The sequence below is a fragment of the Lactuca saligna genome, chromosome 9, assembly GCF_052625555.1.
Source record: "Lactuca saligna cultivar CGN05327 chromosome 9, ASM5262555v1, whole genome shotgun sequence".
Classification (NCBI taxonomy): Eukaryota; Viridiplantae; Streptophyta; class Magnoliopsida; order Asterales; family Asteraceae; genus Lactuca; species Lactuca saligna.
In genome coordinates, this window is record NC_136425.1 from 180,660,882 (window position 1) to 180,732,970 (window position 72,089).

Genomic DNA, 72,089 nt, shown 5'->3' on the forward strand with positions numbered 1-72,089 from the left:
CATCATTGATGCATACGGTCATTAATGCTTGTGCCACAGTGGCACTGGCACCCCATAGTTCTGGTGCTTGGTCGGAAAAAGTAGTTAAACGAGGATAGCCAAAACCAACATGGTTGTGATTTACCCGGATCCACCGGTCTTTCTAGCTCTTATTTAGAGCTTTTTGGTTAAAGATAAAGGAATGAACACCCCGCCTTTGGGAAAAAGTCCGAGCACCAGACTAAGTAGAAGAATTAAATAAAGCTTTGAATGCCCAAAACTGTGGCAGAACTCCAAGGGTTCGACAGACCAGTTCAAAACCAACAATCTTGTTGACAGCATTTGGAGTCACGTCATTTATGTGGAATCCATACTGATGCATTACCTCATCAAAAAAGTCCGTTGTTGGTAGCCTCAGACCAGCCTCGAAGATCGAAATAGGGACTCCAACTTTCCCCTCCGGTGGATGAGAGATTATTGCCCCCTTTCGAGGGTATTTCACACTGTGTTCAAGAATGAAACCAAACCGCTCTTGACGACTGGGAAACTCGCTCAGAGAAGGAATGATTCCGGTATTAGGACTAGCAATTGTTCGTCGGAAAACAAGAAAAAGAAGAAAAGACTAGAAACATAAAGAAAAGAGGAAAAAGTGTAGCAGAAGTAAGAACAAGGTTTTGAAAACCGGACCATACATCGAACCGGACGTCTTAGTGGTTCGATGGTTCAATTGGTTCGACCGGTTGGACCGGTCCCAAAAACCGGATATATATATATATATATATGTGTGTGTGTGTGTGTGTGTGTTATATGTACATATTATATTAAATATATGTAATATGTGTGTTTTTTAAATATATGAAGTGCATACGTAGTTGTGTAAAAAAACAAATATAATATTCATGTGTTGTGTAAAAACAAATAGTGTAAACATATTTAATATGTGTAAATTGTAAAAGAATGTTGAAATATTGAGGCATCCCAAATTGTAAAAGAAAATGGAAGTATTGAGCATCCCACATCGATGGGTGAAACAAAAACAGAAGGTAAACTCCATCTATAAAAGGGAGTATTATCCGTGCCAATTTAATCCCATATAGCCTCGTTTCAATTGGCTGGCTCGCTCTTTTGAGCTAGATATGAGAGCCAATGCTTTGCAATAAACCGGTTTTTTTCTGGTTGAACCAAACCGGTTTTTTCCGGTTCTCATCAAAACCGGTGGTTTTTAACGGTTTGATTGGCATCTGGTTTTTGGTTGATAAAAAACCGGTGACCTTACCGGTTCCCGGTTGAACCGGTCGAACCGGCCGGTCCGGTCCGGTTTTCAAAACACTGAGTAAGAATAAGAAAAAGTAAAATGGGAATTGACACAAATAAGGGAATATTTAGATGTAGAAGGGAAGTTCAAGTGTTTATGATGTTGAAAGTTGCCTGTACAGACACCTCTGTCATGCCATAATCCGTCAAAGAGCCATCCCCACCAATAGCAGACAGGTGTAGCGTTCAGGGCGCCGCTCCTGGAAAACCTACACCAATAGCAAACAACCACTTACGAAGCACGATCTACCAATCAAATGTCATCTGTCCCTGCCAAACCTAAAAAAGTAAAAGATATTGTTGAGGATTTGTCCCCCTGATCACAGGTATAAAAAGGTCCCCTCTCCTCCAAGATAAGGGATCGAAAAAGCACAACCTTTAAACTCTTACCTAATTCTTTGTCACCTTCCTAGAGATCAACTGACTTATCGTTGGAGCCTCGTTCCGGGACTGCCTCCCGGACGATGACTGACGATCTTGTTTTCTTTGTTGTGATTCTCAGGTCTTTCATTTCCATCCCTCAAAGAGATGGAGTTAAGCAGGAGACAAATCACAACATATACACACAATGTTAGAGAGATTTTCTAAAAGATGCTCCCATGATTTTAAATGAATCCTTGCTTAATACCCATGATATAAAAACTAAATTTTGTAGCATGTTAGACCATTTATCTTTTTAACTACAAACACTTTTAACCAGAACCTGATTTAGAATAAATAAAATAAATAAATCATTTTACTCTATCTATAGTGAAAAAAATATTTCATTGTGGCATTTTGTGATGCATAGTCTACTCATCAATTGTCTTATCTTAAGCACCCCGTCAAGTAGTAAAAGAAGCACTTCAAATGTGTACGTGGATAAAAATTCAAAGAAAAATATAGGTAGATCTGACATCCCCATTTTCACGGCCAGAAAAGACCGATTTTGTTTATGCTTTGTTTGAAAATAAGAGTAACATTTTAAATAAAAGTGTTGCGGAATTTGTCCCTAAACAAAATATGATAAAGATTTATCAAAAGCATTTCCAAAGAAATGAGTTTCATTAAAAGACCCAGTATGTCATGTTCGATACAAATCAAAAGCATAAAAAGTACAACATAAGTCTTACTATAGTATTTCGTATTTACAGGCCTATAATCCCTTATCTCTCATCCAAACATTTATACTCATGCGCCACTACCTGTAATGCAAGAAACTGAGTGGGTCAGGCTTGGGAGCCTGGTAAGTACATAGGGTTTTCAACCCATAATAAATAAGTTTATTAACTTTATCAAATCAAACAAACCTAATTACCCATTCCCGTTATCCTCACATTACGTCCCTAAACACTTATCACAAGGGACCTAGACTAAGGATTAACATCAGGATGGACACTACTGCCAAGGGGATTCCTTAGCAATAAATGTCCTATAGGCAACCATGTGGGGGACGGAGTACACCTGGTGAGCACACAGTTCAAATAAACACCTACAGGTTTTGAGCCTGCTAGCGTTCCACTAGACTGTCTAGAATAGTTCGTGGTCATCATCTATACTCTGCTAGATGACTGGATCATCAATAACATCTATAACGAGGCCTCTCATTATTTTAGTTGGTCACACAGTAACTATTACATCTACCCATTTTTCACACAACACATTTTGTAGATATAAAATACATATACAATTTAAATCATTTAAAACATGTATAAAATCGTTCATCCAGCATAGATAGAAAGTATACAGATAATATGCACACATAGCACGTAATTTATATAAAATACTTCATATCTACGTGTAAGATGAAAGTAACTATGTTCTCACATGAGAGGGTGGTGACTCGGTGCTTGGACCACACTTCGTTACTCTTAACACAATTTTCCTTCGGAAAAACCTAGTATCATTACCACTAGAGTTTAGTTTATCATTCACCGAGACTAATTAATAGTCCAACTATTATTACTATTATATAAGCTTTAAACAATACTTATATAACCCATAAAAATAGCCCAAGTAATCATTATAAGTTCCTAATAACGTTACTATAATTATTTAAAAGTTATATTAAAAGTTGCGTATGCGTAGCTCACTTACAACGAGTTTTAAAGAAAATCGGACTTTGCTTGGAGTAGCGTTTCGAAACCAAAAGACCCTTTTTCCTGGGACTTCGGGAGCCTTGGGGCTTCCTTCGGATGCTAGGGGTTCACCTAGACTTTAGGGAGGGTTTAAAACATTTATAGAGAGAAAGTAGTGAGGGAAAGATGTGAGAAATCCGAGCAACTTCGCATGCTATTTATAGCTTCCCAGCCTCGGTTACGCTGGGCGTAGTCTCCGGACAACGATGCCAGCTTGCATCCGGCTATCGCGCATGAGCCATTCTCGGAAGTGGATAACGAGTGAAGGTACGCGGGGATACCAACCTCGGACGCTGTGACATCCCCAAAATCACGGCCAGAAAAGACCGGTTTGTTTATGCTTTGTTTAAAAATCAGAGTAACATTTTAAATAAAAGTGTTGCGGAATTTGTTCCAAAACAAAATATGACAAAGATTTATCAAAAGAATTTGCATAGAAATGTATGGTAGGTTCGTCCCTATTCTCGTGGAGCATCCGTCTCATTTCTTCCCTTTGTTCAACTAGCATAGCCTGAATCATGGCTTGAACTCCAGCCATGGTGACTGGCTCCGGTACAACTTCTTCCACAACAGGTATTTGCTGAACCACTGGGGGTTGGTTCCTATCCCCATTTGCGTTCACATTTCCGCTATGGGTCCTTGCCATCTTGATCTATACACCGAATAAGGTGAATTTAGATCTTTATTTAGGACTGATGTTCAAATCATCCTTATCTCTCCAAAACGTTTACATGCTAGTTCTAATATCGTAGTCGTACGTTTAGAATCCTAAACACATAAGGTGTACAGATCTGGTCGGCAACAGACCATAGATTCGCACAATTAACAGCATATCAGGCACAAAGCATTTAGCACATAAAAACATTTTAGGCATAATTCCTAAAATAAGCTAGTGCTCACACCTCACAATCATCGCTTAGCATTCTAAGTTTAAGTCTAGAAATCCTACAAATTCCTAGTTCGCTTAAACTAATGCTCTGGTACCAACTGTGACATCCCCAAAATCACGGCCAGAAAAGACCGGTTTGTTTATGCTTTGTTTAAAAATCGGAGTAACATTTTAAATAAAAGTGTTGCGGAATTTGTCCCAAAACAAAATATGATAAAGATTTATCAAAAGCATTTCCATAGAAATGTATTTCATTAAAAGACTCGGGATGTCATGTTCGTACAGATCAAAAGCATAAACAGTACAATATAAGCCTTACTACATTATTTCATATCTACATGCCTATATCCGTAATCCCTCGTCCAACATCATATCTATGCTCAAGCGCCACTTCCTGTAATACATAAAACTGAGTGGGTCAGGCTTGGGAGCCTGGTGAGCACATACGGTTTTCAACCCACAATAAATAAGTTTATTAATTCCATCAATCAACAATAACCCGATTACCCATTCCCGTTATCCTCACATTACGTCCCTAAACACCTATCATAAGGGACCTATCCTAAGGATCATCATCGGGATGGACACTACTACTAAGGGGGTTCCTTAGCAATAAATGTCCTAAAGGCAACCATGTGGGGGATGGAGTACACCGGTGAACACATCGTTCACAACACCTACAGGTTGCGAGCCTGCCAGCGTTCCACTGGACTGTCTAGAAGAGTCCGTGGTCGTCATCTATACTTTGCTAGATGACTGGATCAACAACAACAACATCGAGGCCTCTCATCATTTTATCACACATCATCTTATTACATCTACCCATGTTTTACCCCAACATTTTTGTAGATATAAAATACATATACAGTTTAAATCATTTAAAACTTGTATAAAAACATTCATCCAGCATAGATAACAAGTATACAGATAATATGCACACATAGCACGTAATATATAAAATACTTCATATCTATGTGTAAGGTGAAAGTAACTATGCACTCACTTGAAAGGTGGTGACTCAGCACTCGGACAACGCTTCGATACTCTCACAACGATTTTCCTTCGATAAAACCTAGTATCGATACCACTAGGGTTTAGTCTAATGATAACCGCGACAAATTAATTGTCTGACTATTATTATTATTATATAAGCGTTAATAACACTCAATATAACTCATAATAATAGCCCAAATAATTATTTTAAGGACCTAATAACATTCCTATAATTATTTGAAAGCTATATTAAAAATTGCGTAAGCGTAGCACACTTACAGCGAATTTTATTGAAAACCGGAACTTAATTGGAGCAGCGTTTCAAAACCGAAAAACTCCTTTTTCTCGGGACTCCGAGAGCCTCGGGGCTTCCCTAGGGTGCTAGGGGTTTAACTAGGGCTTAGGGGACTCAAAAGGGGTTAGAGAGAGAGAGTAGTTTACAGAGAGAAGTGAAAATGTGTGAAAAATCCGGAAGAATTCGCATGGTATTTATAGGGGCCGAAGCTCGGATTTACGCTGGGCGTAGGTCTCGGATAGGATTGCCAGCTTCGCACAGCTGGCTCGCACCTTTCCCGGATGGATAACACACGAAGGTACACGGGGCGTACTCTCCTCGAACGTGGGGCGTAAAGCGAGGGTGGCGTGTCACAATCCGAAGTGAGGACCGTGGGCCGCAAGCGACGGCTGGGATCGTGCCACGTCATCAGCTTCACAACAGATTTCGCAAATTCATGCTTCAACTTTAAAAATTCGTAACTTTCACATACCAGCTCCGTTTTTGACGTTCTTTATATCCACGCGAAGGTGGGAACGTACTCTACAACTTTCGTTTAGACTCCATTGGCTAATTTTGACTCGATTTTAAATTTTATATTATTAACGGGCCGGGATAGGATTGGTCCGTTAAATCCCTGTAACTTCTTCATCCGACATCCGTTTTCGCCCATCTTTTTCTCGTTACGCTACTCTCAACGAGATATTTGATTCTCATTTAGGTTGTGTCGGCTAAAAATCACTCGATCTAATATTTGAATTTCGGGTTGTACACTACTATTCCGAAACTTCGAAAAATCATAACTTCTTCATACGAAGTCACATTTGGGCGTTCTTTTTATTGATGTTCTTAGTTTAAAATATTCTACGACTTTCATTTAGATCGTTAAGGCTAAATCTCGCTCTATCGTAAATTCACTATTTACGCTTTCCGGTATCGTGCCGGTTCTGTCGCGAAACTTTAACGGGTCATAACTTCTTCGTTATAACTCGGATTTTGGCGTTCCTTATATCCCCGGAATCCTTGTTTCGACCACTACAACTTTATGTAAAAATATCAGGCTTATCTCACACTTTAATTTTAACGCTTATTTTTATTCTTTATTGATTATACATTTATAATTAAATAATAAGCACATAAACACACATAATTCACATAATACTCAAGTATTTCATCTTTATTACTTTAAAAAGAGTTACAAGAATTAACCTAGACTTTTACATTGACAAAAATGCTTAGCCCTGAAACCCGGACGTTACAGACGCGGGGCATAGCGAAGGGCTACGTGGCTTCAAACGAAGCGATGCCTGATTTGCGATGGATGGTCCAGATGTTGCCAAGTCATCGATCCGTGCCTTAGCTTCTCAAATCTGACTCTAAACTTCAAAAATTCGTATCTTCCTCATACGAGCTCTGTTTTTGACATTCTTTATATCCACGCAAAGGCTGGAACGTACTCTACAACTTTCGTTTAGACTCCGTCGACTAATTATGATTTATTTTAAAAGTTATATTATTAACAGGCCGGGACAGGTTTGGTCCATTAAAAATTCATAACTTCTTCATCCGACGTCCGTTTTCTTCCACATTTTTATCGTTACGCTACTCTTAACGGGATATTTGATTCTCGTTTAGGTTGTGTCGGCTAAAAACAACTCGATCTAATATTCAAACTTCAGGTTGTACACTACTAAGCTGAAACTTTGAAAAATCATAACTTCCTCATACGAAGTCAGATTTGGGCGTTCTTTTTATGGATGCTATTGGTTTAACATATTCTATGACTCTCGTTTAGATCGCTAAGGCTAAAAGTCTCTCTACGGTAAATTCACTATTTACGCTTCACGGTATTGTATCGGTTCCGTCGCGAAACTTCAACGGGTCATAACTTCTTCGTTATAACGCGGATTTCGGCGTTCTTTATATCCCCGAAATCCTTGTTACGGCCTCTAAAACTTTATGTAAAGATATAGGACTTATCTCACACTTTAAATTTGATGCTTATTTTTTTCCTTTATTAATTATATCTTTATAGTTAAGTAATAAGCACACAAATACACATAACTCACATAGAATTCAAATATTTTATATTTGTTACTTCAAAAAGAGTTAAAATAGTTGACCTAGACTATTACATCGCCCAAAAATGCTTAGCCCGGAAACTCGGACGTTACAATTCTCTCCCCCTTAGGATGATTCTTCTCGAAATCATGCATCAGCAAACAGATGTGGATAGCGACTCATCATGTCACTCTCTGTTTCCCAAGTGAGATTCGGCCCATTCGAATGTTTCCACCAGACTAGCACTAAGTCGACCATCTTGCATCGTAACTTCTTAGTCTTACGGTCAAGAATTGCCTCGGGCTCTTCGATTAGCCTCTTATTCTCATTCATTCTTAACTCTGAGATCAGGATTATGTCGGGAACTTCTCCGGTGAACTTGCTTAAATAACACACATGGAAGGTGTTATAAATACCATCGAGTTCTTTGGTAAATTCTAGCTTGTACTTTAAACGGTCCAATAAACCTTGGACTCAACTTTCCTCGTGTCTCAAATCGTATAAGTCCCTTCCATGGTGAGACTTTAAGCAAAACCGAATCCCCAACTTCGAAGGTCATTGGTCGTCTTTTCTTGTCGGCATAGCTCTTCTGACTATCCTGATCTGCTAACATTCTTTCCCTAATCACCTTTAACTTTTCAGCAGTCTCATGGACTATCTCGGGGCCCATAACTCCTTTTCTCCAGCCTCAAGTCAAAAAGACGGCGTACGACACTTCTGTCCGTAAAAGGATTGATAGGGTGCCATCTTGATGGTCGATTGGAAACTGTTATTGTATGAAAATTCTACCAAAGGTAAGTACTCGTCCCAGTTACCTTGGAATTCCAGGGTACATGCTCTCAACGTATCTTCAAGTGTTTGAATCGTTCTTTCGCTCTGACCATCAGTATGCGGATGGTAAGTTATACTCAAACATAACTTTGTACCCAATTCCTCTTGTAGACTTCTCGAAAACCTCGACGTGAAACGACTATCACGATCTGATACAATCGTTAAAGGAACAACGTGAAGTCTTACTATCTCCTTCACGTAAGCATTTGCAAGCTTATCCATAGACCACCTTTCGTCGGCTGCTATGAAGTGTGCACTCTTAGTGAATCGATCCACGACCACCTAAATCATGTCGTGACCGTTCTTCGTCCTGGGTAGCTTAGTCACAAAATCCATGGTGATGCCTTCCCATTTACCCATGGGTACAGGTAAAGGTTCTAAACTCCCATACGGTTTCTGATGCCTTAACTCTCGCACTGGTCACACACTCGGCCACATACTTTGCAACATCGAGCTTCATCGCCAGCCACCAGTAGTAGGATTTTAGGACCCTATACATTTTAGTGCTAGCAGGATGAATTGAGAACATGGTCTTGTGCGCTTCTTCCATCAGAAGTTCTCTTATTCCTCCCGTCTTAGGTACCCAAATCTGATCCTAGAATACCTTCAGTCCTTGACTGTTTGTACTGAAGACTAATGTTTTGCCCAAACGTTCTTCCTTTCGGCCATTCCTCTCTGAAGCTTCTTCTTGAGCTTTCTTGATACTTTCCACAATCGTCGAGACAACTTCTATTCTTAACGCTCTTGGCCTTTTCCTTTCAAGATTGACTTTCCGACTGAGAGCATCAGCGACAACATTTGCTTTACCAGGGTGGTAAAGTATCTCACAGTCGTAGTCCTTGAGTAATTCCAGCCAACGTCGTTGCCTCATGTTCAATTCTTTCTGATTAAAGAGATACTAGAGACTTTTATGATTAGTGAAAAGCTTGCACTTAGTGCCGTAGAGGTAATGACTCCATATTTTCAAGGAAAAAACTACCGCTGCCAACTCCAAATCATGAGTGGGGTAGTTCTTTTCATGCTCTTTCAATTGTCGAGATGCGTATGCTATCACCTTTTCTCTTTGGGTCAGAACACAACCCAACCCGACTCTAGATGCGTCACTATAGACTGCGAAGTCTTCAACTCCATCGGGTAGAGAAAGAATCGGTGCTTCGCATAACTTCTTCTTTAACTTCTTCATGTTTCTCACTCCACGTATAAGTAGCTCCTTTGTGGGTCAAAATTGTTAATGGAGCAGCTATCGAAGAAAAGCCTTGGATAAATCGTCGGTAATATCCGGCTAATGCTTGAAAGCTTCAAATCTCTGTGGGACTCTTTGGACATTCCCACTTCATCACAGCTTCGATTTTTGCTGGGTCAACCATTATTCCTTATTGGTTAACCGCATGACCCAAGAATTGGACTTCTCGGATCTAAAAATCACATTTGGAGAACTTTGCATAAAGTTTCTCCTTATTCAACACTTCCAAAACTTCTCGTAGATGTTGTCCATGCTCCTCCTGGCTTTTCGAGTAGATGAGAATGTCGTTGATGAACACTATCACAGATTTATCGAGGAATGGTTTACAAACCCTATTCATCAAATCCATGAACGCTGCTGGAGCATTGGTAAGTCCAAACGACATATCCAAGAACTCGTAGTATCCATATCTCGTTCTGAATGCAGTCTTCTCAATATCATGATCTCTCACTTTCAGTTGATGATACCCTGACCTAAGATCGATCTTTGAGAAATAGTTCGAACCTTGCAACTGATCGAATATGTCATCAATCCTTGGCAATGGATATTTGTTCTTCACCGTTTCCTTATTCAGCTCTCGGTAGTCTATACACATTCTCATGCTTTCGTCCTTCTTTTTCACGAATAACACCGGAGCTCCCCAGGGTGATGAGCTAGGTCGAATGAAATCATTGTCCCAAAACTCCTGAAGTTGCATCATAATCTCCTTCATCTCCGTCGGTGCTATTCGGTACGGTGTTTTTTCTATTGGTGTCATCCCTGGTAACAAGTCTATTCGGAATTCTACTTGTCTATCAGGTGGTAATCCGGGAAGATCTTCGGGAAAGACTTCTGGATAATCACACACGACTGGTATGTTCTGAACCTCCTTCTTTTCCTTCTTAGCGTCGATAACAAATGCCAAATATGATGCATATCCTTTGGACAAACATTTTTTTGGCTTTCATCACGGAGATGATTCCAGAATTTACTCTGCGTTTGTCCCTGTACACCATAAATGAATCTTTTTCAGGTGGATTCACCCTTACTATTTTCTTTCGGCATTGGATATCGGCGTCATTGGCGCTATGCCAATCCATTCCAAAAACAATGTCAAAACCGTTCAACTCTATGGGTAACAGCTCTTCATGGAATTCATTTCCGTTTAGGTCGATGATGATGTTCCTAATACGATTGCTAACATGTATGAACTTGCCACTGGCAACTTCTACAACTAAGGCATTATCAAGTTTCTCTATAGGCAATGCTAGTTTCCCACCAAACTTATGCGACACAAAGGAGTAGTTTGCTCTGGAATAAAATAGTATATTAGCAGGAAAACCATTTACAAGAAAGGTACCTGAAGTGACGTCTGCTGCCTCCTTCACAGCCTCGAGCGTCATCTGGAAGGCTTTTCTCTTCGTCTTTGGTGGAACGTTGGGCTTTGTTGCGTCTTTCTTCTTCGGGCAATCCTTGGCAATGTGCCCTTCTTCATGGCTCTCGTAGCACACCCTCTTGTTGATAGTGCACTCATTGGCGTAATGCCCCATTTTCCCATACTTGTAGCATGTTACTTCCTCGCTACATTTCCCAGAGTTCTTCTTCTTGCACTTCTCGCACCATTTCGAGTCATTTCCTCCTCCCCCGAACTTCTTTGAACCGAATTTGCTCTTCTTGTTGTTAGGTTTTGCAGACCCTTCAAGTTTCCTCTTCTCGCCAACTTCAACCTTGTTGGTAGCTCTTCCCTTAATCATATCCTCCACAAACTTGGCAGCCCAGATAGCTGCCTCCAAAGTATGTGCCTGATGCACTGGAACCGCGTACTCCCATGGGAGTCCCTTAGCATACTTGTCGATCTTTGTCAGCTCATCCAAGACAAGGCGCAAGGCAAACTCCATCTTTTATGTGAAGTTGTTTGTGTATTCATAAATTGACAAGCTTCCCTTCTTCAGGGACAGGAATTGGTTTTCTAGCTCGAGCAAGTTTTGAAGTTGAACAGTACTTTTGCTTGAACTATACTAAGAACTCTGCCCATTTCAGTTGCAGGGGCTCGTTGGGGCTTAAAGTCTTCCCCAGGGTATTCCACCAACGCACAGCTCCTCCACGAAACTGATGTACAACAAATGTGGTTTGTAGTTTGCCTCTGCAACCACATGTCATAAAAGCTAACTCCATCTCTAAGATCCAATCCACGAATCCAATCAGATATTCCTTCCCAGTGAAGGTTGATGGCTTGCAAGTCAGAAAATCTTTGTACTTGCATCCATTCCCCTCGACTTCATCGTCTTGATTGTTCCTCCTAATCACCGGCGGATCAGCTTGACCAATGGTCCTGCTGTAGTTTCGCTCCCTAAATTGCCCTTCATTCATATCGGGTTGTTCAATTGGTAGAGTAGCTTCCTCTCAATTCTGCTGGAGCACTGATTCCTACCTGGATCACTAGGAGGTAAGGGCCTCAACCCAACTCCGCTAACTAGGCTGTTAGGGAATGCTACGGCTTACCCGTAGTCTTAGAACACCTTCCATACTCACTAACTACTAGTGAATGCTATGGCAACCCTGTAGTCTTACAACACTTTCCACCTTTCACTGCTGCTGGAGAAAGCTGTAGCTTTCCCGCCGCTCTACCATGCTCTACATGTTGTCTCTGCCACTGACTACTAACACGAAAGCATCCCATGCTAACCGTTCTCAAGATCCTCATTCCAACTCTTTTGAGTCCTGCAGGCGATCCTCCATCCTGAAATTCCAACCAGATACTAACCATCTTGATTACATGAACTAATTATTGGGAAGTTTCTCAAACTCCCAACGTTGAACTCCTCAATCCATCAATCGTTGTGCTACTTCTTTTCCTTCTCAGAGGTCGCGTACTCATTTTGGATATGCGTGCTCTTACCCATGTACTCTCGGAGGGTTCTCCCCCACTTTGATCCTGCTTATATCTCGCTGCTCAATGTTTGAGAGAAATTCCCAATCTTCTCTACTATACCTCAGTCCGTCTGCTGAAAATCCCAAGCTTGCCTCAACTAAGGATCTAACTGGTCCATCACTCGATAACACTTTCCTGAATCCAGCGGGTCACTACTTTGAGTTCCACACAAGCATGTTATAGCTACCGTATCCTAAGTAACCCGCTTCCATATGGCACAACCCCCCCCCCCTAAACTACCATTTTATTATCCAAGGTATGCAGATGGCATATAACTAAATTACAAGCAAGCCACACAATTCTAAAATACTTATACTAATAATGATGCAGAACCTTAACAATATAATCGTGAACAAAGTTAACAAAGAAATGAAAGACACACACCTGCTACGTCCGGTGTTGCTCGCGTCTCCATGGTAGTCATCTGAAAAGCCCTGCCTCCTACCACAGGCGCCTCTGCTCGGCCCTGACGGCTGTCTGTGATCCTCAGAGTTGTAGGGGCACCTGTTATCACCCGTCCTGCAGAAAACAAACTGGGGCACTGGGACTTCTTGTGGCCCCGTTGACTGCAGTGGAAACATATCAAGTCTGATCCCTGTGTGGTGGTAGCAGTACAATCCCTGCTGTAGTTTCCTCTCGATTCTGCTTGAGCAAACGTCTGGTTTCCTTTATTTGACGATCCAACATCATATGGATCATTGCCTGCACTCCGTCCATCGTCATTGGCTCAGGAGCAGCTACCACAACTGGTATTTTCTCAATCACTGGAGGTTGGTTTCTGTTTCCATTTGCATTCCTGGCTCCACTATGGGTTCTTTCCATCTTGATCTATATACCGAATAAGGTGAATTTAGATCTTTATTCAGGATAGGCGTTTAAATTATCCTTATCCATATGAAACGTTTATATGCTAGTTCTAATATCGTAGTCGTACATTTAGAATCCTAAACACATAAGGTTTCCAGACCCGGTCGGTAACAGACCATAGATCCAAACATATAACAACATATCAGGCACCAAACATTTAGCACATAAAAGCATTTTAGGCATAATTCCTAAAATAAGATAGTGCTCACATCTCACAATCATCCCTTGGTATTCTAAGTTTAAGTCCATAAATCCTACAAATTCCTAGTTCGCTTAACCTAATGCTCTAATACCAACTGTGACATCCCCATTTTCACGGCCAAAGAAGACTGATTTTGTTTATGCTTTGTTTGAAAATAAGAGTAACATTTTAAGTGTTGCGGAATTTGTCCCAAAACAAAATACGATAAAGATTTATCAAAAGCATTTCCAAAGAAATGTATTTCATTAAAAGACTCGGGATGTCATGTTCGATACAGATCAAAAGCATAAATAGTACAACATAAGTCTTAGTACATTATTTCGTATTTACAGGCATATAATCCCTTATCTCTCATCCAAACATTTATGCTCATGCGTCACTACCTGTAATGCAAGAAACTGAGCGGGTCAGGCTTGGGAGCCTGGTGAGCACATAGGGTTTTCAACCCAAAATAAATAAGTTTATTAACTTTATCAAATCAAACAAACCTGATTACTCATTCCCGTTATCCTCACATTACGTCCCTAAACACTTATCATAAGGGACCTAGACTAAGGATCAACATCAGGATGGACACTACTGCCAAGGGGATTCCTTAGCAATAAATGTCCTATAGGAAACCATGTGGGGGACGGAGTACACCTGGTGAGCACACAATTCAAATAAACACCTACAGGTTGCAAGCCTGCTAGCGTTCCACTAGACTGTCTAGTATAGTCTGTGGTCATCATCTATACTCCGCTAGATGGCTGGATCATCAATAACATTTATAACGATGCCTCTCATTATTTTATTTGGTCACACAGTAACTATTACATCTACCCATCCCAACACATTTTTTAGATATAAAATACATATATAGTTTAAATCATTTAAAACATGTAAAAAATCGTTCATCCAACATAAATAGAAAGTATACAGATAATATGCACACACAACACTTAATTTATATAAAATACTTCATATCTATGTGTAAGATGAAAGTAACTATGCTCTCACCTGAGAGGGTGGTGATTCGGCGCTTGGACAACACTTCGTTACTCTTAACACAATTTTCCTTCGGAAAAACCTAGTATCATTACCACTAGGGTTTAGTTTATCATTCACCGAGACTAATTAATAGTCTAGCTATTATTACTATTATATAAGCGTTAAACAATAATTATATAACCCATAATAATATCCCAAGTACTCATTATAAGTTCCTAATAACGTTACTATAAGTATTTAAAAGTTATATTAAAAGTTGCACATGCGTAGCTCACTTACAACGGGTTTTAAAGAAAACCGGACTTTGCTTGGAGCAGCGTTTCGAAACCAAAAGACCCTTTTTCTCGGGACTCCGGGAGCCTCGGGGCTTCCTTCGGGTGCTAGGGGTTCACCTAGACTTTAGGGAGGGTTTAAAACCTTTAGAGAGAGAAAGTAGTGAGGGAAAAATGAGAGAAAGGTGTGAGAAATCCGAGCAACTTCGCATGCTATTTATAGCTTCCCAGCCTCGGTTACGCTGGGCGTTCGGACAAGGCTACGTTGGGCGTAACATCCAGATAAGGATGCCAGCTCGCATCCAGCTGTCGCGCATGAAGTATTCTCAGAAGTGGATAAGTGTAATGCCTGTAGATCCGGGCTAGTCAATTTAAAGATAATAGGGGTCGAAAACGAATTTTTGACAAAAGATTATTTAGAATAAATAATCTTAAACAAGTTGTAGAATATGTCTCAAGGGTTTCACACATATAAATAGCGTCGGAATCCGAATTATAACGAAGAAGTTATGACCCGTCGAAGTTTATCGACGGAACCGAGATGGCACTGCGAAGACGTAAATAGTGAATTTATGATAGAACGACTTTTACCCTTAGTAATCTAAATGAAAGTCGTAGAATATGTTAACCTGAGAACGTCCATAAAAAGAACGCCAAATCTGACTTCGTATGAGGAAGTTATGATTTTTCGAAGTTTCGGCTTAGCGGTGTACAACCCGAAGTTCGAGTATTAGATCGAGCGTTTTTTAGCCGACACAACCTAAATGAGAATCGAAGATCTCATTATTAGTAGTGTAACGATAAAAAGACAGACGAAGATGGACATCGGATGAAGAAGTTATGAGATTTTAACGGACCAATCCTGTCCCGGCCTGTTAAAAATATAACTTTAAAAATAAAGTCAAAATTAGCCGACGGAGTCTAAACGAAAGTTGTAAAGTACGTCTCCACCTACGCGTGGATATAAAGAACGTCAAAAACGGAGTTCGTATGAACGAGTTACAAATTATAATAGCATATTTACGTATTAAAATAAAGTATAAATCATATATACGTACACATATATATACATATGTACATATCATTAGAAAGGTATCGACGATGCGGTCATTATAAGACTGATGTTGAGTTTTTTCGACATTAGTTTAGTACAAATATCATTAAATCTATTAAAAATAGTATTATGAAAGGGTGTTTAGTCGTTTATATAACTATAAGGTCATTAAGTAATTATGGATGGTAGTTTTTGTAAATTCAATTACTATAAATAAGAGGCTTGGAGTCTCATATTTCTTGCACCATTATCTTGATTCAAGAGTCTTTCTCTTCTTATCCCCCGAGCATTTCGGTCCCTCGTGATTCGACTTCTCTTTCTGTAGTTTTAGTATAGTAAGGTGAGCGCTGAAGCACTGCACGAATCTTTCTTAGAAAGATTCAGCGACGAAGTTCTGCCCCTGCAGAGCTCGACTCCTAGCTAAAATCCCCTTGTAAGTAAGTTATGCTTACCCTATTTTAATTATAGTTTATATTTTAAATTAGTATTGTTATTATAAATTTGTAATAAATATTTGAGCTATTATTATGACTTATATAAATGTCGTTATATTATCTTTTTAACTACTCGCGGTACGGGGAATCTGGCTTAAATGGCCGTATAGGGTTGTTGGATTTCAGAAGTGTTATACGCCAAAATGGTCTTGCCCTCCGGTGTTTTATGCCTGGCCCCTGTCTATACATAGTGGTTGGAAAGTATTGTTTAAACGCTTATATAATAATAATAATAATACTAATAATTAGTCACGGTAAATATTAGACTAAAATCTAGTGGTAATAATACTAGGTTTCGTCGCAGGAAATTATTTTAAAGTAAACGAAGCGTTGTCCGAGTACCGAGTCACCACCTTCTCAGGTGAGTGCATAGTTACTTTCATCTTACACATAGATATGAAGTGTTTTATATAAACTACGTGCTATATGTGCATATTATCTGAATATCTGTTGTCTATGCTGGATGAACATTTTTTTTATACATGTTTCAAATGATTTGAACTGCATACGTATTTTAAATATACAAGTATGTTGGGACTTAGTGCCTAATTGGACAAACACTGGTAGCTATGGACTTAGTACCTGTTAGAAATTGGTAGCTATGGACTTAGTACCTATTAGATAAACACTGGTACCTATGGATTTAGTACCCAACAGCTATGGAATTAGTGCTTTACGAACGAGCATTGGCAGCTATGGTGTAACAACGCAAATTTTCAAACAAAATTTTCATTTAAAATAAAGTGAATTATTTCAACCAAATATAATTATTCCAAATTTCATATCAAAATACAATCATAAAATCCCCAAGATCTCAAAACATCAACAGTGTGTATGTGTCATGCCGGCGCCTTCCCACGGCCCTCGCTAGTACCTGAAACACATACATGACAACTGTAAGCATAAATGCTTAGTGAGTTCCCCAGTATACTACTTACGCATATACGCCTTTCCAGGCCTTGAGATAATCGCCTTCCGGCCCATAACATATTGCCTTCCGGCCCATAAAATAATGCCTTCCGGCCCATAACATATTGCCTTCCGGCCCATAACATATTGCCTTCCGGCCCATAAACATACACAGCAATTAATACATTAATTTTAACACATATAGCACATATATCATATATCATATCCGACCTTTCAGTCACATAACATATTGCCTTCCGGCCCGTATAAACATACATAGCACGCATAGCAAATGCCTTACCATTTATAGCACGTATAACACAAATCATATCCGACCTTCCGGTCACACAGTCAAACCCTTCCGGGTACAGTATAGTGAGAAGACTCACCTCGTGGTAATGAAAACTATCAACTCTTGAAATCACTCGCACTCGATCCACTGATCTGCAGACTCCCTATAATACCATATACCCTTATTAATACTCTTATCATTCAAGACAACTGACCCTAAGAAATTATATGCAGGTCAACTCTGGTCAACGGTCAACTGGACCGGACTCGTCGAGTGCAAAGGTGACTCGACGAGTCGAGACGTCCTCTCCAACTTTCCCTGATGTTCCCTTTCTACTCGTCGAGTATCCCCCTTGACTCGACGAGATCCACGTGGAAGAATCGCGGGGCCACCCCGACTCCACTCGCCGAGTCTGAAGAACAACTCGGTGAGTCCCAGTGAATCTTCAAGCTACTCGCCGAGTCTGTTCATTGGACTCGGCGAGTCCATGCCATGCAGTCAATCAACTGCTTCCTGAAATATGTATGGTCCCGAAATACACAATCATAGGACTTTCTGGACTTCTAAACATCCTATTACTGGGGTATAAACGTTTGGGTAACAACATAATAATCCATCTAATCACCAAATGGGTTTCATAAACCCTAAATCCGTGTACACATCAAAATAACAGGAATGATCCGAAGTATTACCTGAAAAACGTACTCTCTGTGTCCCCAAACCTCAGAACTCGATCCCCTTGATCTTCCTTTGGCCAAAACCCTTCCTCTTCTTGCCTAACAAATTCTTCAAGGTTCCATTAGCCTTCACTCCTGCTCTAGATGTCCACAGACGCTTAGGTTCTTCTCAATCGGCCAAAAGACGGACAATGACGGCCTAAAAGGCGTTATATACGATCCAAAACCAAACGGCTAGGGTTTCTGCTGAACAGCGTCGACTCGCCGAGTCCATAATGGACTCGTCGAGTCCAGTCGTGAACCCGCGACCCAGTCTGTGGTCCTACTCGGCGAGTCTGGCTCCAACTCGCCGAGTCCCTTCCTAAAACACCCCAAAAACAATATTATAAAAATACCTGAAATTCCGGGCTGTTACAACTCTCCCCCACTAGGACTAGACTTCGCCCTCGAAGTCTCATTCTGCAAATAACTCCGGATGTTGCTCCCGCATCTCACGCTCCGGCTCCCAAGTCATCTCCGATCCTTTCCGGTGTTGCCACTGAACCAACACCAGAGGTACCTCCTTGTTCCTTAGAACCTTGATCTTCCGATCCCTGATAGCTACTGGTCTCTCGGCGTAATTCAGGCTCGCATCCACCTGAATATCCTCTAGTGGAACCACTGCCGATTCATCGGCTATACACTTCCTCAACTGCGATACGTGAAAGGTATTGTGGATCTGTCCCAACTCTGCTGGCAACTCCAACCGATAAGCTACCCGGCCTACCCTTGCAATCATACGAAATAGACCTATGAACCGGGGCCCCAACTTGCCCCTCTTCCTGAACCGGATCACTCCTTTCCAAGGGGAAACCTTCAAGAGAACGAAGTCGCCAACCTGAAATTCAAGCTCGGACCGGCGTCTGTCCGCATAACTCTTCTGTCGGCTCTGGGCGGTCAATGACCTCTGCCTAACCTGCTGAATCTGCTCTGTCGTCTGGAGTACGATCTCTGTACTGCCCATCACTCTCTGTCCCACCTCTCCCCAGCAAATGGGAGTCCGACACCTCCTACCATACAACAACTCAAAAGGTGGCATACCAATGCTCGAATGATGGCTGTTGTTGTAGGAAAACTCAGCCAAAGGCAAATGCGCATCCCAGCTACCCCCGAAGTCTAACACACACGCTCTAAGCATGTCTTCCAATGTCTGGATCGTCCGCTCGCTCTGACCGTCTGTCTGGGGATGGTATGCGGTACTAAAATGCAGTTTAGTACCCAGCTCCTCATGGAATTTCTTCCAGAACCTGGAAGTGAAGCGTACATCACGGTCTGAAACAATCGAAATCGGCACTCCATGCCGAGATACTACCTCTCTCACGTATAACTCCGCCAACTTCTCCGCTGATGAACTCTCGCTAATGGCAAGGAAGTGTGCACTCTTCGTCAATCTATCCACAATCACCCAAATTGCATCGACTCCCCTGGCAGTTCTCGGCAATTTGGTGATGAAATCCATAGTAATCTGTTCCCACTTCCACTCAGGAATCTCCAAGGGCTGCAACTTACCATGCGGTCTCTGGTGCTCGGCCTCAACCCTACGGCAGGTCAAACACCTCTCAACGAACCATGCGACGTCTCTCTTCATACAAGGCCACCAATATTCCTTCCTCAAGTCCAAATACATCTTCGTAGCACCGGGATGGATCGAGAATTTCGATCTATGAGCCTCCTCCATCAAAGTAGCACGCGTACCGCCCACAAATGGTACCCAAATCCGACCCTGAAACGTCAGAAGTCCTCGTCCATCCTTAACGAACTCTGAAATTAACCCAACGACCCGCTCTTCCTTCTGCATCTCGGATCTCACAACTTCGGCCTGTGCCCCACGAATAGCATCTAATACTGGAGACATCACCGTCAGTCTCAGACATACGTCTCGCAATGGAGTGCTCTCCGCCCTACGACTCAATGCATCGGCTACCACGTTAGCCTTGCCTGGGTGGTATAGGATCTCACAGTCATAATCCTTAACCACATCCAACCATCTCCTCTGACGCATATTTAGGTTTGGTTGATCCATCAAATACTTCAAACTCTTATGGTCCGTGTATATAGTACAACGAACCCCGTACAGGTAGTGACGCCAAATCTTGAGAGCGAACACTACTGCCCCCAACTCTAAGTCATGCGTGGGATATCTCGCCTCGTGAGGCTTTAATTGCCTCGATGCATAAGCTATCACATGGCCTCTCTGCATCAACACTGCACCCAGTCCCGAAATCGATGCGTCGCAATATACGACAAAATCCTCCATCCCCTCCGGGAGGGCTAATACCGGGGCTTCGCACAGTCTCTGATGTAGTGTCTCGAAGGAAGTCTGTTGCTCGGGTCCCCGTGAGAATGTAACACCCTTCCGGGTCAATCTGGTGAGCGGTACCGCGATCTTGGAGAAATCCCTAATAAACCTCCGATAGTACCCCGCCAACCCAAGGAAACTCCTGATCTCGGAAGGTGACTTCGGTGCCTCCCAACTCATCACTTCTTCCACCTTGGCCGGATCGACCAATATCCCTGCCTGATTAACAACATGTCCAAGAAATTGGACCTCCCGCAACCAGAAGTCACATTTGGAGAATTTTGCATATAGCTTCTCCGACCTCAATACCTCAAGGATCCAGCATCGGCCTGCATACCCTGTTCATGAGGTCCATGAACACTGTCGGGGCATTGGTGAGCCCGAAAGGCATCACCACGAACTCGTAATGCCCATACCGCGTCCTAAATGCTGTCTTCTGGACGTCCTCATCCCGTACTCTTACCTGATGGTACCGTGATCTCAGATCGATCTTGGAAAACCAAGATGCCCCTTGCAACTGATCGAATAAATCATCGATCCTCGGTAACGGATAGCGGTTCTTGACCGTCACCTTGTTCAACTCCCGGTAATCAATGCACATCCGGTGTGAACCATCCTTCTTCTTGACGAACAGAATCGGTGCTCCCCACGGCGAGCTGCTCGGCCGAATAAATCCCTTCCCCAGCAACTCCTGGAGTTGCGAGGACAACTCTTGCATCTCTGGAGGTGCGAGACGATAAGGCACCTTCGCAATAGGCGCAGCCCTCGAAATCAGATCGATACCAAACTCCACTTGCCTCGTAGGAGGTACTCCTGGCAAGTCCTCGGGAAAAACATCTGGAAACTCGCGCACCACTGGAACATCCTCCACTGTCCTCGGTCTCTCGGAAGCCTCCCGCGTATCCATCACATACGCCACAAAACCTCTACATCCCTGCTGTAGGCATTGCCTCGCCCTAGCGGCCGAACAAAAAGCTGATCCCGAACGGGTACCCTCGCCGTATACCGTAAGAACTCCCCCACTAGGGTCTCGTATAGTCACCAGCTGGCGCTCACAGTCGATGACAGCGCTGAATCGGCTCAACCAGTCCATGCCCACGATGACACAGACATCCCCCATCGCAATAGGAATTAGGTCAATCGGAAACGCAACCCCGAAAATCTCTAGTACGCATCCCCGAAGAACCTCCGTGGCACAAACCACCCTCTCGGCCGCTATAGAAACGCTCAGAGGCCGACTTAACGGCTCACGACTAATGCTCATATGCTGACTAAAAGCTAAAGATACAAAGGATCTACTCGCACCCGAATCAAATAACACTAGAGCAGGCATAGAGTTCACAAGAAAAGTACCTACACATACATTAACATAAGCATAACATTTCGACTTTAAAGTAAATACGTGAATTACAGCATACCTGCCACAACATCGGGCGCAGCACGGACCTCCTCCGCAGTCAGCTGAAAGGCTCTCCCGCGAGCCCTCGGGGCCTCGACCTTCGCCGGTCGAGTCTCAGTAGTCCTGGTAGTAGGTGTAGATCCCTGACGAAGCTGCGGGCACTCGGCCTTCCGATGGCCTGTCTGGTTGCAATGAAAGCAAACCATAAACCCCTTAGGGCAATCCCTGGCAATGTGTCCTTCCTTGCCACACTTGTAACAACCACCAGCTCGGCACGCCCCCTCATGACTTTTGCCGCACTTCCCGCAAGTGCGGCCCTTCTGACCTCCCGTCCTCAAATCAGCGGACTTGATCCGCTTGGCTGCCGGCTGAGACTGAGCCGGTCGTCGGTCCACCTGCCGAGACTCGGCCTCCTCCCTGGCCTGGGTCTCCAACTCGATCTCGCGCTTCCTGGCATTTGCCTGAAGCTCAGTGAAAGTACGATAGGTGGAGTTTGACACAAACTCCAGGATATCCCTCCTCAAAACGCCTAAGTACCGGCTCATCCGTGACTGCTCTGTAGACACCAGCTCGGGGCAGAACATCGCCCTCTCGTGAAACTTCCGTGTGACCACCGCAACGGAATCAGTACCCTGCTTAAGAGTCAAGAACTCCTGAATCAATCGTTCCCTCTCCACTGGGGGAACGTACTCGTCCCTGAACATGTCAGTAAACCTCTCCCATGTCACCGTTGTAATCTCCGCCAAAGTGAAGTTCGCCGTCACGAACTTCCACCAATCCTTCGCTCCCAGACGGAGCTGGTTCAAAGCGAACCGTACCCTCAGGTGCTCCGGGCATGAGCAAGTGTAGAAGCACCCTTCAATGTCGGCGATCCACCTCATCGCAGCAATCGGATCCTGCGTCCCATCGAACTCAGGGGGTTTCGTGTTGTTGAATTCCCGGAATAGCAACGAATCGCCCCCTTGCGGCCTGGCAGCGGCCACGGCTGCGGTAGCGGCAGCGGCTGCAGCCTCAGTCAGTGCGGCGTACCGCTCCTCAAACGTCTCCATCAGTGTGGTCTTAATAGACCCAAACATCTCCGGGATCTCAGCCCGGATCGCTACAGCTACCTCCTCCTGAATCATCTGACGAATATCCTCGTCGCTCACACTGCTCGAACTCGCCCCATGACGTGTGGTAACCATGATGTCTCTGAAATACAACATAAAATTATCAGAGACTCCATCAAGTACAATTGTACTCGATAACGCAACCCTACTCAGTCTCCGATATCCAGGGATTCTTACTTGGGTCTTCCACCGACCCGGTGTCTTCGGTAGTACGGGCCCAATACTACCGACCACACCGTGTCAGTATTCGTCCCAAATCTTCCTCCCCAAACCCCGAATAGTGAGTACTCTACCTCTAGTATCCACTATCTACCTGCACACTATCGAATATCTCATATAAGCAAACTCCCCAGACTAAGGCATCACAAAACAGGCCATTCTAGTCCTATCATGAATACCTAGTCTTCTAGCATGCATAACAATTCATAATTCAGTGCATAACATAACATTGTAAGGTATTCTGGGGATCTCTACCGTTCGGGCGCTGGCTGATCGTACACACTGCTCCGTTCTTGTTTACCACTTTACCATTTATAAAAATTTATGTCTTTATTATTTTTAAAAGATTTTTTTCTCAAATCCTCGGTTTGAGTTCAGTTACACCCGAAGGTACACCCGAATCCCTCAAACCTGGCTCTGATACCAATTGTAACAACGCAAATTTTCAAACAAAATTTTCATTTAAAATAAAGTGAATTATTTCAACCAAATATAATTATTCCAAATTTCATATCAAAATACAATCATAAAATCCCCAAGATCTCAAAACATCAACAGTGTGTATGTGTCATGCCGGCGCCTTCCCACGGCCCTCGCTAGTACCTGAAACACATACATGACAACTGTAAGCATAAATGCTTAGTGAGTTCCCCAGTATACTACTTACGCATATACGCCTTTCCAGGCCTTGAGATAATCGCCTTCCGGCCCATAACATATTGCCTTCCGGCCCATAAAATAATGCCTTCCGGCCCATAACATATTGCCTTCCGGCCCATAAACATACACAACAATTAATACATTAATTTTAACACATATAGCACATATATCATATATCATATCCGACCTTTCAGTCACATAACATATTGCCTTCCGGCCCGTATAAACATACATAGCACGCATAGCAAATGCCTTACCATTTATAGCACGTATAACACAAATCATATCCGACCTTCCGGTCACACAGTCAAACCCTTCCGGGTACAGTATAGTGAGAAGACTCACCTCGTGGTAATGAAAACTATCAACTCTTGAAATCACTCGCACTCGATCCACCGATCTGCAGACTCCCTATAATACCATATACCCTTATTAATACTCTTATCATTCAAGACAACTGACCCTAAGAAATTATATGCAGGTCAACTCTGGTCAACGGTCAACTGGACCGGACTCGTCGAGTGCAAAGGTGACTCGACGAGTCGAGACGTCCTCTCCAACTTTCCCTGATGTTCCCTTTCTACTCATCGAGTATCCCCCTTGACTCGACGAGATCCACGTGGAAGAATCGTGGGGCCACCCCGACTCCACTCGCCGAGTCTGAAGAACAACTCGGTGAGTCCCAGTGAATCTTCAAGCTACTCGCCGAGTCTGTTCATTGGACTCGGCGAGTCCATGCCATGCAGTCGATCAACTGCTTCCTGAAATACGTATGGTCCCGAAATACTCAATCATGGGACTTTCTGGACCTCTAAACATCCTATTACTGGGGTATAAACGTTTGGGTAACAACATAATAATCCATCTAATCACCAAATGGGTTTCATAAACCCTAAATCCGTGTACACATCAAAATAACAGGAATGATCCGAAGTATTACCTGAAAAACGTACTCTCTGTGTCCCCAAACCTCAGAACTCGATCCCCTTGATCTTCCTTTGGCCAAAACCCTTCCTCTTCTTGCCTAACAAATTCTTCAAGGTTCCAATAGCCTTCACTCCTGCTCTAGATGTCCACAGACGCTTAGGTTCTTCTCAATCGGCCAAAAGACGGACAATGACGGCCTAAAAGGCGTTATATACGATCCAAAACCAAACGGCTAGGGTTTCTGCTGAACAGCGTCAACTCGCCGAGTCCATAATGGACTCGTCGAGTCCAGTCGCGAACCCGCAACCCAGTCTGTGGTCCTACTCGGCGAGTCTGGCTCCAACTCGCCGAGTCCCTTCCTAAAACACCCCAAAAACAATATTATAAAAATACCTGAAATTCCGGGCTGTTACATATGGATTTAGTGCCAGTCATATAACTCTGGAAGCAAAGGACTTCAGAATGAACGAATGCAGGATAGATGACTCTTAGGATAGATCCTTAAGAGTAAAGAAGATAATGGAGATGAGTAATTGGGTCGATTGTTTGATTGTTTAAACATAATAATTATATTATTGTGGGTTGAAAACCCTATGTACTCACCAGGTTTCCCAACTTGATCCACTCAGTTTATTTATATTACAGGTGTTGAGATGAAGTCACATTACACTGAGAGATTAAAGAGATGTAGATCACTAGTGTAAATAAATGTAAGTTCTGTTTATGCTTATGTCTCTATATTGACGATGACATCCCAAAAGTTTTAAAACGAATTAAAAATACTTTTATTCGGAAATGCTTTAATAACGTATTTATCATGTTTTACTGGGAACAAATTCCACAACATTTTTATTAAAAGAGGTACTCTGATTTTTATAAAGCATAAACAAAATCGGTCTTTTCCAGGCCGTGAAAATGGGGATGTCACAATATGGAGCGAAGGTACGTGGGGCGTACCAACCTCGGATGCGGGGCATAGCGAAGGTCTACGTGGCTTCATCCGAAGCGATGCCTGATTTGCGATGGATGGTCCAGATGTTGCCACGTCATCGATCCGTGCCTCAACTTCACAAATCCGACTCTAAACTTCAAAAATTCATATCTTCATCATACAAGCTCTGTTTTTGACGTTCTTTATATCCACGCGAAGGCGGGAACGTACTCTACAACTTTCGTTTAGACTCCGTTGACTAATTTTGATTTATTTTAAAATTTATATTATTAACATGCCGGGACCGGTTTGGTCCATTAAAAATTCCAGGTCGTGAAAATGGGGATGTCACAATAAGGAGCGAAGGTACGTGGGGCGTACAAACCTCGGATGCGGGGCATAGCGAAGGGCTACGTGGCTTCATTCGAAGCGATGCCTGATCTGCGATGGATGGTCCAGATTTTGCCACGTCATCGATCCGTGCCTTAACTTCGCAAATCCGACTCTAAACTTCAAAAATTCATATCTTCCTCATACGAGCTGTGTTTTTGACGTTCTTTATATCCACGTGAAGGCAGGAACGTACTCTACAACTTTCGTTTAGACTCCGTTGACTAATTTTGATTTATTTTAAAAGTTATATTATTAACAGGCCGAGACCGGTTTGGTCCATTAAAAATTCATAATTTTTTCATCCGACGTCCGTTTTCTTCCATATTTTTATTGTTATGCTACTCTTAACGGGATCTTTGATTCTCATTTAGGTTGTGTCGGCTAAAAACAACTCGATCTAATATTCAAACTTCGGGTTGTACACTACTACGCCGAAACTTTGAAAAATCATAACTTCCTCATACGAAGTCAGATTTGGGCGTTCTTTTTATGGACGCTCTTGGTTTAATATATTCTACGACTTTCGTTTAGATCACTAAGGCTAAAAGTCGCTCTATGGTAGATTCACTATTTACGCTTCTTGGTATTGTGTCGGTTCCGTCGCAAAACTTCAACGGGTCATAACTTTTTCGTTATAACTCGGATTTCAGCGTTCTTTATATCCCCGAAATCCTTGTTTCGACCTCTACAACTTTATGTAAAGATATCAGACTTATCTCACATTTTAAATTTGACGTTTATTTTTATCCTTTATTAATTATATCTTTATAATTAAGTAATAAGCACACAAATATACATAAATCACATAGAATTCAAATATTTTATCTTTATTACTTCAAAAAGAGTTAAAATAGTTGACCTAGACTATTACATCGCCAAAAAATACTTAGCCCTGAAACCCGGACGTTACAGTAGATTACAATATGATCACACTAAAACAACATAATTTCAATCCCTCATAATCAACTGAGTTTAATCAATAACTAATTCTATTAAACATTTCATCTAACACATGGTATGCGAAATCGACCTAAAAATAAAGTTGGATGAAATTGCAATACCTGTCCAATTCATATGTTGATTCTTCAATCCTTAACCACTGTTAGTACAAAAGAACCATAGTTGCAATAAACCCATATCGAATTGCCAAACTCATCATATAAACAACAAAACAAACAGAAATAATACATGAATAAGTAATGGACTCAATAACTTATCCGCGACGATCTGCACTGTGAAGCTTATCTTGGATTTCCTCAATAATAGAAGGAGAAGTAGAAGCAAGGCTTCTTTTCAAATGTTGCTTGGCATTCCCTTCGTCTGATTTCGGGGCTACTTCTAATCGGAGGTGAGGCATCAATCGATTTATGGTTACTCCTTATGTAAACAACGATCAATTCATAGGAACCCTGTGACGAATATGTTGCAGGGATGATGCAAAATCAGGGAAGCAAGTGATGTCTAAATTAGGGAAAATATGGAAGAAGTGGAGAAGATAACGATGAAAAGTGAAATCGATGTAGAGGCGGTGGGTCTGTGATTATTTGATGGTCAATTGAGAATATGAAGACATCGGTCAATGGTGGTGAAGGATATTATTGGACGAGAAGAGTAACAGTGTGTAATTAAGTGAGGGAGGTGGTGAACGGACGAATATTTGTACCCAGGAACCAAAGGCGGTAGACATTCACAAAAACCAAATGACGAAGCAAAGGACCCAAAAACAAACCCCTAAAAAATAGCATGGCTAAAGTTAAATAAAAGGAAGTTTTGTGAAAAAAAATGAAAAAAAGGGAAACCTTACTCTTGGTAAGGTTCCTTACAATTAACCTTATATATAATTAAACTAACTTTTATATACTATCTTTCTTTTTATAAGGATAATTATTTTTTAATTTAAAAAAAAAAATAACCTTTTTTCTAATTGTCTTATTCAGATATGTTTTGAAAATTTTGATTTTTTTCATTTATAATATTATTTAAAAAAATCTCTTTATTTATTTCCAAGATGTTCTGAAATGTTTAATATCATCGTTTATTCAAGAAAATGTATAATTTTAAGTCGTTTTATCTCACACACACACACATATATATATATAGGTTCATTCGAAAACATAAATATTTTGCGAAAATACGAAAACAGATTTGATCATATAAAATCAAACATATGTACTTTAAAAATTAAATTTATTAGCAATAGTGATAAAGATAATAAATTTACATTGAATGCTGTTATAATAATATAGATTTAAAGATAGTTTTGACAATCGTTTTTTTCTACGTTTTTAACCACTTTTAAATTCAAGTTTTCATAAGAAAAATCTCAAAAAAATGTCTTGCTAATATGAAAGTATTTCTAATGTATCATTGATTATCAACGTGTAGTTTAAAGTTTAGTTGAATTCTTGTCCAAAATATAAGGTTAAGGTGGTACAATATCATATGTTTTTCTTGTTTTCGAATTTTCGTAAATTATTCTCATTTTCACGTGTGTGTGTATATATATACACACACACACACACACACACACATATATATATATATATAAACTTTTTATTAGATTTTAATAAAAAATAAATATATATATATATATATACATATATATATATATATAAACTTTTTATTAGATTTTAATAAAAAATAAAGCTTTTGTTTTTAAAATTCCGAATTTTTCATCGAATTTCAGACTTCTTATAAAATTCTGAATTTTTTTTCTTCTCTCAAACTTTGAAACTTCGGTTTGAAATCCGGAATATCAATATAAATGTATTTTTTTTTTTGGCACAAAAATACTTATTATTAGTTCATAATACTCTGGTCCGGACTTCTTGTTATTTTATAATTGTTTTTCCTTTAAACTAATTTGGTTAGTTTAGTTAATAAACCAACATAAAATGTTGCAATTTGAATGGAAAAATAGATAAATTAAAACTTCACTTAAAAATGTTAAACTTGTTAAACAAGTTAAAGTACAAACATTATGACTGTTTGATTTCTAAGAAACATTATAAAGTATAAACTATAAAGAATAAATTAAATGATCAAAATTTTATTTGTGTAAATAACAAATTAAATATTATAATCTAAAGGGTAAACGGACAGAGTAGACTCCCATAGTTTTTGTTTTGTTGCAACATTTAAAAGATAATTTAATTTGTTTAGCGTAAGGTTTCTCCAAGATTCACAGATACCAAAACACCCCCTTCCCCCACCCCACTCACCATAACAACTGTTCTTCTTTCTATCCCCACTTTTTTTTCCAAATCTCACCACCACTCCCTCTTCTCTCTCCCTCACTGTAACACAGCCAAAAAGCTTCTGCCTTCCCTCTGAATCTTCAATTCCATCACTGTACTATCGATACCACTGTGTGTCTGGTGTTGCAGAACCATCGCCATTGTTGGAAATTTCAAAGAACCATTCGCGGATTTCATGAGTTTATGGTAGTTGTTGATCTTTGTCTTTGCAGGGGTTTGGATTTCTTGAGGATAAATGGGGGTTTTGTGATCTTTTATTTGGTGTAAATCGACAATGTGAGGTGAGTTTTGAAGATTTCCATTTGGGTTTTTCATTTTGTGATGATGGTGGCTGCGATTTCTGAAACAACAAACCAATCAAGACCACCGTTGTTACCTTCCGAGAAAGATAATGGAATCATCGGCCCTAATAAACCAACAAGACCTAAATCGAGACAAGTTTCTTCAAGGTACTTATCCCCTTCCCCTTCTCCTTCCCCTTCAACTTCTTCGAATTCCTCGTCGTTACCGACACCGACGCCTTCACGACGCTTCCCATCTCCTCTCGTTTCGAGAAATTCGACTACTCCGGCAGCAAAACGGTCTGTTTCCGCCGACCGGAGACGATCCACTCGACCGGATCTTAACTTGAAATCTAACAATGCCGGCGGTGCCGGCGAGGTGTCGGCGGCCACTAAACTTTTAGTAACATCCACACGAAGTTTATCCGTTTCCTTTCAAGGCGAAGCGTTTTCATTACCGATTAGCAAAACTAAAGCAACCCCCACTTCCCCTAACTCAACTACTTTCCGAAAGGGTACCCCTGAAAGAAAAAGAACCGGTACCCCTTTACGAGTCGGAGATCACGCCGAGAATACAAAACCCGGAGATCAACACCGGTGGCCGGCGAGAACTCGTCAATCAAATCAAACCGTTTTATCAAAAAGTTTGAGTTTAGATTGCGGGGTTGAAAAGAGCAACATAATCGGATCTGGGAATGTAATCAGAGCTTTACATCAATCCATGAACATGGATTCCAGAAGGGCATCAGTCGATGGTGTTCATGGTGGGAGATTATCACTAGATTTAGGTAATTCCATACTTTCAAACCCAATTCAACAAAACCCAAATGGGAATTCCTCCGATACCGATAGCGTCTCATCTGGTAGCACATCTGGAATCCAAGAAACAAACCGGAATGGAACCAGAGGGGTAGTTATGTCCGCTAAATTTTGGCAAGAAACAAGTAGTCGAATGAGAAGATTACAAGATTCAAGTAGTGGAACTAGTCCAGGATCAAAACTAGTGACACCATCAAAATTAGCAAAGAAATTTTCAAACGATGGACCATTATTATCACCAAGAACAATGGCTTCTTCACCTAATAGAATGAGACCTTCATCACCGAGTAAGCTGATGACATCATCAGTAACATCATCGCCATGTAGGGGTATGATTAGTCCAAGAAGGAATTCGGTTTCTGGGATTGTTACTAGTGGATTTGGTGAAACCCCTTCTGTTCTAAGTTTCGCAGTTGATGTTAGAAGAGGGAAAGTTGGTGAAAATCGGATTGTGGATGCACATTTATTGAGGCTTTTTTATAATCGACAGTTACAATGGAGGTTTGTTAATGCTAGGAATGAAGATACATTATTAAAACAAAGATGTGGATCAGAGGTATGATTAAATCTTTTGTTTATGTTAATTCTTAACATTCAAAGCAAATATTTGAATCTTTTGCTTTGTGTTCAGAAAAATCTATGGAATGCATGGATTACAATCTCTGATTTACGTGACTCAGTCACCAAAAAAAGACATAGATTACAGTTACTGAAGCAAAAACTTAAGTTAGCCTCCATTCTCAAGGAACAAGTAAGTTTTTTATTTATTTTTATTTAATAAATAATATGGTTTATTTGATAAAAAGAAAAACCTTAAAAGTCTTGTTATTTGTAAACATAGATAGATTTTTTGGAAGATTGGGCTTCTTTAGATAAAGATCATTCGATATCATTACTTGGAGCAATTGAAGCTTTAAAAGCCAGCACTCTTCGCCTCCCTGTTGGTGGAGCAATAGTACGTGATTTTACCATTTTACCCTTCTCATTTCAAAGTTTGACATTGGTGTTGATTTTTTTCAGGCTGATCTTCAGAGCATGAAAGATGTTATAAGTTCAGCACTTGAAGTGATGCAGACATTGTGTTTGTCGATATGCTCGCTTTGTGTGAAGGTGATTAAATCTATAAATAGGTCCAAAGTATAAGGGCTTTTATGTCATTTAAAAAAAATAAAAGATTTCTAAAAAAGGTATTTGAAAATTATTAGGTGGAGGAAGCAAATTCAATGGTCAGTGAGCTTGCAAGTGTGTGTGCAAAAGAGCAAGCTTTGCTTAGGATTTGCAAAGGCTTATTGTCGATGTTAGCAGCCCTCAAGGTAAATTTTGGTTTCTTTTTAGAGTAAATTACGTTTCTGGTCCCTGAGTATAGTTGATTTTTGCAATTTTGGCCCTTATTTTGACGTTTTGTAATTATTGTGGTACTAGAGATTAAAATTGAAAAAAAAGCATACCACATGGATCAAAGTTGTTCTTATCGTTAATTTTTAAATAAAGGTTTATAGCATTTTATGTGCGCGTATGTTTTTTAGAACTTATAATATTGTGTTGCAATAAATAAAAGTATGAACAACAACGAATATATGCACATAGAAAATGCTATAAACCATATTTAAAAAAAGAAAAGATAATTACAGACTTGGTCCTTGTGGTAAACTGTTTTTTTCCAGTTTTGGTCCAAGGGCAAAATGGTATTTTGTAAAAGTTTTAAGAGATAAGCTGAGGAAACTTGAAAATAAATAAATAATGACCAAATTTGCAAGAGAATTTTTTGTGATAAAAAATTGCCAAAATCTACTTGTACTTAAGGACCAAAAATGTAATGTGCTCTTCTTATTACATTATTGTACATTCACTTTTTTCTTTCTAAGAAAATAGACTTCCATAACTCTACCAATTATAGCATTGTTTTTTTTTTATTTTTTTTTTTTAATTAAGACAATATACTTATTTTAGCATTGTACTTTTTTATTGCATTATTGTATTTCCACTTTTTTCTTCTTAACACAATCTACTTTGATAACTCCCCCAATTATGCAATAGTGGAATTAAACTTCTAATCTTTTTCTTATTAAGACATTATAATTCAAAAAATCTACTTACTTTGATGAAATTACATAACATTATATAATTATATAACCCTCTTTTTCTTTTATAATAATAATAATTTTGTTAACGAATCCAACAGGTGAAAGATTGTAGTTTGCGAACACATATGTTACAAACAAAGTGTGTGAAGAAATCACATTTGTAGAATTGATCTTTTAATTCAAGAAATTGCTAACATTACATCAAGTGAAGAATGGAGTTTCCGAAGGTAATAAAGTAAAGTAGATGACTTTTTGGCTTGTGGCTTTCGGGTTTTCTTTTTTTCTTTTTTGTTTGGGGAATTTGCTGTGTATTTTCTTGAGATTTGCAAGTGAAAGAAAATGTAGTTTGTTTCTAACTAATGTAGTTTTTTTTTTTTTTTACACTCTTATGTATATATTATATAGGGATATGTAATTTCACTTATTTAATTCTCATGTAATTTGGTAAAGTTTGAACATTGAGCATTAAGAGCCTTTAGTGCTTTTTGGGTTGTGCTTTGCTGCAATTTAATGGTACCATTTTTGAAGCTACCACCATTAATGAAACATAGACTTCTTGCAAATTTGCAACTATCGAGAGCTTTGATTTCAGTCGAATAGGGTTCTTATCCCATTCATCTAAATTGATTACATAATTTTGATTTCAGTCGAATACGGTTCTTATCCCATTCATCTAAATTGATTACATAATTTTGATTTCAGTCGAATACGGTTCTTATCCCATTCATCTAAATTGATTACATGATTTGATATTACGCCAAAAGACTATTACATGCTTTGTATCTTTCTTTTTGCTCACAATGTAAAGATGTCCGCTAAGTGTTTGATGAAATGCTTAATCCTCCTAAGATAGAATATGCCCACCAGGGTTTTTAACCCCATTTGTCTAAATTGATTACATAATTTGATAATAAACTCCCCAAAGCCCAAAAGACTACTACATTTTTGCTTTTCCTGTATTTAATACTACATACATGCTTGAAGATCTTGTTGCTCAAAAGTATAAAAGATGCCCACCAAGTGTTCGATAAAATGCCAAAGCCATCTTAAGACGCTGAATATCTCCCTTTTCTTGAAGGGGTTGACTTAGATTCATCAGGATTAGCAGAACCAAGACTCTCAGATGAATCAGACCCACTATTCTCCTTAATTCCACCTTTACTTGACCAAATCTTTGAGAGTATTTTCTTAGTTGAAAGCAGCCCTTTGACTCTAGGAACCGAAGCTTTATCCGATACAGTATTCTTATGGCCATGGTGGCTCATTCTTAAGGCTGCAAGTTCCTCCTTCAACGCCTTGAGTTCTTCAGCTGTTGCCACACCATCCCAATCATCTTCTTGATTTGTTGCAGGTCTTCCATGGGAGGAAACATTGAGAGCTTTTATTGATTTGGGAAGATCTGGAGTGCTGCTGCCTGATGAGGTGGCAGCTCGAGCTTGCTCGAAGAAAAGGACTTGAACTGTGACACGTAACGGGAGCCGCTCATTTTGAACTGCGTGCATACATGCATCTACCGAAAGTTTCTTGCAATCCATTAATTTGCATATTCTCTTTCTTTCACTCTTAGTGATCCCTTGATGTGTCTGCATAACATGACACTATTAGTACGCAGCATATGAGATGTAAATCAAGTATACTTCTGGCATAAAGACCATATGCCCAAAAGGAGCTTAATCAACATTAGAATTAAATTTCTAACCGATTAAGCTTCTTTTATAGCCAATGAGCCCTTATGTCAGCCACCTGCTGACATAATGGCCCACTGGCCACGAGGAACCTAATTCATAGTGGAATTAGATCTCCAACATTAACATGTAAATCAAGTATACAACAAATCCCACTAGATGGCTGAGGTCAAATCCACATTGGAACCCTAAACCTTTTGTGCAAGTAAAATATATCCTAGAACAAATTGTACAAATTCTAATGCATAGATTACAAGTTGAAAGAAGAGGGATCAATTTTTTTTACCTTGAGATACATATCAATGGCGCGATACAACCCATCGTGAGAAGGTCTAGAGAAACCATTCACCATCTCTGCAAGATCAACAAACATCCCTAAAGGCAAATTTGGATCTTTTGATATTTCAGTCAAATAAGAGTCAACCAATTTAACCACCATCAACTTTGAAGCTTCCGATAAAATCCCTCCCATTTCTTGACCTCCATCTTCAAATTCACCATTATGATCTTGAACAATAAACTCTTTAACAATTTCTTGAACTATATTCACATCATAAATGATGCTTTCAGATTCGCCTTCTTTCATTTTAATCAAAAGATCTTCAACACTCGCCTCCTCTAATTGTTGACCAATCCTTTTGACCAATTCCCTTTTCGCCATTTCACCCGAATCAACAACAATCGCCATTTTCAACAATTTTACCAAAAAACCACACGAAACACTCCCTTTTTCGGATGGCAATAACCAAGAAATAATCTCAATAACAGACCGAGCTTTTATAACATCATTTTCATGTACAACACCATGATTAAAACCTGGTAATCTTCTTAAAGCAAACGCTTTTAACCCTTCACCAATCACTTCATTACATATCAAACCCTTATTTTTTATACACACAAGAACCCGTTTATATAAACCGATTTCCAACTCAGCCAAATCCTCAACCCACCAATCTTTTGGAACCATTCGTGTTCTAACCCCGAATTCATTCGCGTTTTCTTCCGGAAGCTTCTTACGGTTATAAGTATACGACCAATCAACCTTTGACAGATCAACCGAAGCCTTGGAGGCTATGGAGTTGATGCAAAGGTTGACTAGTTTTGGTTCTTCTGACAATGATGTCATGTTTTTTGTGGTTTGAAGTACTATGATTGAATCTTTCCAACTTCTAAAGATACTTGTGTTGAGGAAAACACTTAGTTTGTATACGAGGTTTCCTTTTTCAACTGTTTCGTGCATTTCGAGGTAATCGGCTGCACAATATGTGGAGATAACATTGTACGCGTTTAAGGTAACCGTCATACCATAACAGAATTTGGCACATATTTCGAATGCAGTGGGCCCCCCTGGGATTTCATTAATATCGATTTCGCCCCCTTCACCTTCGGTTGTGCCTCTGATTAGTTTTTGTAAGCGACCACTTTTTGATAAAAGAGGGAACTGAAAATGAAAATGAAAATGGAAATCAATGTTATGGAATGTACAAAAAAATGTGATTTTGTAATTTTTTTCTTGATAGCAACGGATTTTGATTCTGTTGCTAAAATATTTATGGTTGCAAGTTTGAGAATTCGAGTAATATGTTGATAAAAGATTGTTATATGGTATTTTAAGCTATTGGTAGAAAATAAAATTACATAAAAAGACATAAAACTTAAAACTGAAGCATTAAAGCAAAAAGCTGAAACTCTTAAAACTTGCTTGAAATAACTTTTTGATTATGATATTTTTGTTTTAAAATAGAAGATTTAAGTTTTTAATCGCAAATAAAGTTCTTTTCTTTAATTTTAAATTTTTTAAAGTTAAAAGTTAACCTTCTTCTAAAAGCTCTTAAAAACCAAACACAAGTACCAATTTCTTGTACCAAAAAATTAATACGTTGATAGAAGATTGTAATATGATATTAAATGTAAAACCATCAACAACAAATTACCCAATTTCCAGCACCAAAATCAGTATAATTGTTTGTGCAAAACAATTATAACCGTTATATACTATTTTTAGCATAAAAAATGTTGTTTTTGCTGACTAAAATAGATTTAAATAAAGACCTCATGTTTATCGGATTTTTACAAATTTGACTATTTTTTTATTGTAAAATCTCACACCTTGTTAATTGCGTTTTATTATTAGATTACAAGTATTATAATACGGGAAAATGTCATGAATAACCATCAATAACATTATATATGCTTTTAACTCAACTAAAAAGCAAATAAAATGTTATTGGTAATCTTATGACCTTTTCCTATACTATATGTTTTATTCAGATAAGCTTTTTTTTAAATGTTAAATGAGTTTGATACATGAAAATAAAATTTAATATTATTATATAACTTTATAATCAATAAATAAGTATTACATATAAACTATATAATAAAGTCTAAATGTATAAAACTCAAATTCAAAGTTTTACACAAAAATTGATATAACTATATAATATAACAATCATACTTAAGATTCTACACTTCACTTTTACCATCAACAAAACGGCAACGTATTGAAGATGCCCATACGACTACCTACGGATTCGTGTTAAGCTAAAGATAGATTCATTAACTCTAGATAGGAGTTCATATTAACTTCTTGCATTAAAATATGTTTTTATTTAATATTAATATCTTTGTAGTAGATCAGCATACCTTGTGTAGATAGAACTTTGAATCTCCTACGTTGATGATGACGTCAGTTTCCAACTCCGAAGTAACATACCTAACAAACCATAGGTATTCAATTCGTTACTCACAAGTCATAATCAATCACATAAACATAAAGAAAAGGGCCCATTTGTACTTTGAAGTTTGAATCAGTTATCAAACAATTACATGAAGAAAATAATCAAAATAAAACGAAATACATCTGAAATGTAATGAAATTTTACCAGACATTATCGCCATCTTTCTGAAACAAATCAGGTTTTGATCCAAGTTTCATGAACTTCATCTTCAACTCCTTCTATAATCCACTTGCGTTCATCTAGCTTGTGAGTGAGTTGTTTTGATGAATATATTTTGTGGCTTTTGTTCAAAGAGAAAGAAATGAGATCTCAGAAATGGGTATTGAATATATACTTCTTGATATAAGAATCTTTGACACTGTGTCAAAAATAAAAGATCTAGAGAGAGAAAATGTAGAGAGAGAGAGAAAAGAAAATGGTGATACCTTTTAAATTGTTGTTAATAAGTTGAAGATGAAGAAGAAGAGAGAGAGAGAGAGAGAGAGAGAGATACAATGTGTCCTAGTTCAGCGGCAAACCCCACGGAGTCCGGGCAACCCGGTCAGCTTAGGAGACATGCCCAACAGTAACACACACTCTTCCACACTAAATTATTCTTTCTCTCTCTAGAAATACCAGTAGAGAGAGAAACAAGGACACCCAACAAGCACAAATCTGACTCCACCTCTTTATTTTCTTTGATTAATTAAAATACGATGAAATAAAAATAAAATCTTGAAGGTTCGGTTTGAGATTGAAGAAATAGTAAAATAGTTTCAAGTGAAGATGGGGAAAACCTGCAAAATGGAAAGAACAGATATCAAATAACGATCAAAACTGTAGACAAACAGCATCTTTTACTCTGTTTTATTTTTCTTGCAAAAAGATAACATAAAATAAGAGAAAAACATAATTAGTTAGCAAGAAAATCCATTTGAAATCTTGAAACTTCGTAAACAGAATCAAATTCCAAATCTTGCATGTAACCCACTTGAAATTGCGACTCGAGAAACTAAACCCATCATTTTTTTACCTTTTTTAGCTGCATGAATTTGTATTGAGAAATAATCTATGCATATGGTGTGTTTAGAGAGAGAGAGATTTGTGTGTATATATAATCGCACACAGAAACACATGTAAATAGGTGTGGATATCGGTGAAAAAGGGTAAAAATGACAAAAGTGATACGAAAATGGACCCATCAAGAAATGAAACCAGATAACACAGGGAACAACAAAAGGGTGCAAGAAAGACAACCCCCTAAGGAAAAGACGAAAACACCCCTTGAAAAAAGACAAGTTATTTTCGAATATTAAGAACACAAATCCAATATTACACCAATAACCAATTTCACTACCTGCTTTAGTGTTTGTCCAATTTCGTAAAGATCAACCCAAAAACACAAGATCACAAGAACCATCTTTCAAGTAGGAAAAAAGACAGAATCTTTCCCTTTTAAATGGGTGTTTACATCAATTACAGATTAATTATTTTTTTTATACATATAAAGATTAAAAAAGAAATGGAAATGAAAGCTTTTTACCTTTGAGTTGTTCATTGAATGAAGTTTTGGTGGTATTTTTGCAGAGTTCGAGAAGAGGGAAATGTAGTTATTTAGATGAAGATTGCACGCCAGTGCTGACACTCAGCTTTTTTGCTCATTCTTTAAGGTTAAACATCATAACTTGTAAAATGAAAGTAACAGTACTATATCGTATGGTTGGAATTGTATTTTAATTCGGAATATAAATGTGAAGAAGCAAAACCTTGGGGTAAAACCATAATTTAATTGCTTGAACTTTGAAATTGATATAGGGTCCTCAATACCATAACCAAAACCAAATTTCATTTTTCATGTTTAATTACTATATTTTTTAACATTATTTACCGGTGAATTTGTTTTTTATGTTCAAAAAAATATTATTATGAACGATTATTAGACTAGCATGAACTATATTACACTTTGTAACACTCAAAATCAGAAAGGCTAAGAGGGGAAAGGAAAACCCTAAGTCAAGGGGTCAACTCGTCGAGTCCATAGGTGAACTCGACGAGTCGGAACGGGATCCGGGTTATGGAATAAGTGACCGACTCAACGAGTCGGAAAGTGGACTCGACGAGTCTGGTCTGATCGAGGAAAGCCCTAATCCGAGGGTTTGCACGTCCTCTCCTTAGTCCCCATTGTCGGCCAGAAGCTGCTATACACGATTCCAAACCCTAGTTGAGTGAGAGAAGGAAGGAAGTGGGTTTGAGGCTTTTGCAAGAGGAAGGTTTGGAGGATTTGACCAATAATGTAACACTCAAAATCAGAAAGACCAAGAAAGGAAAGAAAACCCTAAGTCAAAGGGTCAACTCGCCGAGTCCAGGGAGGAACTCGACGAGTCAGAGCGGGATCCAGGGGATCGATTAAGTAACCGACTCGGCGAGTCGGCAGAGGACTCGGCGAGTCCGGTCTGAAGAGGGGAACCCTAAATCCGGGACTTTGTGCACTATTTAAGCATCTCATTCTCTCCCTTAGGGTTCCTTGTAGCCTCTCTTATGCAGAATACGAAACCCTAAGCCTCCATTGTTGCACATTCAAGCTTTTTTGCCATTTTGGGTGATTTGAAGGAAGAAGGTAGAAGGGAACCATTGGGGATTCAAGGAGTGGCAGTAGATCCAGAGTTTGTGGGATTTTTCAGAGCATTTGAAGGTAATGAGTCGCTACCTTCACTCTTTTGCATATAGATCAACCTTTAACATGAGATTTGGGGCTTTAAGGGCAAGTTTAAGAACCATTTCGAGTTAGATGCCCCGATCTGAAGTTGCTACTTCAGATCTAAGTGTATCTTGGCTTAGAGAATCATAAAGCATCAGTCTATGGGTTGATTGTAAAGCCTCCTTGTCTTAAACCGTAGTTTATAGTGTTTTGAGCCTAGATCTCCTTAGCTACACATAAAGTTTGCCACTTTACATGAGGAATACGCTTTAGAATAGTGGATCTGCAGTTTGGAGTCCATGCATGACTCAAAATACTCTGAATGTTTGAAGGGCTGAATAGACTCGGCGAGTCCTTCGAGTGGACTCGGTGAGTCTGTTCTTGGACTCGGCAAGTCAAGTCGTGAAACCCCAAACCCTTCGGGTTAAGACTCGGATCAGTGAGTTGAGTGGGGACTCAGTAAGTTGGACAGGTCAGGACTCGAAAACTAGTAGACTCGGCGAGTCATGGTCTGACTCGACGAGTCGAGTCGCAAATGAAAGGGGTTTCTGAGCTTATGAACTCGGCGAGTCAGTAGGATGACTCGGCGAGTAAGGTTAACCTGGAAGGTTGACTTTGACCAGGACTTTGACTTTGACAAGAGTTGACTCAGTTGACTTTTGGAGGACTGTCAGACTAAGTGTTATATTGATATTGGTAGCACGGAGAGCTAGAGGAACAGCGCTTCAGAGGGTTGTCGGTTAGCAGCCAGAGGGTTATCAGCAGAGCTCAATAGTTTAGGTGAGTTTCCTTCCAGTAGGAACGAGTATAAGGCCACAATGCCGGCCCATTTAGCTAGCAGTAGTTTCCGAACTTCGATCTGATGCAGTAGTTAGTATGTTTGATGCCTTCGTGGCTCATACAGGATTTATGTGTTATGTGTTCTGGGGTACGGCCTGATGCAGTATGCAGTATATGTGTTCATGCTAGTTGATATGTTTATGTTATGCTATGTTCAGTTAGTTCCGGACTTCGGTCCGATGCAGGGGCAAGGCCCCAGTTAGTCCAGACTTCGGTCTGATGCAAGGGAAAAGGTCCCAGTCATTTTTCGGACTTCGGTCCGATGCAGGGGCAAGGCTCCAGTTAGTCCAAACTTCGGTCCGATGCAGGGGACAAGGTCCCAATCAGTTTCCGGACTTCGGTCTGATGCAGGGGGCAAGGCTCCAGTTAGTTCGGACCTCGGTCCGATGTAGTGGGCAAGGTCCAGTATGTGATTTATATGTTATTGTATGGTATGTGGTAGTTTGGGGGAGCACACTAAGCTTCGTGCTAACGGTTTTAATTTTTGGTTTCAGGTACTCAGTTTTCAAAAGAGGAGCTCGGAGAGGTTGCAGTGCATACACCATAGTCAGTTAGCCTGGGAACGTTTTACTCTGATAATAAGATTATGTTTCGAATTAATACTCGGAAATTATGTTATGATTTATGATATGGTTTTTATAAATAGGGTTTTAGTAATGTTTTAAAAGAATTTTTTAGCAGTGATTTTTGGGTCGTTACAACTAAGGAGCTAGAGGATCCAACCCTTTTGTAGTGAGCATCAGTATGAAGGTAACTATCTGTAACTTTGCCTTTGTTGCTTCTATATCTTCTCATGGATGATGTTTTGGGGCCATTTTGGTATGATAAAGAGCCTTTTTGAGTTAGAAGTCCAGATTTGAGGTTGCTACTTCAGATCTAGGTGTGTCTTGGCCTAGAGATCCATAAAGTATCAGTTTTTGGTGTGTTGGTTAATCATGTTTGCCCCAAACCCTAGCCCTAGAGTGTTTTAAGCCCATATCTCTTTGGTTTCACATAAAGTTTGCAACTTTACGTGAGGAATAGACTTGGGAAGAGTGGATCTATGAGTTGGAGCCCCTGCATGGCTCGAAAAGCCATTGTATGGATTAAGAACTGAATAGACTCGGCGAGTCCTTTGAGTGGACTCAGCGAGTAGTAAGAAGATGGAGATGAACTCGACGAGGTGGATGAATAACTCGACGAGTCTGTTGAAGATTGCCTTGGACTCAGCGAGTCTGTTCTTGGACTCGGCGAGTCAAGTCACGAAACCCCAAACCCTTCGAGTTAAGACTCGGATCAGTGAGTTGAGTGGGGACTCAGTGAGTTGGACAGGTCAGGACTCGAAAATCGATAGACTCGGCGAGTCAGGGGCTAACTCGTCGAGTCGAGTCGCGAATGAAAGGATTCTGAGCATATGCACTCGGCGAGTCAGTAGGCAGACTCGACGAGTAGGATTGACCTAGAAGGTTGACTTTGATCAGGACTTTGACTTTGACCAGAGTGGACTTAGTTGGCTTCGGAGGACAGTTTGACTAAGTGATATATTGATATGGGTAGCTCAGGGAGCTAGTGGAGCAGCAGTTCAGAGAGAGTTGTCAGACAGCAGCCAGAGGGATTACCAACAAGTTCAGCAGTTCCAGGTGAGTTTCCCTTTGTGTGAATGGGTCTAAGGCCATAATGCCGACCCATGTAGGTATGAGCAGGAAGACCCAGGGGTTAGCCCTAGGCACTGTATGCTAGTATGTTATTTAGGACCAAGGTCCATTGATAGCGGGTGGGTGCCCAAGGGAGGGTTTGCATGATAAAGTATACTTGTTGTCTATATGATACTTATATGTGCCTGGTAGGGAGGTGAGTGTGGGCGAGGTCCCGTATCTCACCAATAGCAGAGTGTGGATGGTGTTCCACGTCTCATTAGCAGTAGAACAAGGGCGAGGCCCAAGTTAGGGAAAGAGTGAGTGTGGGCTGGGCCCGTATTCTCACTATCAGTAGGAGCGTGGACGGGGTTCCATGACTCATCAGTAGCAGGACAAGGGCGAGGCCTAAGATAGGCAAGGCCTTAGGACAGGAGTCATTAGTATATGTTTAGCTTATGTGTTGTGATATGTTTATCTGCTATTATATGTTAGCGGGCGAGGCCCAGTGATAGGCGAGGCCTAAGTGAAACAGATCTGTATCCGAGCGGGGCTCGAAGCCAGGCAGGGCTTGGAGTGGCGGGGACGTTGTAGTGGACGAGGCCCAAAATAATGGGTGTGGCCCAATATGTGATGTATGTGTTTTTATCAGGGTATGTGGTAGGTTGGGGAACTCACTAAGCTTCGTGCTTACGGTATTCAGTTTTGGTTTCAGGTTCTTCCGGTAGCGGAGGGAAGAGCTCGGGGTGATCACATGGCACACACCATTGATTAGTCAGCCTGGGATGTTTTACTCTGATAATGAAAATATGTTTTGGAAATGATACTCTGAATTCATGTTATGACTTATGATATGTTTTATGAATATGGCTTTGGTAATGATTTAAAGAAAATTTTTGGTACGGATTTTTGGGACGTTACAAGTTGGTATCAGAGCCTTGGTTTGAGGGATTCGGACATACTCTCGGGTGTGTCTGAACTTAAACTAAGGGATTGGTTAAAAAAGTTTTCAAAATGAAAAGACAGTTTTGTAAAAAAAAGTTTTTAGAAATGAAACAGTTTTAGAAAAGCGAAAAGAATTCAGAAAGAAAAGAATTTTGATAAGAGAAAAGCGTGTGGTGCATGCAATCAGCCGAGCTCAAGTAAGTACACTAAAATACCCATACAAGTTTTAAGTCCCTAATCTGCCTGTGTATCAATCAGATCCATTTGATGGTGCGGAATCCCAATCAAACGGATGATGTCAGATAAAATAGAAGAGAATAAGAAGAGGAATAAGATGAATCTCAATGTATTAATGAATAAAATGATAATCCAGATACAAGAGATTCATACACACACTAACACACAATAGTTCTTCTGTCTCTCTGGCCGTAAACTCTCTAGTGTTCATCAATCCATTCCTCACACCCTAATAGCTATATTTATACTAGGAATATGGGCCGGATAACACATAGGCCGTAAATGAGTTTACGGCCGTAAGGTGTTTACGGCCTCTGCCTGTGTATCAATCAGATCCCTTTGATGGTGCGGAATCCCAATCAAATGGATGATGCCATATAAAATAGAAGTGAAGAAGAAGAGGAATAAGATGAATCTCAATGTATTAATGAATAGAATGATGATCCGGATACAAGAGATTCACACACACACTAACACACAATAGTTCTTTTGTCTCTCTGGCCGTAAACTCTCTAGGGTTCATCAATCCATTCCTCACACCCTTATACCTATATTTATACTAGGAATATGGGCCGGATAACACATGGGTCGTAAATGAGTTTACGGCCGTAAGGTGTTTACAGCCGTAAACTAGACCATAAATTCATATATATTACAGAAAAATACAATTGCCCAGAAAAGTAAAGTATAAACCATATTTTGACCCAACAATCTCCCCTTTGGTTTATAGGTTTCTTTTCTTAATTGACCCAACAAGCTCCCCCTTAAAAGTAGTTGGCTTTTCTTGTTAATCTTCAATGAGAGATTGGCTTCAACATTAGTCTTCAATGAATGACTTCATCTGGAGCACTTGGGCTTTTCTTCAGAATTTGACAGTGAACGCACATTGGGTGAGGATGCTTGATATACTGATTCTTGAAAGATGGCACTTTCAGCTTGAGAATCTTTAGAGAGAACATCAGAGAGAACAAATCTTTTGGATCACTTCAGCAGGTACAACGATAGCAGCAGACTGATTGAGGAGGCTTCAATGTAATCCGTTACATAATCTTCAATTTCTGCTTCACCTTGCTTCTAGGGTTGAAAGGTTGAATTTGAAAGAATAATCTTCATTTCTTACTCCTTTGAATGAGAATTCTTTGATGCTCACGGATGAGGCTTTGGCTCAGAAATCTTCAATACAAACTCCATGAGTTTTATCTATACCTGAAATCACTTTTCAAGATAAAACTAAACTAAAAGAAAACTTAGCACAAATTAAAACAGAAACAAAAATATTTTTTGGATGTTTGATTTTTCTGAACAAGAAATTAAACAGAAATAACATTATTTTTGGATTTTTAATTTTTCTGATTTTTTTAAAATTTTTTGATTTTTTTTTTAATTTTCATTATTTTTAATTTTTAATTCTCCCATAATATTTAAATTAGAAGAAACTATGACAAATTTAACAAAAATAAAAATGATATCTAACATTAAGCGTGATTTGGGATCAAAGTTTTAGACAACCTTTATCCACTTGTCGGTACCTTTCATATTCACATCTTTATCTGGTCGATCGTGTGTATTGTTGTCCACTTAAACACGAAAAATTGTGACAAATTTAGGACATACTATTTGTTACAAGACAGGTGAACTTAAGTTCCTAAAAATTATATCTGATCCTAATTTCTTAGATACTATATCTTAAGGACCATTCATCTGACGACGACCAGGGATATTGTTGTCTACCTAAATTGAGCAGCGAGATCTACAAACAATCTGTATGAGTTCAATTTTAGGTGTACTGGAACATGTTTCCCGCTTCCTGATATGCCCCAGCTATCAAGAACTTCCAGAGTACTCCTTACATCGGGTGACCAGACAACCATTCAAAGAGAGGATAGATTCAAAATTCTATTACTTATTACTTCAGAGGGGTTGAGAAGTAGAAGGTCGCATATGCTGTGTACCAGGTCGGATTAGAAGTCACGCAAAGGAGACAACATATGGCTAACTGATAAGAAGTATTTCACATATATAACATGCACATAAATAGATTTGCATATGTTGTATACCAGGTCGGATTTGAGGTCACGCAAAGGAGACAACATATGACTAACAGATGGAAAGAAAGAAAATGATATTCTACAGACCTAATTTATCGGAATTTACTAGTCGCCCCATCCAACCGGAATTAAGGATAGAATCCGCACATCGAGGAAAAGTTAAACCACGGTTCCAAGTACGGGTTCAATTAATGTGATGAGTAGATTCTCATATATATATATATATCTCCCTGCTCAACCTATCCGAGCGTCGTATTGTCAGGCTGAACGGATCTAACTAGGTCAAAATTTGTCAAGTCTATAAATTTCCTAAGTTCAACTCTACCTAGTCAAGTCCATTTAGAATCTTTCGTGCCTACCGACGCTTCAAGTCAGAGCATAGACCCTTCAACTTTGGGTAGGTTACGCAGACTCAGATTGCCTGTTATCACTTGATAATATCACTTCCCAAAACATCTCCCTCAAGCACATTTCATAACCAACATATATATATATATATATATATATATATATATATATATATATATATATATATATATATATATATTTTAATTATCTGATTTTCTAATGTTTTTGGATTTTTGTTTATTTTTCTTTGTTTTTGGATTTTTTTTGTTTATTTCTCCCCCTAAATTCGTGCATAGGAGATAAACGAAAGAAAATGCACAAATTTAAACTATCTTAAAACAAAAATTTGTCTTTGAAACGAATCAACTTAAGAAAAACTCAGGAGTATAGAGAAGAAAACGCAAACCGTAATTCACCGATTGAATCTGCATTCAGAAGGTCTGAGAACAACAAGCATAATCTCATAACATATCCGAAAATTCTTCATATCATTAAGCACTAACCCCGTTTGTGATCTCTTCATTTCTTCCTTTCTTCCTTTCCTGCAAAAGGACACATACTCCCAAATAATGTTCTGAGTGTTGTACAGTTGAGAGATGTCTCCTATCAAATGTCAGGAGCAACCACTACCAACAAAACCGAAGTCTAATGATATGCCTCTATAGCTGCTCCGACACAGAGCGGGATCAGCTGGTCTTTGGAACCCAGTCCATTTTATAACTGGGTCGACCTTTGTCATCAATGCAAGTTACTCTCTCCCATGACATATCCTGCTTATCACAAACAGAAGACAATGAAATATTAGAGTCATTAGAAGATTTGGGAGTTTTCACCTTTGGTACCCATCTATATTTGGGTTTAACTTATTTCTTATTCGATCCGATGGATGCCTCGGCACTTGCTTTGGAACTTGAAGCCGACTGCCGAGATGACTTTGATTTTGGCTTCATGGGAGCATCTCTTGGATTTGACTTTTTGGCCGACATTCCATTCTTGCCCTTGGGATTCGGATTCTTGGCCTTTTGGGTTTGATTCTTAGCCTTCTGCACATTCCAGTCATCATGGTATGAACGTGACCTGGAAGGGTTTCTTTTGAAGTATCTCCCACTTGGCGCATTTTTCCATCCTTGTGCATAGTAGGGAACGTATGCACGATTAGGACAGTTTCTGACAATGTGTCCAGGTGTTCCACAGTGAAAACAAGTCTTTTTCTTCACTGTGAAGTTATTTATTCCTGCCCCTGGTGGCGTATCCTTGCATTGTCTCTGATTTTTCCCACACGCACAGTTGTAACAGGCACTCTGTTTAGCTTGAAATGGTGGCCTGTATTTACCAACGGCAGGTTGATTAGAAGCAGTTTAGTTCGAAGCAACAGATTCAGAGTTCAAGGAGATGTTGGTTTGTTCAATGGTTTTCTCCTTGTTCTCATCTTCTGCTACTTTACCTGCACATGAAGCAGAAACATTAGTATTTTCAACATTAATAACTCCTCCTGACACAAATCCAGCTCGTTTGCCATATTGAAGATGTGGGTCCCTGTCAGTTTCATCCTGTGTCATAGGGATGGATGTGTAGTTATGATTATAAGGAAGAGGTACATTATCATACCCTAGACCCTTGTTTTGATTTTCTTTGAATTTTAATTGGATTTCATATAAGGACTCGACTGTCTGACTTGACGCAGTATAATTTTTGAAACTGACATCTGTTTTTCCACACTTAATTTTTAAAGCGTCAAGTTCTTCAGTTACATCAGCAAGTTGTCTCTTAATATAATCATAATTTTCACACTTGTTGCTATACTTTTCCTGAAGTTTCCTAAAGTCCTTGGTTTTTGCTTCTAATTCAGCCTTCAGGGGTTTCTGGCGTTTCCTAAGTTGATATTGTGACAACTCGATATTTCAACTCTTTGTAATGGCCTGATAGGTCAAGTATTGTAACCATTTTTGAGTTAATCAAAATAAACGTTGGTAATAAAATGTCCAAAAAGTTTCTATTTAACTACCTACTATGTTTTATATCATTAAACCGGGATCGTACGTAAAAGAGAATGCCCAAACCCGACTTCATATATTGAAGTTAAGATTTTTCCAAATTCGGCTTAGCAACAGTCAACTGAAAACACGAATCAGAGATCGAGCGACTTTTGGCCGGAATGACCTAAACGAGAATCGAAGGTCTCGACAATGGTTGTTCAGCGGTAAAAAGTCTGGCAAAAACCGACGTCAGATAAAGAAGTTATGAATTTTTAAAGAAATTCCTTAATCACGTTATTTTAATAAATAAATAATAAAAATAAATTCGGAATTTGCCGACGGAATCTAAACGAAAGTTGTAGATCGTAGTCTCACCTTCTCGGGGATATAAAGAACGTCGAAAACGGAGTTCGTATGAAGGAGATATGAATTTTTAAAGTTTGATAAATAATTTATATATAATTTTTATTAAAAACTTCGGTATTATCCGAAGTCTGAGTCACGCAAGTACGCCCAGCGTACTCGAGGCCACAGCCTCGGATCGTCCACGCCGCCCCTATGCGAGCCTACCCCCCGTCCCATCCGAAGTGCGGGGCAGTCGAGGACTCGGTCATGCGTGACGTACGCGTACGCCCCGCGTACGGAGGCGGTTCCAGCCTCCTATAAATAGGATGCGAGGGTTCCCGGAGAATTTGCTCATTCTCTCTCACTTTTCTTGCGTTTTACCTCGTTTTCCATGCCCGCACCACCCCGAAGCCCTGGTCATTTTGTGCAAGTCCCGAAGGTTGATTTTACTCCCGAGATTCCCGAGAATCCCGAGGAAAATCCGTTTCCCGAGACGAAACTCTGCCCGGTTTTCCATCTCGCTATCTTCAAACTTTCAAGTGAGTTCATACCCCTTAATTAACCCTTTTAAATATTCTAAACGCTTTTATATGCTTTCTATGGGGGGAAATTCAAGTAAAACACACGACTACTATCGGGTGTTATATATAAAGATTATTATACACTTTTATTAAGTGGAATCATGTGTGATTTACAAACTTTATAGGGAACTCCCGTATACAAAAATATATTACAATAGCATTCTATCTTTAAAAACTATAAATGGTTGTAATGCATGTATAAACTAAATATTTTCTTTGATTTAAAGTATGTTATGTCTATCTTAGACGTTACAAAAAATCTATGCTTTCATAACAAGTGATTCTTTTCTAGATATTCTAAAAACAAACGAGGCACACTTTTAGAAAACTATAAAAGGTATCGTTTTATGAAGATATTTCTAACTTTTACATACTAGAAACACGATTTTTGAGAAATCATTTTCATGTACAATAACAAACGAACATTTCAACACGTAAATCTGTTTTTATACTACGGTTCTGTGAGACATTTACTTCACGTACGTTCGAGTACACATTTCAAGTCCTGTATTATATACCAGAATCCCTTGGAGGGGGAGCATGGTGTTTGTGTATAGATCTATACGGGCTTGACAACCCGCGCCCTGACTGTTAGCTACAGTCCACCGTTTGAGGTGACAAACGTCATAACATTCCAACGCCTGAAGAACGTTGTGTATAGGCATTCTGAGTCAATAGTATGGTTATAAAGCTCACAGGAGGTATTAAAAATACATTGATTTACGAGATTTTCAAACATATTGGTTACTTTACATTTACATACATTTTGGAAACAAACTTTGGTTTGGAAGGAAGACTACTTTTATACTAGTAGAAAATACAGGATTTTCTAAACACAAACAAACAAGGACAAGATATTTCGTTTCATACAAACATTGTCATTAAATACTTATGAAACTCACCTGCTTAAATGCTGATCTACTCTTTCAAAATTACTTGTATGTCCCAGGGATTTAGTAACTACAGGTATCATTATGCTTTTGATGAAGGGATGTCTCATATTTTGACATCATATTTGTAATTGATTTTGAACATGTAACTTTTGACAAATGTGAACTTTCAATTATATATATATATATATATATATATATATATATATATATATATATATATGATGGTTGTATTGCTTTCTTTACTATGTATTCACTTGTTACGCTACCACATGAAGTCATCCGCCCCCGAACGTTTCCTTCGTATTTTAGGTCCTCGACTTCCCTTTTTAGCAAATCAATTTGTTCTTGAAGAAAGTTAATCGCAGTTTCACAAACTGGAGTACATGTAACTTCAGTGACCAGAATGTTTTCAGAACTCATTGTTTTTCTACACTTCAAAGCATCAAGTTCTTCAATTACATCAGTAAGACTAAGATGATTGAGATCTTTTGTCTTTTTGATGATAGCCACGTTCATATCCCATGATTTTGGAAGTGAATTCAATAGCTTTTTGTTTATCTCAGATTTAGACAAGAAGATCCCAACTATATTCATCTGAGTAGTAAGTGTAGTAAATTGCTGCAACTGAGTTTCGAGGGTTTCTCCAGGGATATAATCGAAAATGTTGAAATTTTGTCTTAACATATCCTGACGACTCTCTTTCATGTTTTCAACTCCCTCGTAGACCTTAAAATCAATTAAAAAGCACAACTAGAAACCAAAATCAAACTTCAAAGTCAAACCCTTTGATTATAAAAGTCATCCTTAAAAGCCAAATTTAAAAAGTTAAACTCAAAAGTCAAACTTGAAAAATCAAACTTAAAAGTCAAACCGAAAAGTTAAATTTGAAATTTTAAAAGTTAAACGAAAAAAGTTAACGTTTAAAGTCAAAGGTCAAACTAGAAAGTCAAAGTCAAAGTCAAAATTTTAAATAAAAAAATCAAAAATAAAAGTTAAAAAATAAATTTTTTATTATTTTACTATTATTATTATTATTATTATTATTATTATTTTTAATTTTTTATATATTATTTATTTATTTATTTTATTATTATTATATTATCATTATTATTTTTTATTCTTTTTTTGGATGAAAAAAGGAATTTAAAAATAAAAGAAATTGAGTTTTTGGGTTAAAAGTGTCAAAATTGGAAAACTTGCTGCGAAAAAGACGGGTTATAGTTTAATTTTCGAAGGGATTCAACAAATGATCAAGTAGTTGAGTTGGATAAGGCGCTGAGTATACCAATTGTAAGTCCCTAATCTGCCTGTGTATCAATCAGATCCGTTTGATGGTGCAGAATCCCAATCAAATGGATGATGTCAGATAAAATAGAAGAGAAGAAGAAGAGGAATAAAATGAATCTCAATGTATTAATGAATAGAATGATGATCCGGATACAAGAGATTCACACACACACTAACACACAATAGTTCTTCTGTCTCTCTGGCCGTAAACTCTCTAGGGTTCATCAATCCATTCCTCACACCCTAATACCTATATTTATACTAGGAATATGGGCTAGATAACACATGGGCCGTAAATGAGTTTACGGTCGTAAGGTGTTTACGGCCGTAAACTCAGCCGTAAACTAGACCATAAATTCATATATATTATAGAAAAATACAATTGCCCAGAAAAGTAAAGTATAAACCATATTTTGACCCAACACAAGTTTATGTTATGATTATCAGTTAGTAGAACAACATGCTAGATTAGGACTAAGGATCTAGGGAGGATGCCTTATGTGCCTGTTATATGTGCTTTGAGCTGCATGATAGTGCTGAGTAGATAGCAGTAGGATAGCCTGGTTTGGTTATGCTTAAGTTTATGAGCTTATGTCGCATGCTAGTACAGATTCTTGATATGAGATTATGATTGTTGAGAATGTTATGGTTAGATTTTCCCTTGTCTGAATGCTGCTTGCTTTGTGCTTTTAGGGATTCTGAGTGATGGGAATTAGCCATTAGGTGAATACATCACGTCACATGTGATCAGGATTGAATAATCTCAGAGTGTTGGATTTGGCTCTATTGCGCAGCTCTTGTCTGAGTCCAACCGTGGTATGGACGAGTCTTTTACTCAAAGGATTATCCTAGCCTCGTCACATGTGATGGTATTCAGGTGATGGCTAATTGGCATCACAAGGAGGCCTTCAACAGTTGAGGACTGGTTTGAGTTGACTCAGAGGTTTCCCTAGGGTAAGCCTAGGATGAGATAGTGTTGAGAGTAGTTGTAGTATAAAAAGGGACCTGGTGGAGTCGAAACAGTTCTTGAGGAAAGTACGGATAGATGTGGAAGGTAGTATGTACCCGTACTACTGAAAGTAGAGGATCCGTACTCGATTCGAGAAAGGCCGAGATAAGACCGGGAAACTGGTAGTGTGTGTATGATCCCTAAGCAGTGATGAGTATTCTGATAGTTATTGTGTTATGTTTTCAACATGGTGACATTGCGAGAGAGGCCAGTGGGCGAATCAGGCGTTGGGGAGGGATCAGGCTTGGGTTCAGGGGCCGAGCAGCTCGAGGAGCGGATGAGGGAGTTGATATCAGCAGAGGTGACACGCAGTATCCTAGGTGGGTATACTGGAGATTTTGGATGAGAGGCTGGGAGCCTTCCGTACAGAGATGATGGCTTTGATGGGAGCTCGTACTTTGACATTCCGAGAGTTTAGAGCTTGCGGAGCGCCAGATTATCATGGGGCTAGGGACCCCATTGCTAGCAGCAGATGGTTGGCCGATGTTGCCAACGCGTTCCGTACGAGCCGGTGTCTCGAGGGGGACAAGGTCAGACTTGCTTCCTGTCTTTTGAAGGACAGAGTGAGGGATTGGTGGGAGGAGGTTGGTCATGCCATTGGTGATGATGCCGCATTGGACGCGATGACATGGAGCGATTTCTCGGCCAGGTTCAGGGCGGAGTTTTCGCCGATTATTGAGGTGCAGCAGTTGGCACGGGAGTTTCAGGATTTGACGCAGACTACTGAGACTGTGGCGGAGATCACCGCCAAGTTCAGGGAGAGGGCCCTTCTTGTTCCGTAGTATGTCATGAATGAGGAGATTAAGAAGGCCCAATATCACGAGATGTTGAGGGCTGACATCAGGGAGTTCGTGAGCAGGTTCGGCTGTAAGACGCTAGAAGATATGATCTCTTGGGCTAGAGAGAAGGAGATTGATTTGGAGCAGATCCAGAAGAGGAAGCCGGATGAGGTTCAGGTAGCCACAGGTTCGGGCAAAAGGCCCAAGGGGTTAGATTCGAGATCGAGGGATTACCAGAGCCGCGGCCGATGCGGGAGGTGCGGCAGGACGCACGAAGGTGCATGTAGGAGTGGTAGTGGTGGGGATTCGAGTTGCTTCAAGTGCGGCCGGACTGGTCATTTTAGTAGGGATTGTACTGCTACCACCACATAGGGATCAAATTTGATATGTTTCCACTACAGTCAGTGGGGACACAAGAAGGCCCAGTGCCCCAGTTTGTTTTCGCCAGGATGGGTGATAGCACCTGCCCCTGCAACTTTGAGGATCACAGATGGCCGTCAGGGCCGAGCAGAGGTGCCTGCGGTAGGAGGCAGGGCTTTTCAGATGACTACCAAGGATACACGACCAGCTCTGGATGTTGCAGGTATGTGTCTTCCGTTTTCTGCTTTCTCTGTTCATGATTATATTGTTATGGTTCTGCATCGTTTGTGGTATAAGTATTTTAGAATTTAGCGGCTTTATTGCAATTTAGTTATATGCCATCTGCATACCTTGGATAATAAAGTGGTATTTAAGGGAGTGGTGCCTTAGGGAAGCAGGTTACTTAGGATGAAGTAACTATAGCATGCATGTGTGAAACTCAGTAGTAACCCGCTGGATTCGGTAAGGTATTATTGAGTGGTGGATCGGTTAGGTCCCTAGCTATGGCAAGCTTGGTTCATCAGCAGATTGTTTGTGATATAACAGAGAAGATTAGGAATCCTTCTCAAGCATTGAGCAGTGAGGTATAAGCAGGATCAAAGTGGGGGAGAACCCTCCGAGTGTACAATGATAAGAGTGTGCAGATCCAGGATGAGTACACGATCTCTAAGAAGGAAGGGAAGTAGCACAGTGTTGGATGGGTTGATGAGTTTGAGAAACTTCCCAACAGTTAGATCATGTAATCACGATGGTTGGTATTTGGTTGGAATCTCAGGATGGAGGATCGCCTACAGGACTCGAAAGAGTTGGAATGAGGATTTTGAGAACGATAGCATGGGATGATTTCGTGATAATAGTCAGTGGCAGAGTCAACATGTAGAGCATGGTTGGTATTTGGTTGGATGGGTTGATGAGTTCCGGGTTGGGAGTTTGAGAAACTTCCCAACAGTTAGATCATGTAATCACGATGGTTGGTATTTGGTTGGAATCTCAGGATGGAGGATCGCCTACAGGACTTGAAAGAGTGGCGGGAGAGCCGCAACATTTTGCGTCAGCAAATCAGAGGTAGAAGGTGTGATAAGGTTGCGGGTAAGTTGTAGCATTCCCTAGCAGCTTAGTAGCGGAGTTAGGGCGAGGCCCTTACCTCCTAGTGATCCAGGTAGGAATCAGGAATGAGTAGTAGATGAGAATAATATGGAGCTTGCTTTCATATCCCTAGAGAGGTGAGACCTTAGGAAAGGCCGCTCCAGGATGTAGTTGGGTGAGACCAATGGGTGAGGCCCATTTGAGAGTAGCAGTATAGGTGAGACCTGAGAGCAGGGTTGCTCAGTAGTATAGTCGGGTGGGACCCGTGGGCGAGGCCCGTGAGTTTTAGTAGTAGAAGTGGGATCTGGTAAGGACCTTAGGGCCCAGTTGGGGGATCGAGGATCCCAGGACTTGTAGCGCCAGAATGGCAGAGTAGAGGGGGAAGTAATAGGTAGCCTAAGTTTCCTCGGAAGTCGCTGGGAGTGACTAGAAGTTTGTGTTGGGGGCTAGCAACCGGTGGGAGCCGGTAATCCAGATATTGATAGATCAGTAGGGACCAGGGTGGTCTCGGTTCATCCAGAAGGCAGAAAAGGGACAACATAAATTTTCAGTCAGAGGCAGTGATGGTAAGCAGTCTATGGTGGAATACAATTAGTTGATCGAGGAGTGCTCAACACTAAGTTAGCAGTGAAAAGTGTCCAGTGGAGACTGGCGGTAACGGCCCGTACCGGAAGAAGCAGGAGTAATGGATTTGGTGAGGGATAGGACCTTCACAGTGACAAGGGAAGTAGTTGGTTATGGAACGTTGCCTTGGGGAGGCGAGAAAATGCACAAGGAAAAAGAGGCAAACCCCCTAGGGTGTCCAACATAAGTACTTGGAGAGTACCAGAAGGTTTGTCAGTTGAGTAAGTTGTGTTTCCAGGATGGTCAGGGTTAGGGTTAACCCAAGAATATTATCCGCAAGGATTAATGTTAGTTAGAATGATCGGGCGGAAGGCCAACGAAGGTAGTCAGCAGGTGTTAGGTTTCCCAAACAGAGTGTTGAAGGCAGATCGGAGGTCAGTTGGCCATAGCGAACTTAGAGGACGAAGTTTAGTTTAAGTCGGGGAGAGTTGTAACACTCAAAATCAGAAAGGCTAAGAAAGGAAAGGAAAACCCTAAGTTAAGGGGTCAACTCGTCGAGTACATAAGTGAACTCGACGAGTCGGAGCGGGATTCGGGTTATGGAATAAGTGATCGACTCGACGAGTCGGAAAGTGGACTCGATGAGTCTGGTATAATCGAGGAAAGCCCTAATCCGAGGGTTTGCACCCTATTTAAAGGACCTTTAGTCCTCTCCTTAGTCCCCTTTGTCGGCCAGAAGCTGCTATACACGATTCCAAACCCTAGTTGAGTGAGAGAAGGAAGGAAGTGGGTTTGAGGCTTTTGCAAGAGGAAGGTTTGGAGGATTTGACCACTAAGGAGCTGGAGGATCCAACCCTTTTGTTATGAGCATCAGTTTGAGGGTAACAATCTGTCACTTTGCCTTTGTTGCTTCTAGATCTTCTCATGGATGATGTTTTGGGCCATTTTGGTATGATAAGGAGCCTTTTTGAGTTAGAAGTCATGATTTGAGGTTGTTACTTCATATCTAGGTGTGTCTTGGCCCAAAGATCCATAAAGTATCAGTTTTTGGTGTGTTGGTTAAGCATGTTTGCCCCAAACCCTAGCCCTAGAGTGTTTTAAGCCCATATCTCTTTGGTTTCACATAAAGTTTGCAACTTTACGTGAGGAATAGACTTGGGGAGAGTGGATCTATGAGTTGGAGCTCCTGCATGGCTCGAAAAGCCACTGTATGAATTAAGAACTGAATAGACTGGGTGAGTCCTTCGAGTGGACTCAGCGAGTAGTATGAAGATGGAGATGAACTCGAAGAGTTGGATGAACAACTTGGCGAGTCTGTTGAAGATTGCCTTGGACTCAGCGAGTCAAGTCACGAAACCCCTAACCCTTCGAGTTAAGACTCGGATCAGTGAGTTGAGTGGGGACTCAGTGAGTTGGACAGGTCAGGACTCGGAAATCGGTAGACTCGGCGAGTCAGGGGCTGACTCGGTGATTCGAGTCACGAATGAAAGGATTCTAAGCATATGCACTCGGCGAGTCAGTAGGCAGACTCGGGGAGTAGGTTGACCTGGAAGGTTGACTTTGATCAGGACTTTGACTTTGACCAGAATGGACTTAGTTGGCTTCGGAGGACAATTTTACTAAGTGCTATATTGATATGGGTAGCTCAGGGAGTTAGTGGAGCAGCAGTCCAGAGAAAGTTGTTAGACAGCGGCCAGAGGGATTACCAACAAGTTCAGCGGTTCCAGGTGAGTTTCCCTTTGTGTGAATGGGTCTAAGGACATAATGTTGGTCCATATAGGTATGAGTAGGAAGACCTAGGGGTTAGCCCTAGGCACTGTATGCCAGTATGTTTTTTAGGACCAAGGTCCATTGATAGCGGGTGGGTGCCCAAGGAAGGGTTTGCATGATAGAGTATACTTGTTGTCTGTATGATACTTGTATGTGCCTGGTAGGGAGGTGAGTGTGGGCGAGGTCCCGTATCTCACCAATAGAAAAGTGTAGACGGTGTTCCACATCTCATTAGCAGCAGAACAGGGGTGAGGCCCAAGTTAGGGAAAGAGTGAGTGTGGGCTGGGCCCGTATTCTCATTATCAGTAGGAGCGTGGATGGGGTTCCATGACTCATCAGTAGCAGGACAAGGGCGAGGCCTTAGGACAGGATTCATTAGTATGTATTTAGCTTATGGGTTGTGATATGTTTATGTGCTATTATATGTTAGAGGACGAGGCCCAGTGACAGGCGAGGCCTATGTGAAACAGATTTGTATCCGAGCGGGGCTCGAAGCCAGGCGGGGCCTGGAGCGGCAGGGCTGTTGTAGCGGGCGAGGCCCGAAATAATGGGTGTGACCCAATATGTGTTGTATGTGTTTTTATCAGGGTATGTGGTAGGTTGGGGAACTCACTAAGCTTCGTGCTTACGGTATTTAGTTTTGGTTTCAGGTTCTTCCGGTAGCGAAGGGAAGAGCCCGTGGTGATCTCATGGCACATACCATTGATTAGTCAGCCTGGGATGTTTTACTCTGATAATGAAAATATGTTTTGGAAATGAAACTCTAAATTCATGTTATGACTTATGATATGTTTTATGAATATGACTTTGGTAACGATTTAAAGAAATTTTTTGGTACGAATTTTTGGGACGTTACGCACTTGGTGCACCCCTACCTTAGCATTTTGTCTCACATCATTTCCTCATAAGTTTTGCAATACACCATCTTCAAAGTCATTTAGCTGGGGTGTTGACTTACTATCTTCTACTTGGAGAAAACTATGAAACTAATATTATTTGATTGATTCGTAAATTAAGTTAGGGAAAATGACCTGATAGGTTAAGATACTTTTTGAAATGTACACATTTAGCCTTTATTTATTATTATTATTTTTTTGTAAAATAAACCCTTATATATATTTTTTTGTAACAATGCAATCCTTGTGACCGGCTATACCCGGTATACCAGTGATATACAAATTTTCTTTTAGGGAAAATGACTTGATAGGGTATGAATTGTACACATTTAGTCATTATTATTTTTTTTTGTAAAATAAGCCCTTATACTTTATTAATATGTATACATTAGGTCTTTTTCATCGGATTCTACAAGTTTTTTGAATTGTACACATTTTTTACCGGTGAAATTGTTTTTTTAACACTTGGTGCACCCCCACCTTAGCATTTTGTCTCACCTCACTTCCACATAATTTTTGCCATACACCATCTTCAATGTCATTTAAGTGGGGTTGATTGACCACTATCTTCTATTCAGAGAAAACTATGAAACCAATATTATTTGATTGATTCGTGAATTAAGTTGCTGATATAAGTAAATGACAAGCTACGTATCAAAACACCTCGTTAATGATTGTCACACGTAAGATGTCACGAACAAAACCTGAAAAAACCAATCATGAGGACAAATGTGTATAAAAATATTAAAGACTAAATGTATACAAACTAAAAATTATATTACTTAATTAAATTATATTATTCTACGTAGGATGTTGTAAGCAAAACCTATAGAAACCAGTCATAAGGATAAAATATATACAGAAATATTAAGGACTAAATGTATACAAAAAATATTTGACAAATTCATGATTAAGTTACTGATATAAGTGAATGACGAACTACGTATGAAGACACCTCGTTAATGATTGTACTACGAATGATGTCGTGAGCAAAACATGAATAACCCGATCATAATGACAAAATGTGTACCAAAATATTAAGGACTAAATGTATACAAACTGGAAATTATATTACTTTATTAAGTCGTTTTTCCGACTTAAACTGGAATAGCCGGTTATAAAGACTAAATATGGATAAAATAACAAGTTAAATAGTCAAATGTGGACAAAAAAAATTTAATGACTAAATATGTACAAAATAAAAAAAATACATTACCATATTAAGTCATTTTCCTTTTTTTACTTAAACAACTAAATTTAATAAAAATTATTATTTCATTAATTGAATGGAAAATTACACCACTTAAAAAATAGGAAAAACATAATGAAATATTTAAAACGTAACTTAAAGCCTACATATCTTAGAGATTATATTTCTTCGTAATTTCCGCCTTCACCTTCTCTGCAATCCGATGTTCGTTCTTGGGCAAATAAGAAACATCTTTCATTAAGAGTTATAATCACAAGTCATTTCTTTTTCTTGTGCAATCTTCATCAATTTTTTTAATATTTCTATTTAACCTGTTGTTGACATATCTCACCAAGAATACATCAAAGGGTAACAAAAGCGTCAACCAGAAAGCAACCTGATCAAGGAATGCCACATGGGTGAGTGTCAGACCCGGATCATCGCTGAAGAACCCTCGCGTACTAGTCCTTGTATTCCGCTAATCAGTGACAACCCTCCAGAAATGGGGACCACATCTCCCAAAGGACAAAAAAGTACTTCTGGCTCCCACAAAGACAAGGATAGTGCTCTGAATCTCGCCTCCCGACAAAGTTGCACCAATAGCAAACAACCATGTGCGGGGCATATCCCACCAATGAAAAACCTTCACGATCTGCAAGACCTGAAAATGTAAAAAATATTATCGGGCATCTGTTCCCCCAAGGACATGTATAAAAATGTCCCTTCTCCTCCAAGAGAAAGGATCGATGATCTTCTACTTCTCTCCTCCTCTTGAATAAACTAGATCTCTCGTCTCTTAAGGAAAAAAGTAACTTGGCCGTCACAGCTTCGTTTCGGGAGCCCACTGTACGAAGTCTAACGAAATTCTTCTTTTGTACTGTGACCCTCAAGCTTTCTTCTTCAAACGTCAAAGAAGACAGAGTCAAGCCAGAGATATATCACAATAGTTAGCGCCATCCGGACGTGTACTCTGTGCTACACAACCCGATATACGATGTTATGTGTCTGCGATGGTGAACACAAGACATATCTTGTCACAAAATGACGACACCGACTCCGCAAGAGAAACACTATCAGCAGCAAACTTGGCTGCTCGGCGTCAAGCACGGGGAAGACCGGTGTTGTCGTAGAATTTGCATCAACTACATGACGCTCGCCGCTTGCCATTACAGACAACAACATGGCTACGTAAGAAAAGCAAGAACATCAGGAAATAGTGATAATTATCATCAGACCATGCAAGAAGCGTGAACAACACCAGACAAACCACGATGTAACAACACTGACCTAAAAAATCCAAAACATCAACTTCTCATCGGAAGACCCAAGACCTCAAGACTGGAATCCCAAAGACCCACTTCTTATAAACGACTGTATACATCACAAAAAAATCCACTAAGTCTACGTAGACAACGACAATAGCACAAACATTTCATACCAACATTGCTTCCGACAACTACCTGAATCCTGGAAGGAGGAGTTGAAGCCCCCAATAGGCGGACCCTTGGTAGGTTTCATAGGACACAACCTGTGGCCTCTTGGAACAATACACCTCTCAATCACAATAGTCAGCCACGACAGAAGAGTGAGCAAGACACAAACCATAAAATTCTCCGTAATATGCCACCCAACAGAATAGAACATATTGTTAGGACGTCCGAAACTCTTCGAGCTGTAAGCCGTGCCATCGACAATCCACGACATAGTCAAAGTTAGCATGCGGTCGGGATCTGTAACTATCATCACAAGGGAGTACTCACTGTCATCCTCAAAAAAATATCTCTGATTGGGGCTGCTACCGCTTTGCGGCTCAGGGCGTCAGCCACTACATTAGCCTTACCTGGATGATAAAGGATCTCACAATCATAATCCTGTACCACGTCTAACCATATGTGCTGCCTCATATTCAAATTCGGCTGATCCATGAGGTACCTCAAACTTTTGTGATCAGTGTAAATGGTACAACGGACCCCATAAAGGTATTGTCTCCAAATCTTAAGGGAAAACACCACTTCCCCCAGATCTAAATCGTGCGTCAGATAGTTAGCCTCGTGAGGCTTCAATTGTCCGGAGACATAAGCTATCACATGCCCTCGCTGCATCAACACTGCTCCCATCCCTGTGATTGAAGCATCACAATAGACAACAAAGTTGAGAATCGGTGCCTCACACAATCGTTGTCTGAGGGTCTTAAATGCTGCCTACTGCTCAGGCCCTCAGCGAAACATTACCGACTTCCTAGTCAGTCGGGTGAGCAGAACTGCTATCTTGGAGAAATCCTGGATGAATCTCCTGTAGTATCCTGCCAAACCTAGGAAAGCTCCGAATCTCAGATGGAGACCTTGGGACTTCCCAATGCATCACGACCTCTATCTTGGCCAGATCTACTAGTATACCCTTCTGGTTGACGAGGTGCCCAAGGAACTGCACTTCACGCAACCAGAACTCACACTTGGAGAAATTCACGAAAAATCTCTCCCTCCTCAAAGTCTCTAGCACCCCCCTCAGGTGCTCCTCGTGCTGCTCCTGAGTCTTGGAATAGACCAAGATGTCGTCAATAAACACTATCACAAAACGATCCAACATCGGACTGCATACGTGATTCATGAAATCCATGAACGCGGCGGGAGCGTTGGTGAGCCCAAACGGCATCACCACAAACTCATAATGACCATAGCGGGTCCTAAAAGTAGTCTTCTATACATCTTCACCTCTGATCCGCATCTGATGATACCCTAAGCACAAATCAATCTTTTAGAACCAAAACGCTCCTTGAAGTTGATCAAATAATTCATCTATCCTTGGAAGTGGGTAACAATTCTTCACCCTCACCTTATTCAACTCCCGGTAGTCTATGCACATATGGTGCGACCCATCCTTCTTCTTCACAAACAAGATCAGGGCTCCCCAAGGTGAACTTCTCGGCCTGATAAAACCCTTGTCTAGCAGCTCCTGCAACTACGTAAACAACTCCTGCATCTCTGGAGGAGCCAACCGATATGGTGCCTTGGTTATCGGTGCTGCACCAGGAACCAGATCAATCCTGAACTCAACCTGTCTCTCCGGAGGTATGCATGGTAAATCCTTCAGGAATACGTCTGGGTAGTCTCACACTACCGGTACATCGTCGAATGTCGCCTTTCCCTTCTCCAGGGCATCTAAAACATAGGCGACGAACCCCGTGCAACCCTGCTGAAAGTAGCGTCTCACTCTCGCTGCTGAACCAAGAATCGGTCCACGCTTTGGCCTCTCGCCCTGAATCACTAACTCTACCCCACTGGGAGTGCGAACCCTCACTAACTGCAGTTCACAATCAATCACTGCCCCATTGGGGCTCAGCCAATCCATGCCTACTATAACCTTGTTCCCTCGCAGAGGAATAGGAACCAGGTCTACCGAAAACTGATCATCGAATAATCGAAGCAAAAACCCCTTATGCACTCTCGCGACCCTAACGGTCTTGTCATCAGCTATCTCAACCTCAAGTGGACAATCCAGCTACCCCAGAGCTCTGGTAAACCTCCTGCTAAGCGCAAGCGAAACAAATGATCAGGTAGCCCCCCGAATCAAACAAGACTGTAGCTGAAATGTCGTTCACTAAGAACGACCCTATACAAAACATATAACCATAAGAAACAATTCATAACAAATAAAGAGATGAAAGGAAGATACATACCCATCACCACATTAGGAGTCACTCGCACCTGCTCTGCTGTCATCTGAAAAGCTTTACTCTTCGTCACTGGCGCCTCGCTCCGGCCCTAACGACCATCTGTGATCCTCAATGTTGCAGGGGCAAGTGCTACCACCTTCCTTGCTGCTGTCAAACTTGGACACTAGGACTTTTTATGTCCCCTCTGATTGCAATGGAAGCAAATCAGATCAGATGTTGTGGTGGTGGTAGTAGCTGTACAATCTCTACTCATATGCCCAGTCCGACCACACTTTTAGCAACCGGCACTACCTGCTTTGCACGCCCTGTCGTGCAATCTCCCACACTTTCCACATAGACTGTGGCTCTGCTGTCCTCTAGATCTGTGATTTGATACCTTGGGATTTTTGCCCAAAATCCTAGTGCCAGATGCCGCCTCTGGCTTCCTCTTCTTCTCCATCTCTAAATCAATCTCTCTCTCACGAGCCCTAGAAATCATATCATCCAGCGTTTTACAGCTGGACCGGTCTCAAACTAGAAGATATCACTCCACAACATCTCATGATAAAGAGCCTTCTTCATTTCCTCATCAGCTGTGTACAGAGGAACAAGAAGTGCCCTCTCCCTGAACTTGGCGGTAATCTCCGCCACTGTCTCTGTAGTCCGAGTAAGATCCTGAAACTCCCTGGCTAACTGTTGCACCTCACTAACCGGTGCAAACTTAGCTTTGAACCTGGTAGTAAAGTCAGTCTAAGTCATCGCATCAAGTGCTGCGTCATCCCCGATGACATGCCCGATCTCCTCCCACCAAGCGCGTGCCCTGTCCTTCAGAAGACAGGATGCTACTATGACCTTGTCCCCCTCGGGACATCTGCTGGTGCGGAATGCGTTGGTGACATCTGCCAACCATCTAGTACTAGTAATGGGATCTCGCGCCCCATGGTAGTCAGGAGCTCCACAAGCTCTGAACTCCCTGAACGTGAGTGTGCGCGACCCCATCATGGTCGGCACCTCAGCATGGAATGTGCTCAACCTCTCATCCATCAACTCCAAAATACCTTCCTTGATCAAACCAAAGATCACAGGAGTCTGCTCAACTATGATACGAGTAATCTCTGAAGAGAAAAACTCCCTCGTCTGCTCATCAAAATACTTGGCCCCTGAGCCTGATCTTGATCCCTCATCGGCACCTAAACTGCCATCTGCTGGTCTAGGGAGTAAAACCACCATTCTGAAAACACATCATATCAAACGTTAGAAACACTGATATATCTTGAGGGATCGCTACTACTACAGGGTTCCTGGTCTCTCCTCGGCCTTCCTTGATTCAAGTACGGATCCTCTGCTTTCAATAGTACGGGCCCATACTACCTTCCATATCTATCCGTACTTTCATCAAGAACTACCTCAACTTCACCAAGTCACTACTATTGCTACTGATCTCTGCTACTCTCATCCTAGGCTTATCCCAGGGAAATATCCGACCCAAACCAGTCCTCAGCTGCTGAAGGCCTTTTTGTCATGCCAATTAGCCATCACCTGAATACCATCACATGTGATGAGGCTCAGATAATCCTTCAAGTACAAGACTCGTCCCCACAACGGTAAAACTCAGACAAGAGCTACGCAATAGGGCCAAACCCAGCACTTTGAGATTATTCAACCCTGATCACATGTGACATGACGTATTCACCTAATGGCTAACTCTCATCACTTAGAGTTCTACAAAGCACAAAGCAAGCAACATTCAGATACAAGAGCTACTCAAGCAAATCTATTCTCATAGCGAGAAACTGTACTAGCATACAATGCTAAGTTCATACTATCAGGCATAACCTAAACAGGTTATCCTACTACTGTCTACTCAATACTAGCATGCAATTATCATAAAGTTGAAACACATATAGCAGGCACATAAGACATCATTCCTAGATCCTTAGTCCTATTCTAGCATGCTGCTCTACTGAGACTGAAACTGATAATCATAACATAAACTTGTATGGGTAATTTGGGAGTACTTACTTAAGCTCGACTGATCGCATACACCACACCCTTTTCTCTTTTTAAGAAAACTGTTTTTCTTTCTAAGTTCTTTTCCAAAAATTCTTTTTGAGAATGTTTCTCTTTTGAAAATATTTTACCATTTCCTTAGTTTTAGTTCAGACACACTCGAAAGCGTGCCCGAATCCCTCAAACCAAGGCTCTGATAACAAGTTGTAACGTCCGAAAAATACAACCCAAAACTTTTTGTTTTAATATTACTAAAAACCATAAAATCAAATGTTATATAATAAAACCATGAATCGTATGTCTCAAAATTCCATAGTAAATGTATTAATTCAAAACTGAAGTCAATATCATATCAAAATGTCTGAAATAAACTCCCATGATAAATCTGCAATTGTGGTGTGTGCCATGCCATCAACCCGAGCTCTTCCCCTTACTAGTGGAAGTACCTAAAACCAAAACTGAAACTGTAAGCACAAAGCTTAGTGAGTTCCCCCAAACTACCACATACCATACAATAACATACAAACACATATTGGGCCTTGCCCACTGCATCAGACCGAAGTTCGGAAACTGCATCGGACCGAAGTCCGAAACTAACCAGGGCGTTTCTCTCTACATTAGACCGAAGTCCAGAAACTGCATCGGACCGGAGTCCGGAACTAACCAGGGCCTTGCTCTCTACATCGGATCGAAGTTCGGAAACTGAATTGGACCGAAGTCCAGAACTGACTGAACATAACATATCATAAGCATAACAAATAGCATAAACACATATACTGTATACTGCATCGGACCGAAGTCCGGAACACAAAACACAAAGACATGCTTGAATCACAAAGACATCAAGCACACTGAACTACTGCATCTGACCGAAGTCTGGAAACTATTGCTAACTAAATGGGTCGGCATTGTGGCCGTACACTCATTCCTACTGGAAGGAAAACTCACCTCGTAACGCTGGCTGCTGAGATGCTAACTCTGAAACTGGCTGACTGTTGCTCCGGAACTCCCCGACTACAATCCCATAAACACTAAATCAGATATTGATAACTATTCTCAGGGTAAAATGACTATTTTACCCCATGTCTAAGTCAACTTCTTGGTCAAAGTCAACTTTCAGTTGACCGGACTCGCCGAGTCAGGGCGTAGACTCGTCGAGTCCCTCCATTACTAGATCTGAACTCTAACTCACTGAGTCCATTCCCACTCACAGATTCACCCTAAACTCTCAAACGGAGAAAAACTGGGGACTCTCGACTCGACTCGTCGAATCTGAAGAACAACTCGCTGAGTCGTAAGCATGCCATTACTATACAATCGATTTTTCTCGATTCTAGTGCATCCAATTCATAGATCTGGGTTTTCACACATAAAGTTTCTAACTTTACGTGCATGCATGCTCATAAGAAGCTCAAATGCCCAATAAAGAGCTAAAGAGGAGATCTTGGTTTGGAATGGGAGTTTAGCTCAATAAAGGTGGCAACCTTGAGCTTAAGGAGTTCTGAAATGCTTAGATCTGAAACCCATTTATCTTAACTACTTTTAAATCGACATCAATGTATAGAAAATGTCTAAGAAACAACACTAGAAAGCTTTTAAGGAGATCTACATGATGACAATCAAAGATTCGAGCTTTATACCTTAATGGAAACTGGAATGACACAAGAAACTCATATCTTCTTTGCTCTTCTTGAAAACCCCTCTTCTCTCTTCTTCTTCTAACTCCAAAATGCACCAAAATCCTTCATAAGATGAGAAATACTCCAAGAATGCTTAAAGGAAGGCTAGGGTTTAGTAAGGGATGTTCTGAGGGTGATGGAGGCTGATTTGGGGCGCATAGAGTTGTTTAAATAGGGTGCAAATCCTTGAAATTAGGGTTTCATCCAGACTGGAAGACTCGCCGAGTCTAAGAATATGGACTCGTCGAGTAGCCGACTTAAACAACGTGCAAATCCTGTCTCTACTCGACGAGTCGGGCTACAGACTCATCAGGTATCCCTTAAGAAATGAAAATTACTTTATTTAAATCACATACCAGAAATGGGGCGTTACACTATATCACCACTGTATTGGGGTTAGTTATTAGTGGTGTTGTAGTGACTGTAACACTACAATATTAAGATCAGTTATTGGTGTAACATTCTAAAATTTTCGAGTAAAATTTTCATTTTAAGTAAGTCAAAACTATTCATTCATTATCCTAAAGGACGATCATAATAAAAGTATTCTCAAAACATTAGTGTAAAATCATAAATAGTCAATGCAGAATAAATCTCTAGGGGATGCAGTGCTAGCAAGCCGGTCCCTTTCTTTTGAAACCAGTAGAACCCAAAAACATTTGAAACATAAACCGTAAGCACAAAGCTTTATGAGTTCCCCAAAATACCACATACCAATCATATATAACAACTAGAAACTAAATTGGGTCTATTTCACCCTTCTGATTCTATTTTAACTCCTTCGGTATCTTTCAACAAGTATTGAGTCTATTTCACCACCCTGAGTCTATTTCAACTCCTTCGGTATCTTTCAACCGATATTGCCTCTATTTCACCCCTTGATTCTATTTCAACTGGTATGTGGTCTATTTCACCCTCTGAGTTTATTTCAACTCTTTCAGTATCTTTCAACCGGTACGAATCTATTTCACCCCTACAACTAAGCATACAGTCATATCAACAAGATTCACAAAGACAACAAGCATATGCAGACATATTAACGAGTGTCACAAAGACAACTATCATCTTACACATAATATAGTGGGCCGACATTAGTGTCTTCGACCCACGAGTACAATGAAGAGACTCACCTGAACTATTCAACAGAAGCCCAATAATTACCTCAACAATAAAAAAAATAAAAAATCCAACCCAAGCTTCCTAAAGCCAAACCAAAATAAATCCTTAGCCAAATGCTCAGTTCTACTCAAGTTTGACCAAAAAATCAAACTAGTTAAAAAGTCAAGGGTTAATGTCAAAGCCAAAATTGTCAATCAAAAACCCTCCATGCCTTAGCCTTCCTTGGCTACGTCGCGGGCACAAGATTCCAAACCAATCGCTAATCCCTCAGTAGCCACGCCGTGGGAGCCTTAGGCCACATCGTGGGGACTAGTCTGGACATCTCGAATGAGCTTAATCCATTTTCTTACTCTATGGGGTCCAAGAAACATTCAAACTAATAAAAAGATGTTGGAGTCCACTCAACTCCAAGATCACTCATAAAATGGACCAAAGTGTCAAAAACCCCAAGTGACAAGATCTAATGAACTAGATAGCAAGAGTGGATCTTTATTCTCACAATGGTCCATAAATGTAGTGTTGTTGATGGATCCAAACTTGAAGCATCATTCATTGCAACCAAAAGAACCTTCTTGATCTTTAAGCTCCATCAAAATAACATAAAAAGCATTCAAAAGAGGAGGGATGAGAGAAGAGAAGCTCAGATCTTGAAGGTGGAGGCTAGGGTTTCTCCTAGGGGGTTCTAGAGGTGATAGAGGCTAATAAAATGCCCAAAAATGCGAAACCTTATGCTTAAATACATTGAAAACCCTAAAACTTATGGGCTTGGGCCTGACTGGCCACCATGCCGTGGGATCTGATCCCCACGCCATGGCCATGACTTTTCACCCAAATTTATTATAGCTTTAAACCACCATAATCTTCTTCGTTTCAACTCTGTTTCCGTCGATCTTTATATCCACGTAAAGGTATTGATGAACCCCACACTTCTATCTAATTAATTTTGGCTTAACTCATTTCGAACTAAAACCATAATCCATGCAAGAAGCCTAATATATAACTTTTCTCATTTTACCATTTAGCTCCAAAACACAAACCAATGACTTTGATCATATAACGAATATTATCATCATCCAATAAGATTTAAACCCTAATCCATTGAAGTCCAAAGCTTTTACTTGATCCATTTATTTTCCATAATTAATTAGTCTATGATATTTTAGTCACAAAAGCCTATTTTTCTTAAAGTTAATGAATTATCAAACATAATTATAATAAATAAAAAATATTTTGGTTAGCATTCAAACTTGAGCTTCACCTAAAACTTCAATATTTTTTAAGCTTTCATAAGCCAAAATGTTAAGTAGATGAGACATCAAACACTTGCATGAATATTGGAGAGACACACATAGTTATAAGATATAAAATGATTTGTTCTTAAACTTTTGAGATTTTGGACAAATGGTTTGCATCCGGTTTGAGTTTTGGATCTTGTTAATGTGTAGATACCGATAATGGTGTGTAATTAATTTTAATATTTAATTATTTTTTATCAAGATAAAAAGACTCGGACAAAAACGAAAATTCGTTACTCTTAAATTATTATCCTAAAACTAAACCAAGGTTTACCTAGATGGTAGGATAAGTCGGTGAAATTCATATATAGTTCGTGAATAATTATATTTAAATATTTATAACATCCTTAGTTAATAATTAAATTTAAAATATTTGCTATTTATTTAATTAATTTATTTTATTTAAAATTAATATATTCTTATTTATGAAGTATATTCTTAATTCGTGATTAATTATATTTAAATATTTATCGTATCCTTAGTTATTTTTAGATTTAACATATTTTCTATTTAGTTAACTAATTTATTTTATTTAAAAATTAATATATTCTTATTTATGAAGTATTAGATTTATGTCGAGTGTATAATATTTCTAATCATTTTTTGTAATAATAAATTTTTTATCATATTGTTTATATTTAAAATAAATATTCAGCATAGTTGTTTTAAATATTAATGTCTAGTAATACTTTTTATTAAAATATGATGTAACAATAGTTGTACCAAAGCATATATCATCCATTATGGATGATTTAAAAAGTAATTTTTGCATGACGAACTAATTGGTAGTTAATACATTGGAAAAACTAGTTAATAAACTAAATAAAAATTGTAAAATAATATTTTTAAACTAATAAAAAAGTAGTTATTTTGCCATGTGTCATCATATTAGACCTCTTAATTAATGTATTATCACTTGTTAATATATTAGTTTTCTATTTTAAACTAGTTTATAACCTGTGGGCACCACAGATTAGAAAGGTAAAAATAATTTTAATTAAATTATAAGGTAATTATTGATCAATGATAAAAAAAAATTAATAATTTAATAAATTAAGCAATAGATATTACAAATAATTTTTTTGTTGACGTGTTTGATATGTGTAAAATGGAGGAGTAAATTAGTGGAAATTTAATTAATGAGGAAAAACCTTAGAATGACAAGTGACAAATAATTAATGTGAAACTCTAATTGATTAACACGTGACAGATGTACTACTCTTTTATTAGGTAGAGAGATTTATTAGACATCATCATTAATATGATACTATTTGTCAATGTATTTATTCTCTATTTTAAATTTTAAATTTAAATTTTATATTATTGTTTTCATTAATTCACAAATAAAAAATGTCTAATATATTTTAAAAATTAATTTTACATATTTATTTGAATCAACGATTATAATTTCATATAATTAATAAAAATATCTCTTAATTAATAATTTATTTAAAATAATTGATTACTAATTTTGAGTTTTTACTATAAAAATTTAATTAATTTTATAATACTGATTCCCACGGGTTATAAACTAGTTTAGATATATAATAGTATAAATAAATGGACATTTTAATTTTATCACACGTACTCTTTGTGATTGACTACAAGATTCAAGTTTATTCCGACATATATTAATTTCACAAAACTATTAGTTATAACATATTGATATTTGATATGCCACATAATCCATAACATCTCAACTAATAAATCGAATTTATGATTGCACTTTATATGATGCTAAATGACTTAATGATTATTGTTGAGTCAACTCTTATGATCCGTTTGTAGAAATAACAGTCAAAAGAAATTAAATTATAAACATGATATTAATATTTAAATAAGATCCTTATAACATCCCTGTAAAAGTGCATCCCATATTATCTTTTTCCAAAGGAATCAAGAGCTTAAAATTAAATTCACATGGTGCTGACTGTGCCACAATCACTACAATCACATACCCTACCCAACTTGATTATGACTAACTCCATTTCTTTAATCACTTTGCTTTGATTTGATTCCAACTCTAAATATATTATTTTATTTACAATCAGATCTCGACCTTTTTCCCAATTATCTATAGATGCTTTGATGGATTTTGACTTTTCATAGTCAAAGTCAAAGGGCTCTTTTCCTCCCATTTGTGCCAGATCAACATATATTGTTAGCTTAGAGAGTTCAATTAAGGGACCCAAACCCTAACCCCAATCCAACCCAATCTTTGACTTTGACTAAGTCAATGTTGAAATTATTTGTACATACGTATGATCATAGCCTTATGAATATATTTAATAATTATATTACATATATCTTTTTTTTTTCATATACATGCAATTATGCATACTAATAACCAGAAATCATATATACTTCACATCCACATGCCAATACAATGCTCACAAGAGCTAGCTATAACTTTGTCATTTCTAAGAACTTTTTACGCAGAAAAAGTTTGTACAAACTTGCTTTATACCAAATTGTAAAATAAATGAATAAATTCCGTTCAGAATTTCAAAATGCCAAGATGTCGGCAATATTAGGAGAATTATATCGAGCGCCTAACGATATTGATGCGTCCACACATTGCCATACATGTGTTGGGTGGATTGCACAAAACATTTGGTAATGGTCTTTATCGAATTTGTCATGAAAAGTATTATTTCACATGAAATGAAACAAGATATATGCTCATGATCAGTATATCGTGTCATTTATTCTTAGTGATTGCGCTTCTTGTTCTTTATCGTTTATCATCTAACAAGATCAATCGAATTAATGATTAATTATGAATGTATTCGGAACTCTCAACGAATTAGTCATGTTGTATCTCTTTGAACTTTGATTAAAGTTTCTTTTGTAAAAACATATAAATACATAAAGAGAAGAAGATTAAAACTTAATTAAAGGAGTGATTATATAATGGGCAAAAAGTACCAAATTACTAAATGTCATTTAATGGTGCAATACAACCCAATCACATGGCTACAGTTCTTAAGGAAATAATTATAATACAAAACAACACCAACTAAATGGTTTCAAACAATAGTTTTTAAAAGTCAAAATTTCAAATTTGATCCATGGTTTGTCAAAAGCTATAACCTTTGTCTACAATATTTTGGAGTGGTATTACTAGTCAAAAATAAGAATTTTATTGTGAGTTTGATCTAAACCTTTTTGATTATATTTCAAATGGTGGATTTGTTTTTTTATTTTTTTTAATTTTTTTATTACAACATTTAAAAAAAACATAAATAAAAAACAACTTCCACCGCTACCTCTCCACCATCCAGTCTCCCTCTCTTCTCTGCAATACCTATATTCTACATGATTTTCATAAAAAGAAATACCATCATCATCATCACCATCACCATCACCATCACCACCACCACCACCACCACCGGTCAAAGATATGAACGCCGCCACCACCACTGTTGACTAGTGATATGAACGTCATCACCACACTACTCAATACCACTAGATCTTCAACTCCGAACACAGATTGAACATCCTGGAAAATCCTCAATTTTTCAGCGAAGAAGACAAAGCAAATATGTTGATTTAATGATGTTGAAAACTAGATCTTGAACTCCGATGAAAGTGGCGCTTAAAACCCTTGGTTTTTTATGCCTCCGGCATCAAACATAAGGTCTAGTCGATTAGGGTTTTATGGTGGTGGTAGTGGTGGATT

At 39.5% G+C, this 72,089-nt stretch overlaps 2 protein-coding genes across 3 annotated transcripts; one reads left to right on the plus strand and one right to left on the minus strand.

The window, feature by feature from the left end:
- Positions 1–29,513: 29,513 nt before the first annotated feature.
- On the plus strand, positions 29,514–33,332 carry QWRF2 (QWRF motif protein (DUF566)). Its single transcript, XM_078976360.1, has 6 exons — positions 29,514–31,258; positions 31,334–31,453; positions 31,544–31,657; positions 31,723–31,812; positions 31,908–32,015; positions 32,885–33,332. The coding sequence occupies exons 1-6, from the start codon at positions 29,924–29,926 to the stop codon at positions 32,948–32,950; spliced, it is 1,833 nt and encodes a 610-aa protein (XP_078832486.1). The 5' UTR covers positions 29,514–29,923; the 3' UTR covers positions 32,951–33,332.
- Positions 33,333–33,509: 177 nt separating this feature from the next.
- On the minus strand, positions 33,510–38,351 carry LOC145018483 (phototropic-responsive NPH3 family protein NPY2-like). 2 transcript variants are annotated; one of them, XM_078976361.1, is made up of 6 exons: positions 38,222–38,351; positions 37,635–37,985; positions 37,354–37,489; positions 37,115–37,184; positions 34,758–35,912; positions 33,510–34,369 (listed from the first exon to the last, which is right to left on the minus strand). In XM_078976361.1, the coding sequence occupies exons 3-6, from the start codon at positions 37,413–37,415 to the stop codon at positions 33,833–33,835; spliced, it is 1,824 nt and encodes a 607-aa protein (XP_078832487.1). In that variant the 5' UTR covers positions 37,416–37,489; positions 37,635–37,985; positions 38,222–38,351; the 3' UTR covers positions 33,510–33,832. The 2 variants fall into 2 exon arrangements, with proteins under 2 accessions (XP_078832487.1, XP_078832488.1); XM_078976362.1 differs by lacking the exons at positions 37,635–37,985; positions 38,222–38,351 and having other exon boundaries at positions 37,354–37,626.
- Positions 38,352–72,089: the final 33,738 nt, after the last annotated feature.

Coding starts and splice junctions, on each gene's coding strand:
- QWRF2 (XM_078976360.1), top strand. CDS start 29,924: ATGATGGTGGCTGCGATTTCTGAAACAACAAACCAATCAAGACCACCG. Junction 31,259..31,333: donor AACAAAGATGTGGATCAGAG/GTATGATTAAAT, acceptor CTTTGTGTTCAG/AAAAATCTATGGAATGCATG. Junction 32,016..32,884: donor CGATGTTAGCAGCCCTCAAG/GTAAATTTTGGT, acceptor CGAATCCAACAG/GTGAAAGATTGTAGTTTGCG.
- LOC145018483 (XM_078976361.1), bottom strand. CDS start 37,415: ATGAAGTTCATGAAACTTGGATCAAAACCTGATTTGTTTCAGAAAGAT. Junction 37,185..37,353: donor AAAGATGGCGATAATGTCTG/GTAAAATTTCAT, acceptor ATGGTTTGTTAG/GTATGTTACTTCGGAGTTGG. Junction 34,370..34,757: donor CCATTGATATGTATCTCAAG/GTAAAAAAAATT, acceptor CATGTTATGCAG/ACACATCAAGGGATCACTAA.